This window comes from Solanum stenotomum, chromosome 3, assembly GCF_019186545.1.
Source record: "Solanum stenotomum isolate F172 chromosome 3, ASM1918654v1, whole genome shotgun sequence".
Classification (NCBI taxonomy): Eukaryota; Viridiplantae; Streptophyta; class Magnoliopsida; order Solanales; family Solanaceae; genus Solanum; species Solanum stenotomum.
Genome location: NC_064284.1, coordinates 17052846 through 17121695, shown reverse-complemented (window position 1 = coordinate 17121695; position 68850 = coordinate 17052846). Strand labels below are relative to the sequence as shown.

Sequence of the window (68850 nt, the reverse complement as noted above, 5' to 3'; positions counted from 1 at the left end):
TTACTTGTGGTGCTTTGAAGTTTCATGATATTGATTAAGGAGCTTAACTTGCATAGTTTTGTGTAGTGATATATACTGGTCAACTCTACTTAAGCCAACTCTGCAAGAACTAAGTGATAGCTCAATGACAGACTTCTTAACCCCGCGCCCGGTATATGCGCTAGGTGCTTATGCTTGGTTGCTTAAAAATTTTCCGGCTTTTGCTTTTTAATCACTGTCCTAGATAGTAAAAGAACTGTTGAATTTATGGATATGTCATTGCTGCAGTTAATATTTGTAGTTTGCTAAAGTTCTTGGGACTATTTTTGCTCTTGAAGCAATTTTGGTTCAATCAACACATTCTATATGCTGCACACTCTTATGTTTCGTTAACTTTTTATAGGACTGATTTTTGTTTTGTGTGGTTAATGCTTGTCATATACTAGCTAATAATTGGTGACTAGGTGGAACCCTTTTTAGATATAACAAGCATATACAACAACCTGCAACCCAAACAACCAGGGAGAAGATTATCAAAGCAAACAAAGAGCTTGGCAACAATTTGCCAGGAGGTTTTGGGGATTTCTCTATCAAAGGTGTGCAATCTTGATATTGGCATTTTATTACTCAGGAATGTAGATGTGAATTTATTATAAAAAATTTAAAATACTCCATTTGTTTTACTTTTTTGCATCTCGAGTGCAGGAACTCCAATGCAGTGATTGGTCACAGCGTCCTCTGACAGAAGAGCAAATGCAATACGCAGCAGTTGATGCTTATTGTTTGATTCATATCCTTGAAGTCTTCAAGGCTAAGTCCGTGACAGAAGGTTGGTGAAGTACCTTTCTCATCTTCTCCCAGTGCATGCCCAAGTGTTGCAACCTCCATGAAGCAGCTCTGATACACCAGTAACCGACTTCCTTGATTGGAAAGATAGTTCTGTCTAGAAAGTTAGGTGTCTTGAGTATGTTCACTAGGTTTTCTATTGGAGTATATCTCCTTTCGAACAACAAAAGTAAGTGTGCTTGTGTGTGTGTGTGTGTGTTGGGGGGTGGGGTAATACAATATGCCCCTTCTGAAAGAAGCTTTGGTATGATAAGTGTTTGCAGCAGTGCAGTGGTAGGAGAGAGCTTAATCCATATTTGGTCCTGACTTTGTACCTCAGATGTCCAATTATATTTTAACTTCTAAATTTCCGATCTGTGATGCCCCAGAATAAACAGTAAATGAAAAGGCGAGTTATGTCCTGTCAGTCATCAGGAGCTATAGATCATCATAGGCAAAAAGAAGCCCCTTTTTACTGCATTATGTCTATCTAGTTTGTCCTATTTACATTTGGTAACCGGTCCATTTCAGGGAATTCTGTCGAAAGTGCGATGGGTCTCCATTTGTCTCAGCTGGATCTTGGTTTGAAACAGATATTTGACACACAACAAAACTCTAACAAAATGTGTGGTATCAAATTTGGTGAAGCTTTAGAGATGGTCCAAGCTATCCCTCCTGATTTTTGTAAAACCGTCCCCATATCAGATGAAGAGGTTACTGCACTGCCACCAGATCAAGCTAATCGGATGGATTACATGCTTTCACAAATTGTCAGGAAGTATGGTGATAAAATTTTGTTAAGTGAATCTGATAGAAAACCAAAGATCTCGAGAAAGAAAGCAAAGAAATCATCTGGTAGAGTAGCAAACACATGCAGTCCAACAGAAGGTGGTGAAGAATGGCAAGGTCCACCACCCTGGGATGCGACCTCCGGTGGGGATGGGTGTCCTAAGTTTCTATGTGATGTGATGGTGAGATACCATATTTTAGTTACAAATATTGCTTTTCTGTAAAACTGATACGCCTAGGCTTCTTTAATGCTCTCTCTTGCATTAAGGTGGAGATTTCTCCTCTTTCTCTTTCTTTGGGAGGCGAAAGTATGGCACATTTTTCTTCTTTTTGTGGTTGTTATTGGAGGTTGTGACTTGTGGTAATCTTTCAGGTTGAAGGATTGGCAAAACATTTAAGATGCGTTGGCATTGATGCTGCTGTTCCTTATTCAAAGAAGCCTGAATCGAGGTTTTGAATGATTTTCGATACTTCTCTTAGTTGATTCTTAGTGGAAACTCAATAGCCATCTGTTTTCCCTAGATGGTGTTGTGATAACTTTTCTGACTTTTGATTCTTCAGGGATTTAATTGAACAAGCCTGTAAAGAGAAGAGAGTACTCCTAACACGAGATGCCAAACTCTTGAGACATGATTATCTCTTAAAAAATCAGATATACCGGGTGAAGAGTCTTTTAAAGAACGATCAGTTGGTTGAGGTAAAATGAATGCCTTCAAATTGTAGAGCATGCAGTTAGATATGAAAATGTTTTGAATGGATGAACAAAATGTGAGAGGAAAGGGGGATGGGGGACAGGAGTGCAAGTGAACAGTATCGAAAATTTTTCTTTGACAATTTGTCAACCGTCTGCTCATGGCAATATTACCTTGCATATCTACAGGTAATAGAAACTTTTCAATTGGAAATTTCTGAGGACCAGTTGATGTCAAGGTGCACAAAATGCAACGGTAAGTTCATCCAAAAACCTCTGACAACAGAAGAAGCTGTTGAAGCAGCTAAGGGATTTCAAGTGATTCCAAACTGCTTGTTTAACAAGAATTTGGAATTTTGGCAATGCATGGATTGCAAGCAACTTTACTGGGAGGTAGGCTTTCAGTTGCTATTTACTCCATCAGAGTTTGTTGAATTGTGTATGTTCCAGATATAATTTCCCTCTGCCTCCCTACTATAAAAAATATTAGAGACATATACAAATGAAATTGAACTTGTAGTGCCTTGGGTCACGACTTGCATGTTGAGGAATTTTGATGTCTTATGCTACCATCAACCATGTTTACATAATGAAAGCTGTTCTTATGTGTGATGTTTCTTAGCTATGCAAAGTTCTGAGTCTGTTGATTCTTTTTGTTTGTAGTGGAAAAAGATATGTGCACCCTACAATGTTCTCTTTTTCAGATGAGGTGCACATGCTTGTGGGAAAAAGAGTTCTCCATAATATCAAGAATATTGTCACATTTATAAAGTTGGCACTATGGTGAATTGGATTCTGTCTGATCTTTGGACTGGTTGGAGCATGTCTCCAATGGGACGGATGAGTGGTTGAGGTATAGGAATAAAAACTCGTAGATCCCACGTTTGGATCCTAGCTCGAATAATAAGTGTGAGTCCATTTGCTGAGCCTTAGTGGGTATGGTTATAGGCACCTGCATTTGTGAGTTGTAGCAGGCTGCTTGATGGATTGACTGAGTGCGCATGTACTAGCTGGCCTTATCACCACTCTCGTCAGAATTTTATGAAGATAAAATGAAATTACTAAATATCATTAGTTTTCCATGAATGGGCTTCTTTAGGTAGATTTTATTTAGTCACCATTGTATCTCATTACTTGTTAAATTAGAATTTGGGCCTAACTCACACCTCAAAAGCTAGCTCAAAGGGAGGTAGATTGTCAAAGCCTTATAAGAAGATCATCCATCTTATTAACCACCAATGTGAGACTTTTTTCATTCTTCAACCCCCACCTCACACCCAGGGTTGGCCATATGGAGTGTGGACAATTTAATTTGGGAACCCAACATTGGGTGAGATGGGTCCTGCTTTGATACCCTGCTAAATTAGGTTTCGCAGGTAACTCACACCCCAAAAGCTATCTCAAAGGGAGGAAGATTTCCCAAGCCTTATAAATATACCACCCATCTCATTAATTATCGATGTGGGACCATCTCATTGTTGTGAGAAGATGACATAGTGTGGAATCTGATATTGGCGTGTGGTTATCTGCTTCAAGTTTATTACCATATCACATTATCACTATGATGTTAATATAGTATATACCAGAACAGCAGAGTCCCGAACTTTGCCCGAGAAAGACCACTCTGCTACTATGCCATAGCCATTTTCCTCTTTCCTATGTCCTCATCTTAGTTGTGGCCTTGTGGGGGTGCTCATTTGGATTTCTGCGTCTACTTGTGCCTTTCTAAATGATATTGCTGATCCAGAAGAATCCTATAGCGGTAGCCAACAATATTAAAAGCTTCTATATTTCTTCTCCAGTTCGTGTTCTTTTTTATGTGGTGAAAACAGGTGATATTTTCATGGAAAATAGAGACACTGAGAACTTCTTTCAGAAACAATAAAACTATAAAAGATGCTTTTGCTGGGCTCCTAACATCATTAGCAGCCAAAACATCAGTGTAGCTTTGATGCTTGTCAACAGCCCCTCTCTAGGCTAAAGCCCTCAACAGCGGCTCCCCCTTTTCCCCACCCCTCCCAGAAAATATAGAAAAGGAAGACAGAAAAGTATTCTCAACCTGCAGCCCCCTCCTAGACTCCTACAATACTCAAGCCAAGTCCCTCACACCTGAGGTTTATGGAACCTCGCTCCAGCTTCCACACTTCATATCCTCTATCAGCATTGCATCTTCTTTTTACTGTGTTTCTCATTCCCATGTACACAGAGTCTCCTGCTATAAGCTGAATAGTACCTTCCGAGTTCCAAGGCACGCGGGGTTTGATCTATTTCAGTGATTACTGCTACCTTAGGTGGTAGTTTATTTGGGACTGTTGTGAAATAACTGGTCCATGGTAAACAGAACTGTAGATTCAGAATGGAATGAATAGCTTTTTCTTCTGGCCTAAGGTTTAGTTTAGTCTTAAGGATGCGGCACTTGATGTGTGAGTTAGGTGCATGTCTTCAAATCATACTGTGGACAAAGCCCCTAGTATTTAAGTTTGGAGGAAAAATAGAGGAGCAGGCTAATACTCCCTAGAGTTATGAACCTGGCGCCAACTAGAACCAGAAGCCCACAAGGTTTTTCGCCGATGCTCCACTTCCTCCCCCTCCTCGAAAAGGTTCTTATGCTAATAAAGAATTTCAATAATGAGAAGAACGGGATATCTTTTGTCATCAGCAACTGCTTTCAAAGACCATGGATGTTCTTCTTTCTGTTTTCATTAATTACAACAATAAAGATACATGTCTAATTTGAGAAACTAAGAGAATGTTATCACTCCCCTAGAGTTTTAAATTACATGTTCACATTAGATCAGTGCATTGACTCAACGTTATAGATGTACATCTAAACAATTGCATCAATAAAGAGTATATTAGTCTCTAAGCCTGATTGCTCTGTTTCACTGTGCTGTTGCAGGGAACTCAATACCGCAATGCTGTGCAAAAGTTTGTCGATGTCTGCAAGCTGAACGAATGAAATGGCCATAATCCTGGTAAAACTGTTCAAGAAAACCCCCTATTTAACACTTTGCTATGACAATATTGTTGTAATCTTTAGTTTATTCGTCATCTGTATATGCCATAGTGCTTCCTGTAAGTTTATAGTCCGTCTGAATTGAATTGCGTCGCATGAAGGCATCAAGAAAATGACTTCTACATGGCCGGTTTGTCTTATTCTTTCTTATGAAGTTAAAGGAATGAAAAATAAAATCTGTTTCCCCCACCAAAAAAAGTAGCAGTATTTGACTTGTACAAAAGTATTGTGCTTAATGACCGTAATGTACGGACTTAAATAACTCTATTAAGAATAGTAGAGTGGTGAACATAAATTACTTTGTTTGATATTGATTGAGTGAAGGGCACAATGCTAAAAAATAATTGGATAGAGAAGATTTAATTATCTTTAAACATGGGTATTATTTGCTACATCGTCAAAGCACTATAAACATAAAAGTGACTGATGGGATATTTTTATTATAGTAACGAGATAAGATGGAAAGCACTATCAACAGCAATGGAAGAAAGTGGGAAACTTCAAGTAACCAACTTGTCGTTAATTAATAAATAAATAAGCGTAATTCAATTCAACCCACTTATTGCATCGTTCTTCTAATTTTTTTAATAAAAAAACGAACACACAGTGAAGGACACGACTTTCTTGATTTGCAATTTGGTAGTTGTTGTTATAGTTCTTTTCCATAATGTGCAAGTCAACTTAATAACTCTTTAATATAGAACTGAAAGCGTGCTATAATTACTTTAGGTTTATTTGTTAGTGTGGACGGTGGAGGAGTTCCGTTAGTGTAAAAATGGATGCAAACTTAAATAGTATAACACAAAGAATCTTACAAAGTTTTCATTGTTTCAACTACTCGAACTCTCTTGAGACATGATTTAGAAACATATTTATGGTACATTTCTTTTAGCTGAAAATTATACAGTGGATTTCCAAGGTGAAAAGCTAACTAAAAAGGGCTAAGAGGTTAAAATTATAAGTAATTTATTTTTAATTATAAAAACGTGACATTTTAAGATAGCGGGTTACTTAAATTTTGGGATGTGCAAAAAACTATTTAATTGAAAAGACGAATCGAGAAAAACATCATTGGTTTATTTGTATAGCGTTATTGGGTAAATGATTTTATAAAAAAAAAATATTGAGTAATCGATTTTATGATTTCGATTAACGGTTAAATAAAAAATTCAATAAAGTTATGTTAAAAGTAATATTCTATTCCTTATTATATAACAATGACTTTAACAATTTACTAATTATATTTTCTACTCCCTCTGTTCCTAATTACTTGTCTACTTTTGAATTGACAGACCTATTAAAAAAACAATAATTGACATAATGAGTTTATCATTTTAGCCCTATTAGTTATGAAGTAGATGAATTTAAAACTTAAAATTTTCAAGAAGTTCTACCTTTTCCAAAGTAATTAATTGAGAGTATAATAGGTAAAAAAAATGTATCCTTTCTTGATTAGTCAAAATGGATAAGTAATTAGAGACAACTAAAAAAAAAGGATAATAGACAAATAATCAGGGACAGAGGAGTAGATTTTAGTATTACTTTGTGCCGTAGTCAATACAAACTAGTGTGTCTCTATTACCACACTTCCTCTCCTAGTATTTTTTTAATTTTCCACTCAACATAAATAGTACTATCCATTCGGTGTTTGGTATTAATATTTAAATTCAATTAAATTTGAATTTTGCGTGAAAAAATTTCATATTAGAAATAAAACCCTTTCTAACAAAGACAATGTGAGACTAGATAAATGATTAATGACTATACCTCCTTAAATTAGATTTTCATTGACATAAAATTTTATTGCCACTAGGTTGAAAGTGAGAACATGGGACAAAGAAGGTTCGAGTGACGTGGGATGCAGCATGAGTTGCCGCCCGCCCCACAACTCATAAGTATAATGATGATGGATTGATTCGGAGCGACATCGTCATTGGCGGCCTACCGTCAAATCAGCACCGCCTGCGGGATTCCTCTTCTGCGACATAACCTTTAATTTATTTTTGGCTCTCTCTAATCTAAATATTATTCTTCTCCACGTTTCCTTCTTCCATTGGCTGCGCGCTCAGTGCTCACATTTCTTTCTTCTTTATTTGATGACAACAAAATTAAAAATTTAATTATTATTTTAATTTTAAATAAATATAAAATTTGAATTAAAGGTTTTTGGTTTATGTCTATGGCGGTTATCTCTGATTATGTGTACGAACAACATAAAATGGGTTCTGTTGGTTTTATTTCGTTTGTTTTTTTCTGATTTATATGGAAGAATAATTTAACATCATTTCTCTACTATTTTATATTCTTGTTGTAAATTCTGTACAGAATCAAAAGAACTTGTTTGGATGGTTGCTACATGTTTCATAATGTGTTATATTATATTAGTTTGATGCATCAAGTATTTGAGAATAATTCCTTATTAAGGAATGAGATTTTTGGACTATTGAGGAATTCTTTTTTTTTTAGCTAGCTTGTGGGTGTTAGTATTGTTCAAAGCTTAATTTAGTTAAATTGTACAACTAGAGCCGTTATAAAAAGATAGGTCAAATGAGTAAATAAAATTATTAAAGAATATTTTTTAAAATTACTTTCCGCTATTATCTTTTACTATATTATTCTCAAATTGTTTTTCTAAAATAATTAGAGATTTTAGTCAGTGTGATGGACTTATCTGTCTGCTAGTCAGATTTTCAGAAGAGAATAGTTTTAGGAAAAACTGTTTTCGGCCCATCACGTCTCCTCTCTGCGTTTTTGTCTTACGCCATTTGTTCTCTTTTGCAAAACGTATGATTCTTTTACCAACAGCAACACAAAATAGATAGATAGCTCAATGCACTAAAGCTTACGTTGTATATCGAATATCTTTTAAAAGTATATTTGATAGTTTTCCCAAGATAATAAAAGAGTTACTTGTGGGAGAGAAGGAAGTAAAAAACGTAAAATTTTGACAATATGCTGTCAAATTATAAGTAGTATATTAAGTCGACAAATTAAAGGAACTTTTGCTTTAATTAATTTGTTGTCCAAATGGCAAGCAGTGTAACCCCCCATTCATAGCTAACTCTTCATATGAGTTTAATTTGTCTTCTTCTTGTCCACTCACCAAACCATATACTATACTATTCCTCTAAAGAAATAAATATATAGTGGAACTAGAATAGGAGTGCTACCGTCAATGATGATTCAATTTTCACTTATTAAAATATTATTATTTTCCATTAAAATTTACAATTGGAAAACATTCACGATTTGTTTTCATAAATATTTTAATTGAATTGATGAGAAAAAACAAGGAAAAATGGTCTGAAAAATATTTTAATTTTGATCGAAATTGACTTTTTAATAGTGTATTTTAAAGGTATATATGTGCCCACATGGACACATTACTATTTATAATGATGCAATATTTATGATGTCCACATTGACACATATATACCTTTAAAATACACTATTAAATAGTGCAAGGGTAAATTGTCCTTTCCAAAGCTGGGTATTGTTACAATAATTTCGATCAAAATTCGAATATATTTCAGACTCTTTTCCCAAAAAGCAATAATGCCACCACATAGAAAAATTTAAAATTTTCTCAATAGTAAATGAATGAGATAAAGTATATTTTACAACATGGATTTGCGATTGAGAAAACCTTTTAAACGGTGTTCATTCTTTCTTATTTGTACAAATGTTGCAAATAGTTATGTACTAATATTTGTCTTTACTTTACTACTTAACATAATTTTAATAAAATAAGATTTGACAATTTTCCAATTTTTTTCTACACAGTTTCTGATTACTTTCTTCTACACAGTTTCAATTACAGTTAACAGTAGTATTCTTTTTGGACTTATGCTTAATTTCTGACTTTCTTCTGCACAATTTCTAAGATACTGGCGGTGTTGTCAATACACAGTCCAATACTTATAGCTTACCATTTGTTTAGCAATTGCTAAGATTTTGACGGCTACATCTTTAAAATTAATCCTATCGATTTAGTTTATGTGTCACATTTTTCTCGAATGATATTATAAGCAGTGGCGTAGCTACATGGTGATTTTACGATAACAAGCAGAAGTGTTTGTGTAGCCCAGTAAAATGATACACAAAATTATTAAATAACATATTTGGACATCCTTAATATACTCCCTCCGTCCCTATTTACTTGTCCATATTTCCTTTTTTAGTTGTCCCTATTTAGTTGTCCATTTTGACAAATCAAGAAAAGACAACANAAAATTAATCCTATCGGTTTAGTTTATGTGTCACATTTTTCTCGAATGATATTATAAGTAGTGGCGTAGCCAAATGGTGATTTTACGATAACAAGCGGAAGTGCTTGTGTAGTCCAGTAAAATGATACACAAAATTATTAAATAACATATTTTGACATCCTTAACATAACAAACGGTTGTAGCCCAGTGATTTCACCTCCTTGGAATGGGGAAGTATTTGTGTGTTCGAATTTCACTGGTTCTACTTTTTGAAAAGAGCTTTTATTATGCTATTTAGACATTCTTTCTAAAATTTCCGACTCCGCCCCTTATTATAAGTCCAGATTTGTCGAAGCACGTTAAATTCTACTTTTATATCATGTCCATACACCAACAAAATGTTCAACTTCAATTGTACTTCCCAATACAATAGAAGTACATATTTCGTGACTCGTCTCCATCATAAACAACTACTCTCATTTCATCTCGATTATAAGGCACGGTCTAATTTTAGATATAAATTTTTATTTTTACTAACAAAAAATTATTTGTGATCCAAAAAAATAATCTTAGCTAGCGTTTGACAATAAATTTTAAAATATTTTTGAATAAAGTGTTTATCATGTATTTGACCATAGTATTTAGAATAAATATTACTTTTGTAGGAGAAATATGATTTGTATTCATAAGTTCTAATAACTATTAAAAAATACTCATAAATTTATATTATCATTTTCTTAATAACATATTAAAATATTACAATGAACACAATTAATATGAATCTAAAAAAAAGGAGAATATACAAAAGACAAATATCATCAATTGTATAAAAAAAACTGCTATTACTAGTAATTAGAAGTGATTTCAGAAGAACAAGCTCAAATAAAAATTATATAAAATATACATATTACTCTATTAATTTTGTATAATGGACTAGGACTGAAATCCAATCCAAAATTATAATTGTTGGATGTTTTGTAAAATATAAATATTTGGAGTGCGGCCTATATACGATAATTTTTTAATATTTGGGAATTTGAATTGTTTGCCAAATAATAATAAGTTATACGGTCAAATAATATTTATCAATTTTTTTCTCAACTATTATAACAATATCTACGATCACAGGTCCTATATATATTTGTGTAACCTATAAGAAAATTTTAAAAAATAAAAGAAAATTTTTACAATTAAGTTGCTTTTTAAAAAAAAAAAAAAATTAAAATAAACTTCAAATTCATATTCACTTTATAGTAGCATTTCAACTTTTAATTTATGATTTACAATTTTTAAATATTAGGTCTTAAAGTATGTACATAAAAGTTTTTTCTTTTCAAAAAATAATATAATTATCTTTTGATTTCTTAAGTTAGCCGTGTCGAATTTTTTAACTAACTAAAGAAGAGAATAGAAGACAGTCATTGAATATTAATAATGGTGGTACCATATATTGACAATTTGCCATACAATATATTTGATGCGCCGCATACTCTGAAATGGAGCTAAAAGGAACATATTATAGTCAACTATATATGTTATTTACGGTCATAATTCGCTATGTTATCATGTTGTTGGTGTTGTTATTTAATTAATACGAGTCTATATTTATTTTGAGATTGAATCAATTTAAATTTGCTTTGTAAAGTTCTATATTGGAGAGAAAATATCTGCTATTAAAAAGAAGTTTTAACGCTCGAATTTGAAATCTCCATATCAGCTCAATCTTTAATGATCAAGATCATAGTAAATTTGCAGGAATTTTACACAAATCTCATAGTGTTAAGAATTAATTACATTCTATCCTTACTCATTTTCAACTTACAAAAATATCTTAAATTTGATGGAATCCGGATACATCTCAAAACGCCCGATAAATCACGTCCTGATTTCAGTTACATCGATCAACAACCCGATACTTCGCGTCTCGATTTCGAAAACATCACTCAACGTCCCGATACATCACGTAAAGTAATGTATCCGAGAATAGAAGAGAGTAGGTATTTTGCAATTATTTCAAATGGTAGAAAATTTTCAAAAATAAAAATAAAATAGTGTTGTATTTAAGTAATTTTTCCTTTTGATTTCTAAAAAGAATATACTAATCTCAGAAATTTAACTGCTTCAAAATTAACTTTAAATTATGACCCAAAATTTCTAATATTTGAATTTGGAATTGGATCGACTCTACCAACGCAACACCGCTTAATTTCAGACATATATATCTAACCTGAATTAAGTTAATTAAACTTGAGAAACATAAATGATATTTAGGAAATTTTCATTTTGATGTGCATATGTTAAAACCTTGAAAATCGCTCATTATAAATTAGTGGGAGTAATGCCTAGGTACTCGCTAGGACGTCAAACAAGTATAATACAAAATAAACCATTAAAACCATTGTAAAATAACTTTTATTTAAACATGAGGAAAATCATTTTCTCCTTCAATAATAATAATAATAAACTTGTGAAATCTAGCATCGAACTATTTCATCATATGCTTCGTTACTAAGAATCTAAATTTAAATTTAATCTGAAAAAATATTTATCGGTTCACCCTAATTTTCAAGAGTAATTTCTTTGGATAGTCACTCATGTTTGAGAAATTATCTAGTAATATCACTTATGTTTGTTTTAGGACTACAATATCATACAACTTTACATATTTTCCTCAAATGACACAAAAAAAAGCACATCTCTCTCCTAATGGGATTCCATGTCACATTATTCATTTTTATTGTTAATAATTTTTTTAGACAACTCATATATTATATCCAGTAAAAAATAATAATTACATAGCACCAAAATTTTCTACCCTAGTTCTGGGTGATTTGGAGGCAAATCTAATTTTTTTTTAAAATATACTGCTAAAATTATCTGGATTAATATATGTAATTATTTTTGTATTAACCTAACTGAGACTTTATAAATATCCGGCTATAAATGCTACGTGTATAAAAACAAACTACCTAATACAAATTATATATATATTTTTTTTATTTTTGTCTTCGCCTATATGAAACTTCTTTTTCTAATATTTGTTACAATTATCCATGTTTACGTGCAGATCAGATTAATTATATATATTTTCTGCCTTCATCTTTATGACGCAAAAACATAAAACACATATAGACACTTTATTTTCAATCACATATCCAAATCATAATTTATTTTTATTTTTTTCAAAATATTAAACTTAAAAAATTAATAATTTATATATATTTAATGAATTTTTATTATAAAATTGAAATTTGAATCAATATTATTAAGTTTGATCGAATTCGTAATCGAAGTATCCGTCTATGCTCACACATAGAGAGCTACAATGATCTTTCTCCTCACCTTTATAAAACTTTTCCTTTTAATTTTCAATGACATATATATATTATTTCTCTTTTAATTTCGGTAAAAAAATTTAAATCTCGAAAGTCAGATGAATTTGTAAGAATTTCGTAATAGAACGAGAATGTGTGCTTGTTAACAACAAAATGATAATGAAGTCTTGTGAAAGGTTGCTCCAAATTCAATTTTGAGTCTCAAGGACTCAAAGCTATGCTTCCACAAACTAAATATCACGTTTGTTTTGTTAATATCAGTGAAGAAGATAAAAATTTCTTCTTTGTTCCTCCCTTTATTTTTTTTCTGTTTTGTGTTCTTCACACTTATCTTCTGAAAAAGCGTTCAACCCCTATTTTAAAAGGGAAAAACAGTTAACTCATTTTTCAAATTGATACTTATCTCTTTTTCAGAAAAAAATTCAAGTCGAGTCGGATCGGGTCTATCCACATGGGCGATCCACAATTCAAAACTTACAGAATTATTTTTTAATTGCAATTTTTATATATATCTATTGAAATTTCTAATATATATATATATAATTGACAATTATTCTTATTTGGATTTGCCTCAGAATTCGTCAGAACTAGGATAGAAAATTTTGACGCTATGTATTTTTTTAACTGAATATAATAACTGGTTGTCTAAAAAAATATTAATAATAAAAAAGAAATAACGTGACATGACATCCCATTAAGAGAGAGATAATATATTTTTTGTGCCAAATATATTTTGAGGAAAATATATAAAATTAGATAATATTATAATCCTAAATCAAACATAAGTAATATTACTAGATAATTTCTCAAATACGAGGGAAATTACTCAATTTTCAACTATAATATGGAACCGCCAAAGAGACATCTTTAAGTAGCTTTTTTTCTCTCTTGTAGCTTTAGGACCAGTGGATTGTTTTCATCATCTGTCTGAAGACTCTTCTTTCTCATTTTTGCCTTTACTTTTTCGTCTCCGCTTTTTCTGCCCTTTGTTCAAATGGATACTTCTTCTCAGTGGCCACAGGTAAAAATTAAACTTTACCATTTTCTAATTCCACTCTATCATCATACTCTTTAATTTCAATCTAGGGTTTTACAATTTTTCTAGCCTAATTTAATTTACTCTATAGTTGTCAATTGTCATGCATACTTTTGATGTTGATCTTCCACATATCAGCTTTTTCTTTTTTATTTTTCTCCATCTTCCAATAAAGTAGCCTCAAAAGCCAATTTCTTTTGTTTTTTACTTACTTTTACATATATCTATGGTGTTTTCCTGTCATATGTGCAGGGTATAGGAATAGTGAAAGGTGTTGATGAAACCTCATCAAAGTTGGATCAAAGGAAACCGAGGCCACAGAAGGAGCAAGCGGTAAATTGCCCAAGATGCAATTCAACAAACACAAAATTCTGTTATTACAACAATTATAGTCTCACTCAACCCAGATATTTCTGCAAGACGTGTAGAAGGTACTGGACTGAAGGGGGTTCTTTAAGGAATGTTCCAGTAGGAGGCGGTTCCAGAAAAAACAAAAGATCTAACCATAACAATATCAACAATAATTCATCATCGTCTTCAACTACATCATCGTTGTCATTATCATCATCCAAAAAATTATTTACAGATCTGGCAAACCCTAACGACCTCAATATAACTTATAATCCAATACCCAGTACTACTACTCCGGGTAATTTCAGTAGCTTTTCTGATTTCATGGCGTTACCTTTGATCCACCCATCAGCTAATTCGGCTTCTACATTCATGCCGAATAATAATTTGTACCCGTCATCAACTACTGGGCTTTCGAATTTACATGATTTGAAGCATAGTAGTGGTATCAATTTTTCTTTGGATGGATTTGAAAATGGGTATGGAAGTTTACAAGGAAGTAGTGATCATCAAGAGGCAAAATTGTTTTTCCCTATGGATGATTTGAAGATTAATGTTTCAACTGTTGATGATCAGTTTGAAGAAAATAGAGGGCAACCAGCAGATCAATCTAATGGGTTTTGGAATGGAATGTTGGGTGGAGGAGGCACATCCTGGTAATTTTTTTTTCTGGAAATTATAAAAGGTGGTGTTTTTTTTTTTTTTTTTTCAAAAGTAATTTTCACTGAGTGACATATTTAGTTGGTTTAATTTCCTGTATTATCAGAACTTCTATTAGTATTTACTACTACTAACAGATAGGATATATATATATATGTATGTGTTTTTTCTTTTTTCTTAACTCTTCATTTGTTTGTGCTATGAAACTTTAATTCTCTTTCATTTGCATATCTTTGAATTGTGTGTTGTGTTTGTGAAAGCTGGATCTTTCTTTTTAGTTTCTTGAGTGCATACAGTTACCATTGTCTTAGTTCTATAAGATTAAAAAAAATAAATTAGACCTCCAATATGTTTTTAACTTCTATTGTGTGACGATGAGATTTGAACTCAGAATGTATTGTTAGCTCTGGTATTACATTGAATTGCGGAGGTAAAAGTTTAAGATTTTGAAATTTATGAGTTATTGCGATAAGTTCAAGCTAATGTACTGTGAAAATTGAAAGTAGTTAAATAATTATAGATGTTTAGTAAATTTTCAAAATATAAATATATGTTGCAAAAAGTATTGAGTTTACGAGATTATGTGATTTTCATTATAGATCTGCCTTGTGCTAAAAGTATATGCGATTATCTCTTTAAAATGTTTGTGCTTAGAAGCGATAGATAAAGATATTCATGAGATTAACTATCTTACTTTGTATATGAAATAGTAAATCCCATCATTTTAGTGCTATTTTCATGAGATTGTTATTATGAAACAAAATAATCTCGTATTTTATCTTATGAGATCGTAAGAATCTTATCATGCGTGCCAAACGATTATGTAATGTTGTCAAAAACTTATCATCCAACCACTCTTCCACGGTCCAGCATGCTTTACTTTTTAGTTTGTGGACAGGTCATATTACTCAGGATTGTCACTTCTTTCCAACTCTATTAACTTTACTTTAATTTGTATCTCACATTATTCCAATCACCTTTTGTTCATGTTTCATTAAAAGTAGGATATTCTACTTCTAAGGATAGCAACCACCTATTACCTAGGTAACACATGAGAACATACTTTTATCACATGCAAACACACTTTTTAGATAAGTTTACTTTAAAAGAAAAATGAACTAGTTTGACATATAGAATTTTTTTTGCAACCCATTAATGGAAGCATTAAGTAGATAAAATGATGGCATATGTTTCTATGAATGATGTGTTTGAGCTGTATACCTTTACTTTTTGTGTCACTCAATTATCTTTGTCACTATATCTTTATTTATATAAACACCATGCACCTAGATAAAATAATGTTGTAGTAATAAAATAAAACAAAGGGATAAAATAATGTTGTAGTAATAAAATAAAACAAAGGGGTTGAGTGCATTGCATAATTTTTGTATGGGACCTACTCAAAAACATTCTCCTTGGTAACAATGTCAGAAAATAAATTACTAATTGTAGTCAATTATGTTCCAAAAAAAAAAAGCTTCCTTTCTGGATTATAGTGGTTTTTTTTTTGTTTTCCGTCCGATATTCGGTGTCTACACTGAGCTTCGACTCGCATATTTTTTTTAATACTCAAGCTCGATCTGAAATCTCTGATTAAGGATGAAACATTCTCATCGGTGTACCACGATTAGCAGGGTGTTATTGGATATGCACATTTCTTTATTATATTTATTTGTAATCTTTGGTGTGGTCCACCTGCGGACATCTACTCCGTAATTTTCTCGAATGTTCGTTTCTCCCAAATTTGTTTTGGAAAGAACAATCTATGGAGTAATTAGTTAGTCTATTTAGAAGTTGGAACCAAATAGTAACATCTAAGTTTATGGGCTAAAGTGGGATATTCAGAATTAAATTTAGACTTGTTAGGTTGAAAAATGTATAAAATTTAAACTTGAAATATTCCACCTTTATCTCATTAACTTGATGACTATAATTAATATCATCGAAATTTTTTAATAGCTTAATATATTGATTATATATACTTTTACATTATTGATAAAGGTTCGATTTTCCTTCCCATATTACTAATTTCTTTCCTATGGTTTTCAAAAAATAATGTTACTATTATTTTATATTTGATGAGTCTATAGTTTGAAATTTATCACAACTTATTTAAATTTAAGAGATTCAAAAATATTTTTCACCTTCTTAAACTTGGTGTCACTTAAAACAAGAACACATAATTAAATTAAACGGAGGGAGTAATTATTAATATCATAGTACATAGGTGGTGCTTAATTAATATACTTGTGATGGTAATTCTTTGCATGTGACTATTTTTTTCTGTACTAATTACATAAATAAAGAAAAAGAGAGCATAGAGTATACATTATACGACACTCGTAAATATTAACCATTTTTGTTGTGTTAGGACAAGAGTGTCGTTTTCTTAAAATCTAACGTTAGATATCTTTGTCAGTCAGTTATATACTTACGTGCAAGAAATCAATGCTTTTGGCGTCTTGCTCAGAAATTAATCTACACGAAATCAAATCAAAATCACATTCTACTAAACTACTAGAAAATACAAAATTAGCTATAGAATTTGTCCGTAATTCTCAGATAAATAATTGATAGTTAAATTGCTTCTAGCTAGCTTGATTAAATTTTCTTATGATCTATCGTTACTTGATTGATAAATGAGATTAGCAGGAGATTTTTTTTGTTTAGCTATAAAATTTTGTCCGTCATTAATTTAGTTTTTTATGATAGTGATGAAGATAGGTTACGTACGTTTAGTCCAATCATTTTTGCTAGCTTGGTACGCAGCTTCAGATATTTATCACAATGAATAGAGATATACCATATAAAGTATGTTTTTTTGCGTTTCATTTGTTAATAGAATTGTCATTTTTTTGTTTTTGTATAAATATATAAATACACAAAAGATTAAGGAACAAAAAGTTGTTTTATATTGGAGTAGGTAAATATGGAGTCCGAAATCAAAAGGGCAACAAATTTTTTCGAAAATTCCAAAAGGGCAATTCAATTAATTATGAAATTAAAAGGGTAATAATTTTTAACACCGTTTAAATTAGGTTTTCTAAAACGAGACTCAAATTTCAATGAGCCTTACAAGGCTCAAATTCCAATGAGCCTTGCAGTTTTTTTTGTTTTTTTTTTAAATAAAAATATTCTCATTTTATTTTCTTGTTTGTTAAAAGTCTAATAATAATAATAATAATAATACATAGTTGTTGATATGATGCATAAAGATAGTTTAGACCTTATTGCTAGCCATTACTTTGTGGTCAATTAGTAGTAAAAAACTATTAGATAAAGTGATAAAAAAAAATAGTTAAAAAAATACTATATTAAAATAACAAACAAACAAAATTTTTAAAAAAATTAATTAAAAACTATACATATAAAATACTATTTTTTTTTATCACTTTATCTAATAGTTTTTGACTACTAATTGAAGTATTTTATTTTTTATTTTCGTTGAAACATATACTGCGTGAAACTTGTACAATGTTGATTTAATTCAACACTATAAAAATAAATCACGCAAGTTTTCGAACTCCAACATATATGCATGGTTCATGTTTACTATAAATTATTTAAAGAGTATATTGTTTTTTTTTTTACCTTGATATGAAGTATAATTTTTCTCATGTTTTCAACATATTCATCAATAGGGCATTTCCACCAAAATAAAGTATGACTAAAGTAGACTGAATTTTATCATTCTGCAAGTGAATAAACCAAATTATAATTTCACATAAAAAAAGTTGAAGAAAAAAAAAACCAAGTAAGTAGTAAATAAGGTCTAAACTATTGGATTTAGTTCGTTTGAAAAACACAAAGTAATGGCTAGCAATAAGGTCTAAACTATCTTTATGCATCATATCAACAACTATGTATTATTATTAGACTTTTAACAAACAAGAAAATAAAACGAGAATATTTTTTAAAAAAACCCTGCAAGGCTCATTGGCGGCTGAGCCTTGTAAGGCTCATTGGAATTTGAGCCTTTTAAGGTTCATTGAAATTTGAGCCTCATTTTAAAAAACCTAATTTAAACGGTGTTAAAAATTGTTACCCTTTTGATTTCATAATTAATTGAGTTGTCCTTTTGGAATTTTCGAAAAAATTTATTGCCCTTTTGATTTCGGACTCGGTAAATATGCATGTCCAAAGTGATAACAGAAGAAACAACATGTGAACATAAATTTATGACCGGCAATTTTGTCGGTTAGCTGACGTACTAACGAATCACATGAAAAGGAAGATAAAGAAGAGTAATTATATATCTAGCACCTTAATAAGGTTAAAAATGAGTAGCTCGATTGGATGAAACATCTCGTGTTTATGTAGAGTTCAGAAAAGAGTTACCTTAAAAGATGTAATTAACTACAAATATTAGTATGTCGTTTTACAGTTCAAATTCATAATTTGTAAATTATGGAGAGANAAGGCTCATTGATGGCAGAGCCTTACAAGGCTCATTGGAATTTGAGCCTTGTAAGGCTCATGAGCCTCGTTTTAGAAAACCTAATTTAAATGGTGTTAAAAATTATTACCCTTTTGGTTTCATAATTAATTGAGTTGCCCTTTTGGAATTTTCGAAAAAAATTATTGCCCTTTTAATTTCGGACTCGATAAATATGCATGTCCCAAAGTGATAACAGAAGAAACAACGTGTGAACAGAAATTTATGACCGGCAATTTTGTCGGTTAGCTGACGTACTGTCGAATCACATGAAAAGGAAGATAAAGAAGAGTAATTATATATCTAGCACCTTAATAAGGTTAAAAATGAGTAGCTCGATTGGATGAAACATCTCGTGTTTATGTAGAGTTCAGAAAAGAGTTACCTTAAAAGATGTAATTAACTACAAATATTAGTATGTCGTTTTACAGTTCAAATTCATAATTTGTAAATTATGGAGAGAATTTTTATTGTTGAAACAAGACTCTCTTTATCTAATAATTTTTGTTAGATTATATAGGATATCAAGCTGCTAAGTCATATTATGAGAGTATTGAAGATCGAGAATGGCGAAGGAGAGTTTTGTTTATTTTTGAGAACCAATTTGAATTCATGTCAAGATATACGAATACAGAAGCCATAGAACATGTAATGAAATTGATGGAACATGATAAGAAAACAAAAATAGACTTACCTATATGGTATTTACTGACCTATAAAAAGCATTTGATAAAGTCCTAATGAGAGTTCTATCAATATGTTTCACACTAGGTAGCTTTCATTCTACCATAAATAGATAGCTCTTCCCTATATAGCATTTTTCAAGTCATGCGCTTATGCACCTCTATAGCACGGTGTGAATAAAAGGGATAAGTAACTCTATTATCATTATACAATGTAGGGAGAATTACATCGCAAAAACTAGTTATTAAAGTGATAAAATCAAGGCTATATAAATTTCATATAAGCCTTTTGATTTACTGATGTAGAACTCAAGTTGCATATCTTATAATATGATCATAATATTTTATATGAAAAAGTTTCAAATCATAATATGTTTTTTTCTTGCGTATTTTAGATAAGGGTAATTTTATCAAGATTTTATCTCTGAATAAAAAAAATGTCATTTCCAATACTTCACAAACTTCGTCAGTTTTTCTATCACATGTCCATTTCATTCAAAGAGCTAAAAAAGATTTTCTCACCTAACCATCATTTGTTTGCGTTACTTAAGCTAATGGTAATATCAAAAAGGGAAAAGGGTTAAAAATGTCCTTAACGTATCCCAAATGGTTCAAAAATGCTCTCCATCTATCTTTTGATTTAAAAATGCCCTCAACGTTTTTTTAAGGTTTAAAATTGCCCTTTTTTAACATCCGGCTGACATGGCAAATGTGATATGGATTTTCTTTATCCATTTCAAAATATATGACCCATTTATTCTAAAAACCCATTTCGAAAAATATGACCCAATAGGCTGATCGTTTTTGGGTCTTTAATTCCAATTAGCTCTAGTTCTCTTCTTTCTTCTCTTTCAATTCATTGGTTCTCCATTCTCTAGTTAATTGCAGAGCATGAGCTTAGGATGCAAAGAAAATTTTCAAACTTCACAATATGTCTATCCAAACTAAAGATGATCTCTGTCTTCTTTCATTGGAATATGTGTACTAGAATCTGGATTTTCACTTTCTTGCCATATTCTTTGTTATTTGATTTCAGCATATAAATTTTTTCTTGTCACTTTTCAGGACAATTCGGAACAGTGCTATAATGAATTTTTTTCAATGTCGACATGTTAATTCTGAGGATGCTCGCAATTCTATGCATTTTTCGTCATTAAATTTTTGGGTTGTTCTTGCTTATGATCCATTTCTTTCACCATTTATTGCATTAGAACTCCATTTATTTCAATGACACAGTTAGTCAACTCGCTAACAGAGCCAACAATTCCAAAATGGAAAAGCCCCTCCATGATCTATCATCCTCGACTGCTACCACCATTCCAAAATGACACAATTTCATTCGCACCTCGAAGGTGTTGTGATTTGCAACCCTAAACTACCATCCTCGGCTGCTACAAAAAAAGACTGAGAATCGCGCTAAAATGGAGTTCAAAGATATGTTAGGTTAATATGTAAACGGGTTGCTGGGTGGGTTGAGTTTTTGTAGCATAGATGGGTCGGGTTGTTGGGCTGGATTTTTAAAAAATTAGGTGGACCAATAAGATGAAGCCATTTGTGTAATTTAATGACTCGTCATTTGCCATGTCAATTGGCTGTTAAAAAAGGGCAATTTTAAACCTTAAAAAAACGTTGAGGGCATTTTTAAACCAAAAGGTGGATTGAGGGCATTTTTGAACCATTTGGGATACGTTAAGGGCATTTTTTGAAAAAAAATTACTTGGGAAGTTTTAGTGAGTCTATTAATTACTTTTATTAATATTATTACTCCCTCCATTTAATAATAGTTGTCCATTATACTATTTTGAGATGTGTCCAACAATATTTGTCTATTTTATGAAATGAATGGATAATTCTAAAATTAAAATGAAGAGAGTATATTTGATTAATAATATTATAAAATTCTAAAATAAGAAACTATATATTTAGTATAGGACCAAAGTAAAATGAAAAACATTAGGATTATTTATTATCTTTTATCGAATTGTGTAAATGTGAAGTTGGAATATCCCCGCTTCACATTATGCTCGAAATGGTCTCCCTGTTTGAACCCATTGCTCAGCCACTCCCATTACAGCCACCCAATGATTCCTTTAATTTCAGAGCTTCTAAGCTTTCCTTTAAAATATCAAATCTACCCCGGCGACGGGATTTTCCACCGCCCATCTCGACGGAGCAGGCTCATTTCTCTCCTTTGGATGACTTTTTAAGTTCAAGCAGCTATGCTTCAGTTCTTGATTCCTGCAAATGCCCCAACCTGGGTAAACAAGTCCACGCACAAGCACTCAAAAATGGGTTTCATGGACACGAGTTTGTTGAAACTAAGCTGCTTCAGATGTATGGGAAATGTGGTTGTTTTGATGATGCAGTCCAACTGTTTGATAAAATGCGTGAAAGAAACTTGTATTCGTGGACAGCTATTCTTAATGTCTATTTAAGTAATGGGCTTTTTGAGGAAGCTTTTGAGTGTTTTAGGCAGGTGCGATTTGAGGAGTTTGAATTGGAGTTTTTCTTGTTCCCGGTGGTGTTGAAGATTTGTTGTGGTTATGGTGGCATTGAATTGGGCAAGCAATTACATGGTACAGTGATAAAGTATGGATTTGCATCCAATGTTTATGTGGGCAATGCTTTGATTGATATGTATGGGAAATGTGGGAGTTTGGATAATGTGAAAGAGGTTTTGAACAAAATGTTGAAGAGGGATTGTGTTTCTTGGAATTCAGTTATTACTGCTTTTGCTGCCAATGGAATGTTAACTGAAGCTCTTGAAGTTTTTAATATGATGTCTGCTGAGGACCATTTTACTCCAAATTTTATTTCTTGGAGTGCTTTGGTTGGTGGATTTTCACAGAATGGATACGACGAAGAGGCCATTGAATATCTCTACAGAATGCAAGTTGCTGGATTCCAGCCAAATGCCCAGACATTGGCGAGTGTACTTCCTGCTTGTGGTAGATTACAAATGCTATATTTGGGAAAAGAAATTCATGGATATCTCACCAGACATGAATTGATGTCTAACTCTTTCGTTGTTAATGGCTTAGTTGATGTTTATAGGAGGTGTGGGGATATGGAGAGTGCCCTCCTAATATTTTCAATGTATTCGATGAAAAATGATGTGTCTTACAACACCATGTTAGTGGGATACTTTGAGAATGGGGAAATTTCAAAAGCTCAAGAGCTGTTTTATCAAATGGAACATGAAGGGAAGTGTGAGGATATAATTTCATGGAATTCAATGATTTCAGGTTATGTAAACAACTTTAAGTTCAATGAAGCTTTGAATATGTTTCACCAGGTAATGCAGAAGGAAGAAATTGAAGCAGATTCATTCACACTTGGCAGTGCCCTTGCTGCTTGTGCTGATATGGGGTTGTTAAGACGTGGGAAGGAGATACATTCCTATGCAATTGGTAGGGGTCTGCAAACAGATCCTTTTGTTGGTGGGGCACTTGTAGAGTTGTATAGCAAATGTCTGGATGTTGGTGCTGCTCAGAAAGCTTTTGATGAGGTAAATGGGAGGGATATATCGACATGGAACGCTTTGATATCTGGCTATGCCCGCTCTGACGACATGATTAGTGTTGAATCCACTCTTGAGAAGATGAAGGCAGACGGATTTGATCCAAATATCTATACTTGGAACAGTATTATTGCTGGCCATGTTGAGAACGCCCATAACGAGTCAGCTCTGCAGTTGTTTCTGGAAATGCAATCCTCAGGTTTGAGACCTGATATTTACACGATTGGAACAGTACTACCCGCCTGCTCGAGGTTAGCAACTCTTGACCGTGGAAAACAGATTCATGCGTATGCAATTAGGTTTGGATATGACTCAGACACCCACATAGGATCGGCTGTTGTTGACATGTATGCAAAATGTGGATGTGTTAAGCATGCTAGACTGGCTTATGATAACATTAAAAAGTATAACTTGGTCACGGAGAATACAATGCTTACTGCATACGCTATGCACGGACATGGGGAGGAAGGAATTGCGTTCTTCATCAGAATACTAAACAATGGATTCATACCTGATGACATAACCTTCTTGTCAGCTCTTTCTTCATGTGTCCATGCAGGACTAGTAGAGACGGGGCTTGAATTCTTCAATTTAATGAGATCTTATAATGTGAAACCAACATTAAAACACTACACATGCATGGTTGACCTTTTAAGTCGGACAGGTAAGATAAATGAAGCATTGAAGGTCGTTAACGAGATGCCCTTGGATCCTGATACAGTGATCTGGGGTGCCTTGCTTGGAGGCTGCGTTATCCATGGGAATCTTGAGGTAGGTGAAATTGCAGCAAACAAGCTTATCAAGCTAGAACCAGGAAACACAGGGAACCATGTCATGGTAGCAAATTTATATGCTTCTGTAGGCAGATGGGGTGATCTTGCCAAAATAAGACAACTCATCAATGAGAGGAAAATGCACAAAAATCCTGGATGTAGTTGGCTTGAAGATAAAGGTGAAATACACGTATTTGTAGCTTGTGATACATCTCATCAAAAAACAGATGAGATTTATGAAATGTTAAATATATTGACATCACAAATAAGAGCAGAAAACTAGAGAGCATTGTACTTTTGTATAGAACAAACAATTCACAATTATTCACATTGTGGTATTGTAATGTCACCAGAATTAACGTATCTTCCTATTGTAGCTTCTGGATAGCCTAGTAGTCGATCCTTGTTGCAAGGATATGCCTCCAAGTGAAATTGCCACTTCTCTGAAGCTTCTGGACATCACACAGGGACAAAAATTGCTGAAACTTTATGGTCAATAAAGGTCTATTGACTCCAGTACTCTACGGCCTTGAATTTGCAAAGCTGTCAATCTCTGTTCTGGATCAAGGGTTGAACCAAATTGACTAGCTGCCCATATCAATGATGCAGATTTCTCACCTAGAAATCGCCTTATGTCTTCATGAATTGTTGCCATGGGAGGCCTCTCCCTCCCGTTTACATGTCCAATGAGAAGCAGTAGAAATTCTCCACACTTGAGCCTGGAAAAATTAATAATTCTCAGAACAATTCAAGCAGAATTGCTAAGCAAATTCAAGCCTTCATGTCACGGTTTTGCTTCTTCTTTTTTTCCTAGATTGGAATGGCACTATCATACTTCCCTAGGTATCAGCCATACACCACCAAAATATTTTCTAAACCACCCGAGAGACAGAGGAGGGAGTACCAGGTCCAACTTCCACGAGGAAAAAAGGAATGGGTGGAAACACTAGAACTAACATGCAGTATGATCTTGATGGAAAAGAAAGTCAATATGATTAGAACGGCATGAACATTGCAAGAGATTTTATGTCGTAATTAAAAAGAAACGAGCTTAAAGAGATGAAATACCTCAATTTTTCATCTACTTGTTTGTCTCTAATCAGTATGGCAACTTCCTCAATGCCATTGCAAGCCTCAAAATCCTAGTACATCACCAACCAGTGGATTGAATAATGGGCTTAATTACTAAATAAACAAAGTACAGATCATCTAAGGATTAAATAGATATGGAGATGCATAAATCTTGAATTGAACCTACTTCTTTAAAACCACAAGTGTTTTTTATCTTGTATTCTTCAGTTAAATGAGGAAACTATCCAGATGTGGCCACTTAAAATAAACACTTTTTTAGGATGATCTCCTCAATACTAACTGAATATAGAAAGCATCTCATACCAAATTCTTTTCAAATAAGTATTACAGGGAAAAAGAACTGGTTCTAGACCACTTCTGTCAATAATAAGTCAAAAGAAAAGATATCTACCGCCTGATTGGCAGATGAATCCAGCATTATAGCAATTAAAGCATCCAAGCATGCTCCTTGTCCCAGTACCCCTCGAGTCGACAATATGTTCATCAACACCTGCTTATTTCCAGTCAAGTTAACTATGCCATCATTTTGAAGTGCTTATATTCATGAAAGTGTAAATTTGAGGGCATAAATAATCTCCAAAGGTAAATTATCAACAAAAAAGAGAGAGAGAGAGAACAGCTAAGCCTCTTTATCAACTACCAAAGGTACCAGCAAAAATGCCATGGAACAGATCATTTCAGAATCATTTGAAGACGCTTATAGTTTCCAGCTAAGTGGGAGCCATGATTAGAGAAGAAAAAAGTTATCAGATCAAATTCTGGTGAGAAAATATGATGTATGGGGGAACTTTACCGGGATTGCCTTGTACTGATGAGCCAAAACATTACTCTCGCAGTGAATCAGACAACAACCTTCCAGAACTCTAAGTGCTAGAGAAACTTCAGAATCAGTTGATGGGCTGGTTATTTCCATAGGTTCCACAGTAAATATGTGGTCTAGACTGGTAACATTCTGGTCCTCTGTATCTCTCAAGGAATGTCTGAAAAGAACTGGAACCACTGTTACATAGCTCACACAGTTAATAGCCTGATCCATTTTCTAAATTAAGCAAAGTAATCTCGAAACTAGAAGATTTTCTGATGTAAGTTTCAACCATTCAACAGAAACTGGAAGGTTTCACCCCAGAAAATTACAGAATAAGCATCAATGAGAATATAAGTATATGAATGGAATAGGTGTCACTGCCCCTAAAGTTCCAAGATTAATTAGTAGTTACTGCATTTCACAGCTGTTCTGGCTTCATCTGTATCCAGCTGAAGTCTCAGATCCTTATCGAATCTGAACAAGTCAAAAACAACATTGTTTGACTTGTTTTAAATAGAATGGAACAGTAATTGAACAGGCTTCCCTTACATGCAATTACCAATTTATCGTTTACTACTTGCACCTCAATCCTCATCAATACTAAACAAGCATTCCAACTCGAGAAGAAACCAAACATCTGTTCGTAACCTGCTAATACAGTTGTGCGAACAATCTTAAACGAACGACTTTAATACCTTTTGAAAACTTCAGAGTAGATTCAAAATATTGTAGTAAGAACAAGAAATGCAGCTCAGATTTCATGCCTTCTAATGATCTTATAATGAGCTGATATAAAACCTAACTGAGCCTCTCCGTGAAGCCAAAACCAATTCCATAAAAGTTCATCTGCGGTATAAATGGATTTAGACAAGCAAAACTTCTTTTTTCCTAAACTACTTGCAGCACATTTGTCAGAAGATGAACCTCAACTACATATTCCCAATTTCCCATTAATGTCATTATAGAATTTCCACATTCACATCTATATAACCAACTTCCCCATCAATGTTTCGGTTAACCAATTGGAGATAAGTAACATTCAATTATATTTTCATAAGTTGCTGCAATTGAAACATAAATAAAACGAAATCATTGAACATCGAAACCCTAGGGTGAGGAGAATGGAGGAAAACCTTGAAGATCGGGAATGGATTGGCTGTGACAGAAGAGGTTGATGGTAGTATCGGACTCGGCCACGGATCGGAGGAACTTGAGGATGACGCGGAGGCCACGAATACGGAGGAAGGAGAACTCAGCACGTGCATCACTGAGTCCTGTGCGGAGTGCGAGTGTCACCTCCCTGTATAGTCTCTGCCGTTCAAGAGAGCTTATTAGCTCCGCCACCGCCGACGGAGATTCCGTCTGAGATTCAGAGTTCGAATCTTTGCTCCAAAACGGAGCTTTTAGATACATTTCTTCGCTCCGGTGTCTTCACCGCTTTTTCCAGCTCGGCGTTAAAAGGAGAACTGAAATTTCGTCTCTTTTCTCGTTTTTTCCCCTTTCCTTTAGACTAAAAAAAATAAAATTCTTTTTTCTTTTTTTGCCCCTCTTTTTTGTGATATTACATCATCATTTAATTAGAAGTTTTGAAATAGAATTAACTTTGATGAAAAGAAAATAAAACCCAGAATATTTGTTTCATTTATAGTAAGTTCAACTTATCACATAATGCTACTCGTCATGTTACAAGTGAAAAGATTCTTTTGAGTATTACTAGAGTAAAACAAATTCGATTGGATACATGGTAAAATAATTTGTTGAGAGTGCATATGGGATAAACAATATTTTAAGAAAGAATTTATTTAACATAATGAGTTCATGATAATTTTGTGAACACCAAATAATTTAGGTAAATATTTGAAAAAATGGTGATAATTTGAGAGAAATTCTAACCTATATACTCAAATACTTTTTTCATATACATCACCACAGTAGTTTTTTTTTGGTCATGAAAGATACTTTTATACAAAATTTAAAACTATTACAGCAAACGTCAAAGGCCTAGAAAATAGCAGTAGAAGCTAACACTATGTTATTGCTATTAGTATCAGTAAGTGAATGTTGTATAAGCCGTTGTTTGGCATCCCCTCGTTGATCAACTTCGAGAGCGGCTGTCACAAAGAGTGGATGGTTCTTGCAAAAAAGAAATTTTCGTGAGTAGATCTGCTACTTCATTTGCCTCTCTGTACGAGTGCACTATTCTCAAATCAAGAAGCTGGCGGAGGAGCCACTGTGTTAATAACTATCGAATGAAAATTATGTAAAACAGCGGTAGAGGTTGGCCTATGGTTCGGGGAATTATCTATCCGGTTGAAATAGTTATCATTGCAGTTGTTCCAAAGAGTCCAAAAAACAAAACAAAGGAGCATTGCTGGTGCCTGGTGGTATGTTCTGGTAAATTGTTTTTGGGTAGCATGAACGAGAATGATGTATCCATATGGTCGGTAATATGTTTGTAGTAGATAGTTTAGTATACATGGCATGGCATGTGTGTCACGTCAATCAATAAATTATTTAAAATAATAACTATTGACACTATAGTAAAGAGAAAGCTACACAAATTGTACCCAATCCAATATATTTACTTGATTAGACTCACCGCCCAAACTATTTATTTAATTTACTGAACCACTAATCCTATATATATATATATATATATGAGTTCTTTTCCCTAATAATAAATGTTATATAGATCTAAATAATAAAAGTGAACGCCTTTCTTTAATATTTTTATTTCTTCTATTTACCATAATTTAAGTAAAATTAATATAAAGTAAAAAACTATAAATTTTAAAGTAATAAATGTTTAGGACTTCTAATATAGTTCAAATAAGGAAATATTTAAAAAGTAATAGGATTTTCTAATATGGTTCAAATAAGGAAATATTTAAAAAGTAAAATATGGTGCCTCCAATCACTTAAAAAAAGGGTTAGAAAACAATGTAATTAAGTTTCTAAATTTATTTCCATAACTCTTCAAATTTCCTTACCTAAATAATAGTTCAAGAATCGAATTAGTAATAAATCTCTCGCCTTGTATAGGAACCGATCCAAATAGTTTGTTTAAACTCCATTTCCCAATGGAAACAAAATCCATATATATAGAATCCAGCATTAATGAAGCCTTCCCCTAGAAGAAAGTTTTCAATGGAAACTAAATCCATATATACAGAGAGACAATCCTACATTAATGAATGAAGCCTTCCCCTTCCCCTTGAACAAGGCTTTCAATGGCTGAAAACGAAAACGAAAACGAAAACGATTGGGATTTATGGGCAGTTGTGAGAAGTTGCGGCAGGACGAACAACTCTGTTCATGATGGTATGAACGTTAATAATACCTCTGTTCTTGTCGATCACAGTGTTCATGAGGATCCTACTCATGGTAACTCTGTTAACAACACACAAAACACAACTTTTTTCCAAGAAGAAACTGATCGTGTTGGTGATTTTACGGACTCGTTCATAACAGAAAACAAGCATTACGTTGGGTTAGATGAAGTTATCAGTCTTTCCAAGAACCTGAATACCAATTCAAGAATTGAACCCCACAACCAAGAAAACCAAACTGAAACTATTCCGAACACACCACTGGTGATTGTAGAACATGAGGAGAAGAAGAAGAACAAGAAGGTGAGATACTCGATGCAGAGTCCAAGTACTGAGGCAGGTAAGGCATTTTGTTACCGCGGGAAGAGCACTGAAAGATATGAAATATTGGCTGAGAAATTGAGTGAGGCAGATCAATGGGGATGGAGAAAGTATGGGATGAAGCGAACTGGTGATTCGACTTTTCTGAAGAGCTACTATAGGTGTAATGAAGCTAACGATTGTCCGGCAAGGAGACATATTCAGAAAAGCTCAACAGATCCAAACAACGTGATTGTAACTTATAGAGGCCAACATAATCACCCTCCTCCTAACCAACACATTGCAATGGTACACGGGAGTCCTAATGCTGCTGCGCCAGTGGAAGACCCATCTTTTCCCTCTTCTACCTCTACTTTGTTATTCAACTAACAAGCCAGTTTTTTACAAGAGAAATTCTTTTGTGCCGTAGTAAGTCAGTCGGGATTGTTTCTAACTAGACTACTGCGTCTTGAACTAGTCACTGTTGAAACTGAAATAGGATCTTCTATTTGGATTTTGAATTTCTAGTGTTATTCTTTCTAATATAGTAATCAAGCTTTTCCCTTTGCATCTCTATCATTTTCAAGAATCACTAGTATTTCCTTTGTTCCAAGAAGCAGCAAGAATTGAACCTAATGATCAGAGCATATAAGCTAAAACAACAGGAAATCTTTTTGTGTTGTTCTATGTTTCGTCAATGCACAGCTATATGATTTAGGACATGTTTTCTTTTTAAGGAGTGACAAGTTCGTCATATCATTGTTCACCAATGTTATTTGGTGGATATGAAGAAATGACTGAAGGTCAACAAACATGAAATTGGAAAAGTTGAACTAACTAAAATGAGAAACTTGTAGTGTAATGAGCCATATGTAAACTCGACCTGTTGTCAAATCCAAGGTCATTAGATATTTACCCTCTACCCTTTACTTATAAGACAGGCGAAGCAATTGTCTTAAATTCCTCATGCTTAAAATACTCTTATAGGGCTCCCGGCTTGAACATAGGGGAACAAAGGATGCATCTGTACTACTAATACACCCTCTCAACCTCTTCTTTCTCTACGACTAACCTCTTCACCCGAGTTTTATGGACACTGCAGTTGGAGTCAACTAGTCTATCTTGGATCTACAAACTTAAGGGAGAGTGATTTCACAATCCACTGCCAATAAGTTTAATGCACTATGAATTTTTTAAACAGGTGTCACTTTGCAAATGTGGGAAACATATCCAGATGCGGCCACTTATTATAGACTTTTTTTGGATGATTTCCTCAATACTAACTAAATATAGAAAAAATCTCCTACCAAACTCTTTTCAAATAAGTATTACAGGTAACAAAAAAACTAGTTCTAGACCACTTCTGTCAATGATGAGTCAATAGAAAAGATATCTACCGCCTGATTTGCAGATGAATCCAGCATTATAGCAATTAAAGCATCCAAGCAAGCTCCTCGTCCCAGTACTGAGTCGACAGTATGTTCATCAACACCTGCTTATTTCCAACCAAATTAAACATGTCATCATTTTGAAGTGCTAATTTTCATGAAAGCGTAAATTTCGAGGGCATAAATAATCTTGAAAGGTAAATTATCAAAAATAAAATAAAAGGAACAAAACTAAGCCTCTATTACAACTACCAAAAGTAGCTGCAAAAATGCCATGAAACAGATAATTTCAGAATCATTTAAAAACTCTTATAGTTTCCAGCTTACTGAGGTATGATTAGAAGAAGAAAGTCACCAGATCAAATGCTGGTATGAATATGGGAACTTTGCCGGGATTGCCTTGTACTCATGGGCCAAAACATTACTCTCACAATGAATCAGACAACAACCTTCCAGAACTCTAAGTGCTAGAGAAATTTCAGAATCAGTTGACGGACTGGTTATTTCCATAGATTCCACAGTGAATATGTGGTCTAGACTGGTAACACTCTGGTCCTCTGTATCTCTCAAGAAATGTCTAAAAAGAACTTGAACCACTGTTGCATAGCTCTGGTAACACTCTGGTCCTCTGTACTAAATTAAGCAAAGTAATGTTGAAACTCGATATACATATACTCAATAATCAATATCCCTGTAAATACCAGTTCCGAATCATGAATATAAGAGCTATACTAATGTAAGTTTCAACCATTCAACAGAAACTGGAATATTTTACCCCAAGAGTATCACAGACTAAACATCAATGAGAATATAAGTGTGTATGAACGGAATAAGTGTCAGTTCCTCTAAAACTCCAAGATTAATAAGTTGTTACTGCATTTCATAGGTGTTGTGGCTTCAGCTGTATTCAGCAGAAGTCTCAGATTCTATTGAATGTGAACAAGTCAAAAGACAACATCGTTTGACTTGCTTTAAATGGAATGAAACAAAAATTGAATAGACTGCCCTTACATTCAAATACCAAGTTATCACTCTAATACTTGCACCTAAAGTCTCATCAATGCAAAACCAGCATTTCAACTCGAGAAGATACTAAACATTTGTTTGTAACTTGCTAATACAGTTGTGCGTACAATCTTAAGAATAGATTGAAGCTTATACAAACGACTTCAATACCTTTTGAAAGCTTCAGCTCGAATTTTATGCATTTTAATGATATTCTAATGAGCTAACATAAACACCTAACCGAGCCATCCATAAAGCCAAATCCAACTCCATCAGAGTTCCTCTGAGTTCAAAATGGATTTTAAACAAGTAAAACTTCTTGTTGCTTAAACACCTTGCAGCACATTTGTCAGCAGATGAATCTCAATTACATTTCCCCAACTTTCGATTAACATCATTATGTCGACTGATATAACTAACTTCTATATCAAAGTTTCGATTAACCAATAGCAGATAACATTGAGTTATATTTTCATAAGTTGCTGTGATTGAACATATAGAAAACGAAAAATCATTCAATGTCGAAACCTAGGGTTCAGAGAATGGAGGAGACCTTGAAGATCGGGAATGGATTGGATGTGACAGAAGAGGTTGATTGTAGCATCGGACACGGCAACGGATCGGAGGAACTTGAGGATGACGCAGAGGCCACGAATACGTAGGGAGGAGAAGTCAGCAGGTGCGTCACTGAGTCCCTTGCAGAGTGTGAGTGTTCAAGCGAACTTATTAGCTCCGACACCGCCGATGGAGATTCCGTCTGAGATTCAGAGTTCGAATCTCTCTCCGTGTCTTCACAGCTTTTTCTAGCTTGGCGTTGAAAAGAGAAATTGAAATTCCATCGTCCCTTTTCTCCCTTTTTTTTGACGGAAACCCAAAATTGCAGTTTTTAGTCCATTTTAAAATATTTTTTATTTTTTTACAACTCTATTTAAACTTTTCATATTTAAAATAAAATATGTTAATACATTTCAGGGATTTTAAATTTATTCGGGGCTAGGAATTAACTGAAATTAAAATGTAAGAGCAATATTACAGAGTATTAATTGGATACATGAGAATTGACTCTTGGTGCCTCTAACCACATAAACCAAAATATACATATAATTTCATTTTATTTATTTTTTTAAAACAAGAGGTTAAAAAACAATGTAATTAAGTTTCTGTTTCTATAATTCTTGAAATTTGGTTACATAAATAGTTATAAAACGGACTGTTTTCCTGCATTACTGAATGAATCCTTCCCCTTCAAAAAAACTGTCAATGGCTGATAAAGAAAACAGCTCTGCTCTTGTCGATCACAGTGTTCATGGGGATGGCAACTCTGTTAACAAGGGCACAAGTCTTTTCCAAGAAGAAAGTAATAGTGTTGGTGATTTTAGAGACGCATTTGCCATGGAAAACAAGCGTTACTTTGGGTTAGATGAAGTTATCAGTCTTTCCAAGAACCTGAATACCACCAATTCAAGAATTGAACCCCACAACCAAGAAAACCAAACTGAAACTATTCCAAACACACCACTGATGGTTGTAGAACATGAGGAGAAGAAGAAGGCGAGATACTCGATGCTAAGTTCAAGTACTGATCAGTCAGGCAACGCGTTTGCTAGCCACGGGAAGAAAACTGAAACACATGAATTATTGGCTGAGGAATTATGGAAGGCGGATCAATGGAGATGGAAAAAGTATGGGTCGAATCAAACTGGAAAGAAGTACTATACGTGTAATGAAGTTGAAGATTGTCCAGCAAAGAGACATGTTGAGGAAAGCTCAAAAGATCCAAACAGGGTGATCGTAACTTACAAAGGCCAACACAATCACCCTCCTCCTAAGTCCTAACTCCCAACTCCTAACCAACAAACACATTGCAATGGAGCCCTAATGTTGCTGCGCCAGTGGAAGATACAAATCAGTTTTTTACAAGAGAAATTCTTTTGTGCCGTAGTAAGTCAGTCCTACTGCGTCTTGATCTAGTCATTGAAGCTGAAATTTCGGATTTTTGACTACTTTCTAATATAGTAATCAAGCTTTTCCCTTGGCATCCATCTCTATCATTTTCAAGAATCACTGCTATTTCCATTGTCCCTAGAAGCAGCAAGAACTGAACCTAATGATCAGTTACGCAGTTATCATTCAGATAATAATAACTTCAAGAAATAGTATTCATTTGTTTACTGACAGAGTTGCAAACCTATGAGTTATATGAAATAACAGAAAGTACAAATCGCATTTGCAATGTTCTATACAATGAGTGATATTATAGATAGGATAAACACTATATTAGAGTCGTTTTTGTGTGAAGTATAAGTTATAATAATTCCAAGATAAAATGTAGGATTATTTTATCTTGTGTTTGGTTGGAGGTATTAGATAATAATGAAATTATTTCATATTTTTACTCCCTCTTCTTCCTTTTTTTTAAAAGAAACTTGGATTCCTAGAATAATATTTTTTCGAAATGTTTGACTAATCGAAACATGAGAAAATTTAAAAATATTTTTCTTTGTGCCAAACACACCTTAAAACTTAATCCCAAAAAGTTGATATCACCTATTTAGGGCTAGGAATTAAGTGAATTTAAAATCTAAGAGCAGTATTACAGAGTATTAATAGTGTGCATGAGAATTGGCCCTTGGTGCCTCCAACCACTTGATCAAATATAAGTACATTTAATTTTATTTTATTTTTAAAAAAGCGGTTAAAATACAATGTAATTAAGTTTCTGTTTCTATAATTCTTGAAATTTTGTTACATAAATAGTTAGAAAATGAGCTGCCCATATAAACGATCAGTTTGGTTTTGAAATTTCCTGCATTACTGAATGAAGCATTCCCCTTGAAAAAAAAAAGTTGTCAATGGCTGAAAACGAAAATGACTCGGATTTAGGGGCAATTGTGAGAAGTTGCAGCAAGATGAGCAACTCTGCTCTTGTCGATCATGGTGTTCATGAGGATGGCTACTCTGCTCTTGTCGATCACACTGTTCATGAGGATGGCAACTCTGTTAACACAAGTCTTTTCCAAGAAGAAAGAAATTGTGTTGGTGATTTTAAAGACGCATTCGCCATGGAAAACAAGCGTTACTTTGGGTTAGATGAAGTTATCAGTCTTTCCAGGAACCTGAATACCAATTCAAGAATTGCACCCCACAACCAAGAAAACCAAACTGAAACTATTCCAAACACCCCACTGGTGATTATAGAACATGAGGTAGAGAAGAAGAAGAAGAAGAAGAAGGCGAGATACTCGATGCAAAGTTCAAGTACTGAGTCAGGCAAGAGAATTGAAAGACATGAAATATTGTATGAGGAATTTGGGAAGGCGGAACAGTGGAGATGGATAATGAATAAAACGAGTACAACTAGAAAGAACTACTATTTGTGTAGTGAATTTTAAAAAAAATGTCCAGCAAAGAGACATGTTGAGCAAAGGTCAACAGATCCAACCAAGGTGATTGTAACTTACAGAGGCGAACACAATCACCCTCCTCCTAACCAACACAGGAGCCCTAATGCTGCTGCGCCACCCGAAGACCCATCTTCCTCTTCTTTTGTGCCCTAGTAATTACTCAGTCCAGCTTGTTTCTAACTACACTACTGCTTCTTCATCTAGTCACTGTTACGTTGAAACTGAAATAGGATCATTTTCTGCTATTTTTTTTTTGTTCCTAGAAGCAGCAAGAACTGAACCTAATGATCAGTTAAGCAGTTATATGATACAGAGTTGCATACCGAAGAGTTATATGAAACAACAGAAAGTACAAATCTTAAATTGAGCATTTGCAATTTTTCAGTTCAGCATGTTATGTACAATGAGTGACATTATAGATAGGATAATCACTACATTAGATTGTTTGGCGTGAAGTATAAGGTATAATAATCTCAAGATAAAATGTAGATAGTCATGGGATTATTTATTCCATCATTTATATTATAGGGATGGATAAGTTATTCCTAACTTATCTCGGAATAACTTATACTCCCAACCAAACGACCCCTAAGTATTGAGATAAAGAATCAATAATGAAATTGGACCAATTCTCTTTAACGATTTTAGATGTTGAAACTTATAAACACTTATTGATTTTAATTAAAAGATTCGAAATAGAACTTTTCTTCTTTGTTTGCACGTAATGTAGATCTGAATGATTCAGCTATGAGATCATTTGTTTTATGCTCCACTTCTGTCAATAATAAATCAAAAGAAAAGATATCTACAGCCTGATTTGCAGATGAATCCAGCATTATAGCAAATAAAGCATCCAAGCAAGCTCCTTGTCCCATTACCCCTCAAGTCGACAGAATGTTCATCAACACCTGCTTATTTACAACCAAGTTAAACATGTCATCATTTTGAAGTGCTAATTTTCATTAAAGCGTAAATTTCGAGGGCTTATAGTATCTCGAAAGATAAATTATCAACAAAAAAAAAAAAAACTAAACTAACCCTTTATTCTAACTAGAAAAGGATTGGAATTATTCTCTTTTTTTTTTGTCCAATCTTATTAAAAAAAGATTGAAATTATAATCCTATTTGGAGTTGGTTTTGACTTTAGCACCGCTCTATAAATAGGATAATTTGAGAGAATTATTCAATTGCTCATTAGTATTGTCTTTGAAAGAGATTTTTTTTGAGAGAGCAAGAGAGAAGAAAAAGGCTCTTTTGCTGCCTGTCTTTTTCTTCTACCGGCCACCTTTAGATTGCGTTTCTCGATTAACTAACCATTGGGTCGAGCTGAACAAGCCTTCCTCTAGAAAAAAGTTGTGAATGGCTGAAAACGAAAATGACGGGGGTATATGGGCAGTTGTGAGAAGTTGCAGCAAGATAAACAACTCTGCTCATGTCGATCATAGTGTTCATGAGGATCCTACTTATGTCAACTCTGCTCTTGTCGATCACAGTAGTGTTAATGAGGATGGCAACTCTGTTAACAACACACAAGACACAACTCTTTTTTCAAAAGAAAGCAATAGTGTTGGTGATTTTAGAGACACATTCGCCATGGAAAACAAGCATTACTTTGGGCTAGATGAAGTTATCAGTCTTGCCAATAACCTGAATACCAATAATTCAAGAATTGAACCCCACAACCAAGAAAACCAAACTGAAACTATTCCAAACACCCGACTAGAGATTGTAGAACACGAGGAGGAGGAGGAGGAGAACAACGCGTTTATTTACCGCGGGAAGAGAACTGAAAGATATGAAATATTGGCTGAGGAATTGGGGAAGGCGGATCAATGGAGATGGAGAAAGAATACTACGAGTCCAACTGGAAAGACCTACTATTCATGTAGTGAAGTTAAAAAAAAATGTCCAGCAAAGAGACATGTTGAGCAAAGCTCAAAAGATTCAACAAAGCTGATCGTATCTTACAGAGGCCAACACAATCACCCTCCTCCTAACCAACATTCCAATGGTACACAGGAGACCTAATGCTGCTGCGCATTAGGTAGAAGAGGGAAAGAACCATCTTTTCCATCTTCTACCTCAACGTTGTAATTAGGAACCGAATTCTAATTTGGTTTGGTTTTAGAATTAAGCTGAAGTTAACTACTTTTGTCCTTTTTAGTTATTATTTTTCATTATGATTTTGTTTATTTTTAATGTTTGGACATCTATAATTGATATACTTTTAAGTATTGTGTTTTACGTTTTACTTGTGATTTATATTCAAAAGTATATTTAAGAGATTCAATCTCGTTCCTTCTCCTTATATATATATATAAAACTTTAATAATGTTTCTAATTATTGATACAACCAAATATGTGAACTGAAAAAAAATCAAACCGAAAGAGAAAAACTAAACCAAACCAAATTTATTTTGATTCGGATTAGGTTACATTCTTCAAAATTAAAAATTAAAAAATTCAAACCGAATAATACAAAACCAAATGTACACACTTATTTGTAATTCAAGCTAGTTGAAATTCTTTTGTGCCGTAGTAAGTCATATGGTATCTAACCAGGGGCGGAGCTACCTTAGTGTGTTTTTATTTAAGGTTGGATAGTTGAAGTGCCTTATTGTGCACTTTGAAAGTTTAAGGTCAAAGTTAAAATTTAAAGTCAAGTTAAGAGACATATTTATGTGTTATGCCTTCTACAATATTTCTCCATTATAATTCTTTCAAGATTTAAAATCAATTGATTGAATATATGATAATATTTGAAATAACTTATTAAAAGGTGCATAAAAATGGAAACATTCTTTAAAATAAATTCATCTAGCACGAAGAATTCATGGTAGTTTCATGAACGCTAAATAATTCAAATAAAAACTCATAAAATGATGGTAATTTAATATATATTTTCAATTTACTCACTCAATTTCTTTCTACATGTACTGTCACTTCGACCTCACATATCTTTCAATAGATATCATCTTATAATCTTAGCATAATTTATTTTTTTTCAAATTGGTTCAAATTCTTAATTAATATATTACTAATCAATTTTTAAAATAAAACTTATCACGTTATTAAATCTTACCAAAGAAATATAATATTTGCCTAAACGACTATAGAAGCTTAATTAGATAAAGCAAAACGATTTTTGAAGAAAAAAGAAAAAGAAACAATGACTTCATGACAAATAACCCAAAGTTAAATGACTAGATGATCAATCAACACATCTGAAATTTCGATGCTGCCACAAAGTCTTGGTGATATCTTATGTAAGCTGAACAAATTACTATTTCTATCAATTCAAAGACTAAATATTAATCCAATGATACTAGATTAAAATATTTTAAATATGTTTCACTAAAATAGCATATATTATGAAATAATATGTAACAACTTTCAAAACAAAGTGTAACATTTTAAATGCCTAATATATTTCATAACATTAGAGATGCAATGTATAAGAAAATTTTCCAAGTTTTTTCTCCAAATATTTTTAGCAATATCTATGGCCAAACATGTCCCTAAAGTAACATAGTGACATGATTAAAGGTGTGTTTGATAGGAAGGAAAATGTTTTCCATAACTTTTTTCAAGGAAAATAAGTAAATTTCTTACTTAGTGAGCAAAAAAATATTATTTTAAATATATTTGTATATAATCTAAGATAAATACTATGTATAGTGTGACATAAGTTAAGAGTAAAAATGAGATATGTTAAAACCTAAAAACAACACAATTAATGTGGAATATCTCATGTAAAATTTATTTTACCTACTTCAACGTTGAAACTTGAAAATCGTTTTACTCCCTCATTTTTTTTTTAAGAAACTTAAATTTCTAGAATAATATTTTTCAAAATATACATATAATTTCATTTTATTTTTTTTAAAAAAAGGGGTTATTAAACAATGTGATTAAGTATCTGTTTCTATAATTCTTGAAATTTCGTTATAAATAGTTAAAAAATGAACTGCCCATAACCGAACTGTTGGGGTTTGAAGTTTCCTGCATTACTGAATGAAGCCTTCCCCTTGAAAAAAAAAGTTAGCAATGGCTGAAAACGAAAAGGACTGGGATTTATGGGCAATTGTGAGAAGTTGCAGCAAGATGAACAACTCTGTTAGTGCTCTTGTCGATCACGGTGTTCATGAGGATGGCAACTCTGCTCTTGTTGATCACAGTGTTCATGGCGATGGCAACTCTGTTAACACAATTCTTTTCCAACAAGAAAGAAATTGTGTTGGTGATTTTACAGACGCATTCGCCATGGAAAACAAGCGTTACTTTGGGTTAGATGAAGTTGTCAGTCTTGCCAAGAACCTGAATACCAATTCAAGAATTCAATCCCGTAACCAAGAAAACCAAACTGAAACTATTCCAAACACCCCACTGATGGTTGTAGAACATGAGGAGAAGAAGAAGGCGAGATACTCGATGCTAAGTTCAAGTACTGAGTCGGGCAACATGTTTATTTACCACAGAAAGATAAATATAAGACATGAAATATTGGCTGAGGAATTGAGTAAGGCGGATCATGGGAAATGGACAAAGTGTACGACGAATCCAGCTGGAAAGATCTACTATTCATGCAGTGAAGTAGAAAATTGTCCAGCAAAGAGACATGTTGAGAAAAGCTCAAAAGACTCAACCAAGGTGATCGTAACTTACAGAGGCCAACACAATCACCCTCCTCCTAAACAACACATTCCAAACACCCCACTGCTGATTGTAGAAAATGAGGAGGAGGAGGAGAAGAAGGCGAGATACTTGATGCAAAGTTCAAGTACTGAGTCAGGCAACATGTTTATTTACCGTGGAAAGATACATGAAAGACATGAAATATTGGCTGAGGAATTGAGTAAGGCGGATCATGGGAGATGGAGAAAGTATACGACGAGTCCAACTGGAAAGAGCTACTATTCGTGTACTGAAGTTAAAAATTGTCCAGCAAAGAGACATGTTGAGAAAAGCTCAAAAGACCCAACCAAGGTGATCGTAACTTACAGAGGCCAACACAATCACCCTCCTCCTTAACAACACATTCCAATGGTACACAGGACACCTAATGCTGCTGCACCACGGGAAGACCCCATCTTCTTACTCTTCTACCTCTACTTTGTAATTCAAGCCAGCTTTTTACGAGAGAAATTCTTCTGTGCCGCAGTAAGTCAGTAGATTGTTTCTAACTAGACTACTGCTTCTTGATCTAGTAACTGTTGAAACTGAAATAGGATCTTTTATTTAGAATTTTGAATTTTGAATTTCTAGTGTTATTACTTTCTAATATAGTAATCAAGCTTTTCCCTTGGCATCTCTATCATTTTCAAGAATCACTGGTATTCTTTCTGTTCCTAGAAGCAGCAAGAACTGAACCTAATGATCAGTTAAACAGATATTCAAAATGTGCAAAAGCGAGGCAACCTTTTTCTGTTGTTCTATGTTCGTCGATCCACAGCTATATGATTTATGACATCTTTTCTTTTTAAGGACTGACAAGTTCATCATTTCATTGTTCACCAATGTTATTCTAGTCTATCTTGGATCTACCAACTTAAGAGACAGTGATTTCACAATCCACTGCCAATAAGTTTAATGCCCTTGGCATTATTTAAACAGGAGTCAATTTGTAAGTGTGGGGAACAAGAGCTTCTACAAGCTCTTATAATAGGAAATTTCAATAGTCACAGCTAGGCCTCTGCCATCTTAGCCATTGCTTTTTTTGACACCAGAACTGGCTGTAGACATATACAAAAACCTGAATTTTTGGTTTAAGATTGGCATCCTAACCTGCCATTTAGAGGGATTGTCCAAAATCGGCTCTGATTTATCACAGAACAATACCACATAGAGAGTCACAGACTCTTCAGGAAGCTATCTACTGTTTGAAGATAATTGTGAATAATAAAAACTTCAAGCAATAGTATAGCATTTGTTTACTAACAGAGTTTCATACCAATGAGTTATATGAAACAACAGAAAGTACAAAACTTCAATTGAGCATATGTAATTTTTCAGTTCAGCATGTTCTGTACAATGAGTGATATTATAGATAGGATAAACATTACTTACATTGAGTATTAAGATAAAGAATCAATAATGAAATTGATGGTGGACTACCAATTCTCTTTAACGATTTTAGATTTCTCGAGTATGAATTTCCCTTCCTTGTACTTCTGAGTTGGCTCATAAGCTCGTTCATACTTCCAGCCCAAAACCTCATTGCAATCCCCACAGAGTACATCAGCAACAGTATGAAGACCAGTCATGAGAGTTCTGTCTTCTTTAGCCCCAACGACAATATTCATCACATGAGTAAACAGAAAAGCTCTGCCATGCCTTCCCTGAAAAGCAATAGTATTTCTTTTCTTTGGACGAGGCTCAGAAACAAGATGACCACAGATAAAACCTAAACTCAGAAACAAGATGACCACAAATAAAAACTAACTAGTTAAGAATTATCTGATTCTTGAAGTGCAAAAGAGAAATAGCCCTTCCTTGCCCATTGTCAGATCAATGTTTATGCATTTACTAATTCTTGGACTTAAAAATAACAATCATTACATCCCCGTGATGAATTAAGTCGAGAAGTTGTAAAAAGCATCAATAAGAGTGAGTTGATTCCACTTATTTTTCTTCATTTCTCATTTCGTTTTCCTTGACTACTAGTTAAGCCCATCCTTTACTTTGAGCTCAATACAATAGAGGGATTTAGTTAATAATATTCATCTGAAAGCACTGATCACATACAAATGAAAGGGAACTACTACTGAATAATAAGAGATACACGCAAAGCTTGACCCCAACTAATTCCGTATACAAGCTATAGCAAGCATAATGACTATGCTTTTGAAGTTCTCGTGACAGCAATACTGTGACTTAAACCACCATACATCAAGTTTCAAGAATCATATATATACTAAACATCAACAGGAAGTAATGAAGCATAGATATAAAACAATCACCTGAAATGCCTTAGAGATTATATCATCATGAAGAGAGACATTGTTTCGACATTTATAGCAGCTGTACAAGCGAGGTCCAACTAATTCATCCATTCGACAAAAACTGATCACTTACCCCAGAAACCCAAATGACCAATTCCTACAGAAAACAAAAGATTTAAACCCGAAAAATCAATAAAACTAAACCCTTTACACTATGGAAAGCATAAGCCAATCGACCTAAAAAAAACAAATTTATTTACCTTAAAAGAGAAAATGCTTACAACCCAGATAGGTTTAACTTGCACGGCATCGATAGAAATTTTTATGAGGGATTTGGTGAAAGTACCAATCACGAAACTGAGAAGAAATTTAAGCGGATATGACAAAGACAGGATTACGAAAAACAACTCAATATTAAAATATTTATCAAATAGAGAAAGCTAGGAATTAAAACAATACAATATTACAAGAATCTGAGCTGTAAAAAACAAATTCACAATCATCAATGAAGAACAAAATCATGTTTGTTAGGAAAAGCAGAAATGGGGGAAAAAGTAAAAGGTTTGTTATTCTTTGCTTGGACTCACCTACCAGCATGAAAATAAGGAACGGATAAAGATGAAACAATTACGTAGCTATTCTTTGCTTGAGCTGATTTTGTTGGAAGATCAGAGCTCACTGTTGTGTACAGCAGTCGATTTCATGGCCGCTCTGCCGCCCATTGATTTTGGGCCAAATATATATATGGAATTGATGGACATGCCCACGGTAAAGCCCAATAGTGAGGATGTAATCGCGTAGATCTTATTATTAACTCGAGGAGGTAAAGTAAAACCGTTCAACAATCTCTACGTAGGTTATAATAAAGTATTAAATTATTTATTGAATATATTTTTTGATACATAATTATTATTATTTTTGGAATAAAAATGAGATATAGAAGATATAGTACTGATAACATATGTGTTTAGTTTTGTACTAATATATAAACTAAAATAAATTTTATTTTAAATTTTAATCATGACCTTAGTAAAGAACTTTGAAAAGTTAGCTTTGTATAAGGGTGTTTTTCGGTTTTCGTTTTTGGTTGTTTAATTTTAAGCTGATGTGAAGTAGATTTCGGTGTTGAATTGTTGAAATTCGGAGAACGATTTATTTATTTATCGGCAAAACAAATTCAGACACTATGCTTGAAATTTAAAATAATTTTTACAATTACTTTAGATACAAAATTTCAACCTCAACTGCATATGCATTAGTTATTTTCAAAATTATTTTAAAAAATAAATGAACTTATAAAAAGAAGTGGAAATTTCGCAAATAGCCACTAAAATAAACTTAAATTAGGCTTCATAGCTATAGTTTGCTAACTACGATTCGTAGCTACATGTTAGAGTGAGGAGAGAGGCGAGTGAGAGAGGGCAGAGAGTGGAGAGAGGCGAATTGTATTTGTATATCTGTCAGATAATTGTATTTATGTAACTGATATACATATGTATCAATGATTGTATTTATATATATGGTGAGCGAGATTGTGAGAGGGAGGAGAGAGGAGTGGAGAGGCAAGCGAGATTGGGAAAGGAGAGGAGAGGAGAGGCGAGCGAGAGAGGGCAGAGAGTGGAGAGAGGCGATTTGTATTTGTATACATGTCAGATAATTGTATATATGTTACTGATATACATATGTATCAATGATTGTATTTGTATATCTGCATAACTGTATGTATATAATTAGTATGCATGTGTATCAATGAATACATAGTATTAATGAAATATAATTTGTATTAGTGAAGAAATTGTATACACTTTATCAATTTGTATTTATATATGTATAATTTGTACTTGTATATGTACAAGAGTGGATAGAGGCGAGAGAGAGAAAGAGAGGTGCAATAATTATAGCTAAAATTAAGCCGTGAATGGTAATTAATGAAAACTATAACTATATTAGTTAATTAACTAATATATATTTATTTATCCGCATAATTTTTATATAATAAATATTAGCTACCACTGACCCAAAAATTAATATTTGTACACTTCGCTATTTCCATAATTAGAGGTATCAGATTCAAGTCTTGGATATGAAAAGTTTTTTATAGGAGCTACACGGCTCGGATCCAGAATAATCGAAATTATAGAACTTGGGGTAAGAAATTGGCTAGGGCACACATTATAAATCATCTTATACATTTTGATGACTATACCAGATCCCTTTCTAACATTAACAAGTGAAAATCATCTTAATTGCCAAAGAAGATTACCCTGTTTCTTACATATCAACAGCATGATAACATACAAAGGCTAAAAGTAGTGTTTTTAACCTCATTTTCATGACCAGAAATCTTATTAATTTACACTCGATCAAGCAGTACTTGTTACATAAATAAGTGATGAATTTATTAATATTCTTTGAGAATTTTGGCAATCTCGATAATGAAACCTCCTTCTTTGTACTTCTGTGCAGGATCATAAGCTTTAACATACTTCCAACCCAATTCCTGCCCACACTTGCTGCAGAATATATCAGCAACACTGAAGGTACCTGTCATCAGTTTTCTATCTTCCTTTTTCCCCACCACTACATTCATAGCATGCCGAAAAAGGTATGCTCCTCCTGATTTTGCCTAACAAATATCAATTCATAGGTCAATTGAAGTTAAATACAATTTTATAAAGACGATTTGGGCTTATTTTTATCGAAAGCAGCCTATTTTTACATCACACAAGTTAGGCCCTACCTTACTCAAATCTCAAACCTCACTTGTCAAATTGGACGGAATATATCTTGTTTTATGGATCAATTGAAGTTGAATGCAATTATTGAAACATGATTTGGTCTTTTCTTTTTATCGAAAACAATCCCTCCTTTATTCGGATATTCTATCTTCTTAAATTTCACTTGTGAGATTAGAATGTCTATATATTGTTGTATGGATCAATTGAAGTCAACGGAGGATTACTTAAATAAACAGAGGAAAAAAGTAACAACGTGGAGTGATAAGTATTCTTTCATGCTTAATCAAAAGGTCTCGGGTTCGATTCTCCTTGAGTATGGAGTCGCCATTCTCTAAGAAAGTTTTACTCCCAAATAGACTTCCCGAAGTGAACCCGAATTAAAAAAAAAACAGAGGAAAAAAGTAGTCTTAGTAGTGAAGAAATAAGAGTAATTACCACAAAGCGTTTAGAGAGAAGATCATCTCGAAGAGCGATGGGATTCTGGCAAATTCTGCAGCTAAACAAAGGGTGATTATACGTAGCAGCGTCCGCCATTAATTAATTAACAGTGTGTGTCTGTATATATATAAAAGAAAGAGAGGGAGAAGGGATTGAGTCTGATTATATGTAGATGCAATTATATATATAGGAGGAGGAAATTAGGGGATAATTGATTTTGAGATGCCAAATTCATTGCTGTTGTTTTTCTGGTGTGGAAAAGTATTAGTAGTATACTAGTATTATTACCACCTGCCCAAGGAAGATGAATTTTCTAAGCAATTGCTTTTTGACAATGATGGAGAATGGGATAGGATAAAATAGGGGTGGAAAATACTATCTAGATGGAGACTTTTTTTGTCTTATTGTGGACAAGGTAGACCTCAAATGAAACCTTTGGCTTATTGTTTTTTATTTATAAGTTAAAAATTGTTCTCTCTGTCTCACTTATGTATCACCAACCCTAAACTCTATTTTACGGTTCAAATATAAAAATTTTTATTTTTTCAAACAATCAACCCCAATTTAATTTTCTATTTTACTCTCTAAAAATAATTTTTTTTATTTCTCCTCAATATTATATTATTATTTCTATTTCATTCTTATTTTCTAATTTCATAATACAAATTTCTTCTTTCTTTTTCCCAAATAATTACTTTATATAATTTTCATGTAATATAAAATTTATTTTTTCAATTTTTTTATTTAATATAAAATTATATTTTATTTTAAATTTCTAATAATATAAATTGCAAGAAAATATTATATAATATACAAATTAATGAACAAATTCAAATACAAGTGAAATATAATTACATAAACACTCAACTTTCAAAATTATTACGTTACTCCCATAAATATTCTATTAATGCATTACGGAATTCAAAATGAGTATTTTTGTCCTTAATTTTTTTATTTCTAGCTAAAAATTGTTCAAATCGGAGATTTTCATCTACCATCATACCCTAATTTTTTTTTCGAATAGTGCTAAATTTGAAAACGACCTACCGGATTACTAAATTATTGTTGTGATAAATTAATTATTATGTTATGTATTGTATTGTGTTTTATCTTGTATTTAAATTATTATGTTATGTATTGTATTTTTAAAATTAAAATTTTCATCTTATCATTTTAATTTTGTGCATTCTTTATAGTGAAAATTAATAATAAAATAAAATTATATTATTGACGAAAATTAGAAAAAAAATAAAATATTTTAAATTCGGGATGAAAGCAGCATATACTATAAAAAATACTATATTACATTTAAAAAGAATTATGAATATTAGATATTTAATTAATGACATTATATGTAAAATAATATGTTAATTAGAAAATAATAAAATATTGAAAAAGTGAAATAGAGAGTGTGAATAGTAGTTCTTCAAATTTGGAGAACTACTATTCAATTCTCTAAAAATGAAGAATAGAGTCTTAAATAAAGAGGGGTTGGAGTGCTCATTCTCCATTTTACTCTCCAAATATAGAGAATGGAGAGTAAAATAGAGGTGGTTTGGAGATGGTCTTAATAAGTGACATTTTTCATTCTTTGAGAGTTAAATATGTTAAGTTTGATTGATAATTTGCGCACAGAATCTTCAATTATTTTTGAAATGAAATTTATATATTTGTAAACCATGTAAAAGTACTATAAATCACAATAATTGATAATTCAAAATGTATAAAATATAGACTTGTTTGAATCTCGAAATTCACAAAGTGTCAAATAAAATGGGATGGAGGGAGTATGAGTTAGAAGTTTTTAATTTATCAAATTAATATAATTTAATTTAATTTTAAAAATTAATCAAATTGATTAGAGATGGCAAATGGAGGGATAGGATGGGGCGGATCAGGTTGAGCTTAACCCGTAAAAAATTTAACCCGCATCGCTCCGCACCGCATGATAACTTTTTTTAATTTTTAACCTGCTCGACCCTGCCCCACATAAACCCGTCTCACATGAATCTGCCCCGTATAAAATTTTTGATTGTTTCTCTTTTTTAATCAAGTTTGAAACTAAAAATAAAATTAATAAAAAATAAATTCATTTTCTGATCAAGTTGTTTTAATTTAATAAATAATACTAACTTAAAATTTTATTTTTAGAGCTTAGTTGGAAAGCAAGTAAGAAATTTTATTAGTTTTGATTTAACCATTTTCATTTTACAATCTTCAATATTTTAGTGACTTTAAAGGAATTATATATAAATAATGTTCTGTCACTCTTATAACATGTAAAAAGTTAAAATTAAGTTTGAAACATAAAATCGCATAGACCCGCAACTAGGGGTGTTCATGGTTTGGTTATTGATTAAAATCAAAATCAAATCAATCTAGTTGGTTTTTTAAATTTCTAAAACCAAACGAAAAAAATAATCGTCGATTTGATTATTGTCGGTTTGGTACGATTTGTTTTAGTTTTTCTGGTTTATTCAGCCTGAAAGTAATAATTTTTTGAGGATGTACCTATCTTGATAGACACAAGCACCTAGTATATGAACAATCCACAAAAATAATAATTGTTGATTCGATTAAGCAATACTAGAGTTATCATTACACAAACAAAGTGATTTAATTAAAAGAAAATGTGACTCTTTTATGTGAAGTAGAGTAGGTAAAGACTAAAATGGTTTTGGATGAACTTGAACTTAGGGTTGTTATAGTCGGGCTAAAGTGTTGGGCTTGATAAAATGGTAAAGTTAAAAACTTAAGTTAACTAAAATTTAACAAAATATTAAATTTTATTTATGAACAATATATAAAAAATTATAAAATTTATATACCTAATTTATAAGTTCGATTTGGTTATTTTTACGGTTGTTTTTTTAGTAAAACCAAAACCAAACCAAACCAAATAGTATCAGTTTTTGAAATTTAAAACCAAACCAAATTGATTTTTTTAATCGATTAATTTCGAATTGCAATTCGATTTGATTTTTTAACCGTAATCATGAACAACCTTACGTCCCTACCCGCAACCCATCCCACACCACATTAATTTTTAAAAAACCAATTTCAAGTCATCCCACACAACTTTAAAATTGCCCTGCCCCATAAAGCCTTAGAACAGCTCCGTAGCATGTCCCATTACTGTATGAAAATTGACTTTCGAAAAATACTAACTAAAAAGGACGGTAAAAAAAGATATGATAAAAAGAGAAGTAAAATTTCGTTTCGTACTTTGGTTCCTCAGAAGTACATTAGAAGGAAAAAAAACACAGAGAAGATCGTTGACGGATTTATAGCTACTGTAAAATCGGGGTATAACTCCGATCTTAGAGCAGCAAATCGAGGTGTTTTGGGTCATTAATTCCTTTTTATTCTCCATCGAAATGGCAGATGCTTACTGGAGAGTCACCGACGGCCGGATACATCCCGTTTCTCTTCCTCCGGTCCCCTCAAAACGCCCGAGGACCGAAAATGGTACCTTTCATCTACTTCCCTTCGCTCTTTCAAGTGATTAATTTTTGCTAATTTGGGTCACATCGTTGTTCTTTCCCTGAATTGGCAAAATTGGCAAAAGCTAGGTTTTTTTTAAAGGGATATGTTCATAAATTGATTNATTGTCGGTTTGGTACGATTTATTTTAGTTTTTCTGGTTTATTCGGTCTGAAAGTAATAATTTTTTTAGGATGTATCTATCTTGATAGACACAAACACCTAGTACATGAACAATCCACAAAAAAATAATTGTTGATTCAATTAAGCAATACTATAGTTATCATTACACAAACAAAGTGATTCAATTAAAAGAAAATGTGACTATTTTATGTGAAGTAGGGTAGGTAAAGACTAAAATGGATTTGGATGAACTTGGACTTAGGATTGTTATAGTCGGGCTAAAGTGTTGGGTTTGATAAAATGGTAAAATTAAAGACTTAAGTTAATTAAAATTTAATAAAATATTTAACTTTTATTTATGAACAATATATAAAAAATTATAAAATTTATATATCAAATTTATAAGTTCGATTTGGTTATTTTTGCGGTTGTTTTTTTTAGTAAAACCAAAACCAAACCAAATAGTATTAGTTTTCAAAATTTAAAACCAAACCAAATAGTATCGATTTTCAAAATTTAAAACCAAGCCTAACCAAACCAAATTGATTTTTTTAATCGATTAGGTTCGAATTATAATTCAATTTGATTTTTTAACCGTAACCATGAACAACCCTACGTCCCTACCCGCAACCCATCCCACACCACATTAATTTTTAAAAAACCCATTTCAAGTCATCCCACGCAACTTTAAAATTGCCCTGCCCCATAAAGCCTTAGAACAGCCCCGTAGCTTGTCCCATTACTGTATCGAAAATTGGCTTTCGAAAAATACTAACTAAAAAGGACTTTAAAAAAAGATGTGATAAAAAGAGAAGTAAAATTTCGTTTCGTACTTTGGTTCCTCAGAAGTACATTAGAAGGAAAAAAAACACAGAGAAGATCGTTGACGGATTTATAGCTACTGTAAAATCGGGGTATAACTCCGATCTTAGAGCAGCAAATCGAGGTGTTTTGGGTCATTAATTCCTTTTTATTCTCCATCGAAATGGCAGATGCTTACTGGAGAGTCACCGACGGCCGGATACATCCCGTTTCTCTTCCTCCGGTCCCCTCAAAACGCCCGAGGACCGAAAATGGTACCTTTCATCTACTTCCCTTCGCTCTTTCAAGTGATTAATTTTTGCTAATTTGGGTCACATCGTTGTTCTTTCCCTGAATTGGCAAAATTGGCAAAAGCTAGGTTTTTTTTAAAGGGATATGTTCATAAATTGATTTGGTGTTACAAAATTAAAGTAGTAGGTGATTAGTAAGATTAAAGTGAGTAAAAAAAAGGATTTATTGGTTGTGATGATTTTATCCCAATGCTCAAGGTAAATTTCCCTTTTCTGAATCCAGTCGGAAAGAAAAGTATTTATTGTGCTAGCAATTGAAAATAATTTTTTATTTAAGGACTTCATTCATAGAAGTAAGAGGAACAAGTTAAAGATGTGATTTTTTGTATCGGTTGGCCTAATTGGATGATCAACTGAAACTTTACCTTGGTTGCTGGGAGCTTTTTTGTTTCCTCAGATAGAAATGGTTATATACACGCAATGTGGTTAATCTCAGCAGTAAAAAATGGGGAAGGTGAAGGCGAAGGAGAAATGGGGAGGGGATTACAAGGTGGGAAATCGAACACTAACCAATGGGGTGGAAGTTTAGGTAGCTAATCAATTGAGCTACTAAGATCCCCTGATCTCAGCAGTTGATTAAACCTTGGACATTTTTTTCTTAATTATTAAGAGGAAAGTGGACAAGTCTTCTCCAAGCAGTTGGCTTGGTTTTCATTCTGTTCTCTCCTGTTGATGACTTGATTCTGACAATGTTTGAACATCATGTTGCCTAGTTTAGGTTACCACTTTCTTGTTTGTTTGTACGCGTGTTCCTATTAGCTTGTTTATCTATGAGTGTGCTTATTGGAGTTATTGCTAATTCTTCTCTATTGGGAAGTAATACCATCATTTGATGTTGTCACCTCATAGATGTTCCAAGTGGTCCTGAGATGCCTGGCAGTCATAGCCACAATGATGTACAAGGAATGCATCATCCCATTAGGGAAACGGATCCTATTGAAACATCCTATGAACAATACTTGCGAAGCGGGGTACTTAATTTTTGGTTCGTTTGTGTGTGGTTAATTTTCATATCCTTTTATGCTCAGTTCCTTGACGATGTATTAGTCTAACATATAGTTCAAAATTTATCAGCAAACTTCTTCGTATGCTGGTGGTGACTCTGCAAGATCCATGAGTAATGGAGTAGGCAGTCTTTCTATTGACGGTCCACGTGTTATGGGTACTGTGGGATCAGAACCAGTTGCTGCTAGAAGCAGGACCATTGAGTTTGGAGGTGTTAGACCAGAAGTTCCTCTTCCACCTGAGGCTAGCAGTACATTGTTTGTGGAGGGGTTGCCTGCTAATTGCACCCGAAGAGAGGTGTCACGTATCCTTCTATACTGCTTCTCCCATTTCACTATTTTAGTTACCATTCTAGTTTTTTCTTTGACTCTAGTTTGCAGATATATTTCGACCATTCGTAGGCTTCAAAGAAGTTAGACTGGTGATCAAAGAATCACGACATGTAAGAACACACCTATAGATTTATTTCTAGTCGTAGTTCTATTATGATGTTTTCTTAGGAATTCTCTGTTCCATCAACTTATGTAGCCAGGAGGGCATCCATTTGTTCTTTGCTTTGTTGATTTTATGAGTCCAGCCCATGCAGCCACTGCGATGGATACTTTACAAGGTGAGATTTCTGCACCCGCCATCAGTAAAATTAATCTTGTAACTTATCTGGTTTTAGGCTTGTAGTATAGTCAGTCTTCTATCAGAGCTTACTTATCGATGAGATACAACCAAAGTTCGGAGGGATACAATTTTAAGTAGTTGAAAGACTGAGTTGAGTTGCTAGAGAGGGCAATTGGGAAGGAAGAGGTGTGGGATGCAGTGGGCAATTGTTCGGTGGATAAGGCCTTGGGTAATAATGGCTATAAAATTAAGAACTACCTGGCATTTAAGTCAGGCAGTAAGGAAATGGAAGGTTAAGATAGCTTCTAAGTCAGGAAACTTAGCTTTCTCTAGCTAGTTTTCCCGTCCAGAGAGCAAGTGCAAATCATGACCATTATTTATTTTATGCAGTACTCTTTAATTAGGCGCTGTGAAAGCTAGCTTAAATGCTGGTAGTACTTTTTTGATCATTTCGTAGTGTTTGCTTTCTTTTTTTCACTGGATGCATCTGATCATAGACTCTTCTGTGATTGCACTCTTTATTTGGCTACCTGCATCTGAGACATAGCTTCTATGTGTCTAGCATGAAAGATTCTCCAGCCATTCCTGTGGAAAACAGAAGATTCCATAGACAAAAATGACTGTATTTCTTATATGTAGCCCTAGACAACCAATTTAATAGATATTGTTCCTTATTTCTTCCCTTTCCGTTTGGTTAGTGGGGAGCAAATCTGCAGTCCGATTGAAGCACACCCAAAAAAAGTTATGATTTGCCAAAAGGAATTATGTTTCTCATCTTTCTTGACTCTAACAAGGAGGGAGTAGTCAATTTTTATTCACCTCTTCTGTAGTTTTTCATTTTGTTTCTTCGAGTGACTTTCAGGTTAAACTTTTTTCTTCTAGTAATTGAAAGGGAATTGGAGTTCCTTAAAGGTAAAAGAAAATTTGCAGGCCTGTTTATAGCTTTGACATGCTTTTGACTTTGCATGACCTGATTGAATTCCAGTGCAAATTTCATGGGTTGGTTTCGTGCATTAAGTTTATAAAGTGATCTCATGCAAGTTTTTGGACAACAAACACTAAGTTACATGTTTGCGCGTCTGTACCTAAATCATCAATGATGTGCGCGGCGTGAGATACTGTATCTCAATCTTGCAGGTTATAAATTGGATGAGCATGACCGTGATTCGCCCAACTTAAGGCTGCAATTTGCTCGCCGTCCTGGTGCCAGGTCAGGTGGTGGGTATCGCGGAAAGCATTGAATTATGCATCTTTACAGGTGATATGCTAGACTATGTGCACTTGACCTTTATTACTAACGATCAAAGGCTATGTTACCAATTCATCAATCGAGCTAAATTTTGGAACGACCCTCTATGTAGGATCAACTTGAATTCGGAGATTACATGTTTAGATGTTATGCCAGCTTTGCGGTTTTGTGTTTGACATCTCTCTCTCTGAATGGGTGGTTTTCATTAGGACCAGCCTTTTCTCCTTGCATGGGAAGAAATGGTAGTCTTCATTTCCGTGTCAATTTCTGCGTCGTCCTTTGCAGAACACGGGTGTTGTTATATTTCATATCCTGATTGCTGAAAGATGATTTCAGTTTTATCTGGTGCGTAGGATGTTATTTATAATATACCATTGTACTTTAATGATAAGTGGGAAGTACTTTGTACTATTTTTAGAGTTGCTTGTTTGATCATGTGGTAAAAATCTCAGACTTGTTTCCTAGAGTTGACACTATTAGGTTTTAAAACCTTGAGCGGACGTTGGAAAGGTAATATTTGGCAAAAGAAAAGTAAATACGCTGGAGAACATAGTTTTTGGAACACTTGTTTGAAATAATCTTCAAATATTATTAAAAATTGTGAAATAAGAGATCTGTGGACACAACACACAAGATTGTAAATTATTCAGTAGTTTTATAAATCAGACAAATATTGTTGGACATTTCAAAATAATATAGTGAGCAAATAAAGATAGATGGAGTGGCGGAGACGCTTATCACGGTAATACCTCCAAACTCTCAACTCCCACCCTTTTCGTATTCAAATATTTCACATTAATAAAAAAAAAATTAATTGTTTGACAGTTGTATGTAGAAGATCAATCTCACGATTGATAACGTAATATTCATCATTTCAATTAATTAATTATTTACCTTAAATATCTCAAACAAATCCACACTTAAAATTACTAAAACAAATCTTCATAATCCTTTATATAGAAAATACTTAATAGTTACCTACCTTAACCCAAACACTGCACCTTTCAAAGATAATGAATCATCATTTTTTTCCTCTAAAAGTCCTATTTATAGCCAATTCTTATTTTCTTCTTAAATCAATTAATATTCCGTACTTAGCCATATTTTTTTTTACCAAATATGTATCATAATTAGGTACAAAAACTTTTAATCTTATCCTTCCTTCTATATAAACAATTTTCTTGGGTTTTAAGAACAAGTATTTCAATGGCAGAAATACAAGTTAATGAAATGAATTTATCGAAAGAGGAGACTAATAATGATGATGAAGAATGCCCAATTAAAGAAGTTGAAATGACAGTGCCAAAAACTGATGATCCAACAACACCTGTATTAACATTTAGAATGTGGTTCCTTGGGATCACTTCTTGTATTTTGTTATCTTTTGTGAATCAGTTTTTTTGGTATCGTACTCAACCGCTGACGATTTCATCGACAGCGGTTCAGATCGCAGTGGTGCCCATTGGGCACCTAATGGCGAAAATTATAACAAAGAGGGTGTTTTTCGAGGGCACGAGTTGGGCGTTTACGCTCAATCCGGGCCGATTTAATATTAAGGAGCACGTGTTGATTACGATTTTCGCTAATGCGGGCGCTGGAACTGTTTATGCTACGCATATATTGAGTGCTGTTAAACTTTACTATAAGAGACCACTTGATTTTTTTCCAGCATTGCTTATCATGGCCACAACTCAGGTAACTTTTTCTAGTTATTATATTCTTGTTTTTTTATAAAAGAAAAAGTATCTTTTTTTTTTACATGCTTTTGTTATTTCATAGTATATTCAACTGTTATATTTGATGAATTTGATTAAATTTTGTATATATGTGTATGAAGATTTATTTCCTCTGTTTAAATTTGTTTGGTGCATTTGGAGTACGGTGGTCAAATCCCTAATATTGTGAGTAGGGGTGTCAAATGGGCGGGTTGGGTTAAAATTGGAGATATTAAAATGGGTTTAAATAGAAATCGGGTTGGGTCTTGACCCGCCCAAGTTTACTTTGGGCTCAAATGGGCTAAAAAACGGGTTGGGTCTTGACCCGCCCAATCTCAATAATTTTAACATAGTGATATTTAACTTTTATAATCACAATTCGAATTTCAGCTCAAGATTTTTTTTTAAAAAAAAGTTACAAACGGATAGATAAATCCTAAAAGATGTTAAATAGATAATAATTCATACCTTTAATATAGGAACATATCTTAGTAAAGAGTTTTAAAACGGGTTGAAATTGGAGATTGAATTGGGCTCAATTGAGAATTATCTTAAAATGGGTTAGGCTTGAATGAGTTAAGATTGAACCCAATTCAAATTATCTTGAGCTCAACCCTTAAAAATTCTGGGCGGGTTATATATGTTTGGGTTCATTTTTGACACCCCTAATTGTGAGGAATAAATAATATGAAATCTTCAATTGTTTTGAAATAAAATCAATATAATTAAAAGTTAAATAAAAAAATATCCTTTGACCATTCCAAACAAATTGAAATGGAGTGGAGAGAATACTAATTTTACTCGGTATAGGTTTACTCAAACATAACAATATATACATGTGAAAAGTCACTTAAGTTTTTTAAACAAAACCATTGAATTTTGGTGTGAATTTAGACGTAGAATCTTCCTTTTTTTTTTTTAATAAACCTTGTATATATATAAATCACAATAATTATAACATTTAAAAGACAACTTTTGTCATAAAGTGACAAATATAAAATTATGAATCCATAATCAAATAATGCAATATGTTCAACCTTTAAAAACTTTGCTAGCTAATTGAGTTGTTCAACCTTTGTAGTTATAAACCTGTCTGAAATATTTTATGAGTTGATATTTACTACCTAAATTTGACACAAGTCACTAAAGCTACACTTTATAGTAGTATTCTCTTTAGACTTCATTTTGTACGAATATACTGAATATGTTGTTATTTATATATCTACAAACAAATGACAGATGTTAGGTTTTGGTTGGGCCGGTATTTTCCGGAAGCTTCTTGTTGAGCCAGCAGAAATGTGGTGGCCAGGCAGTTTGGTTCAGGTCTCCTTATTCAGGTATATATGCATTTGTTTATGTTACACCATGATAGTAGATTAGTTACTAGTTATATCAGGTTCTCTATAGATTTGATTTTAAATTTGATACGAACTATCAGATTGCCTAAAAGATAATTATAACCATCACTAGAAGTGGTACTAGTAATATGGAAAATGAAATAGATTACATGTTACAACGCGTTAAAATACACCCGTAGTGTAAAATATTCACTTGTATGTAGTTTTTGTTGTGTAGATATTTTACACATGAGCTGGTACTTAGTATTGTATAATTGTGCAGGGCTCTGCACGAAAAGGAGAATAGAGCAAAAGGCAGTACAACACGGATACAGTTCTTCCTCATAGCCTTAGTTTTCAGCTTTGCATACTACGTTTTCCCTGGTTACCTTTTCCAGATGTTGACATCATTTTCTTGGCTGTGTTGGTTTGCTCCCAAATCCATCTTTGTTCAACAGTTGGGCTCTGGTATGCAGGGCCTTGGTATTGGTGCCATAGGATTCGATTGGACAACCATTTCATCGTACCTTGGAAGTCCTTTAGCTAGTCCATGGTTTGCCACTGCCAATATTGGAGTTGGTTTTGTACTTGTAATGTATTTCATGACTCCGCTCACTTATTGGTACAACGTTTACAAAGCCAAAACTTTCCCAATTTTCTCTTCTGACCTCTACACGGTAAATGGGACGGAATACAACACTGAGGGGGTCATTGATCCACACTTTCAGCTTGATTATGCTGCCTATAATCAATATGGTCAGTTGCATTTGAGTACCTTCTTTGCCATGACATATGGTCTTGGATTTGCTGCTCTTGGCGCTATTTTTGTGCACGTTTTTCTCTTCCACGGAAGGTATGATAAATTGAATGCTAGAGCCCTTAAGAGATCGTTGCACGACTAATGTATAGCTTTTACATTATAATCTCTGCATTAGCAGACCATAAACGAAAGATCCCTTGATAATGTTTTCTTTTGAATGCCATTCTTTTTTGGCTCTGATTGAAAGAATATGTATTCTGCAGTGAAGTGTGGAATGGATTCAGAGAAGCATTCGACCAGCGAAAGAAATTAGATGTGCACACAAGGCTAATGAAAAAATACAAGCAGGTTCCAATGTGGTGGTTCCATATTGTTCTTGTTGTAAACATGGCCTTAATCTTCTTCATTTGTCAGCATTATCTCGAAACATTCCAATTAACTTGGTGGGGTGTATTGCTAGCTTTTGTTATAGCCTTTGGTTTCACTCTACCCATAGGAATAATTGTTGCTACTACGAACCAGGTAACTCAATCACCCGAAAACTGATATCTCTTTTATGTTTGAATTAGTATGTCATGTTCGTGTCGTTTTGACTTTATTTCTGTTTTGAATCAGCAACCAGGTCTTAATATCATCACAGAGTATGTTTGGGGGTATATGTACCCTGGATTCCCCGTGGCTAACATGTTGTTCAAGGTGTATGGGTACATTAGCATGGCCCAAGCTCTTAGTTTTGTCTATGATTTCAAGCTTGGTCACTACATGAAAATTCCTCCAAGGGCAATGTTTATGGCTCAGGTAATTAAGTTCTGTTGTAGTAATGCTTAGTGTGGACACTTTGACCTACTCTAACACTTCACGCCCATACCCAACTTGAGCGTGGACCGGGAGCCCAAACGAGGATGGATCTGGCTCTGATATGCCACGAGTGTGGGACTTTGACCTACTCTAACATAGACTTCTATTTTCTTTTCAGATGCTGGGAACATTCATATCAATAATCATATACACAATTACTGCATGGTGGCTCATGGGATCAGTGCCAAATCTCTGCGACGTCTCCATGCTACCAGCCAACAGCCCGTGGAAATGTCCACAGGACCGTGTTTTCTACGATGCCTCTGTTATCTGGGGGCTCATTGGGCCAAAAAGAATATTTGGATCACTTGGTGTTTACTCCAATGTCAATTGGTTCTTTCTAGGAGGAGCCATTTCCCCTATACTAGTTTGGTTGGCACAAAAGATTTTCCCTAAGCAGAAATGGATTTCCCTCATACACATGCCAGTACTACTGGGCTCAACAGCCATGATGCCTCCAGCAAGCTCAGTGAACTACACGAGTTGGCTGATTGTAGCATTCCTTTCTGGTTATGTTGTCTACAGACGTTGGCCTCACTTGTGGGAACGTTACAACTATGTTTTATCTGGTGGTCTGGATGCTGGAACTGCTTTCATCGCGGTCTTGTTGTTCATCACCATACAATCGAAAGATATCAATATCGACTGGTGGGGAAATAATATAGATGGATGTCCGTTGGCTGCTTGTCCTACGGCTAAAGGGGTTCCTGCTAAAGGATGTCCAGCCATTCTGTAATTTCTTTTAGAAGTATATCTTGAAGTCATTAGTTTCTATACTAGTTCATGAACTCATCAGTCTTTTTCAACATCTTGTACAATCTTTCTCTGAACTTGCACTTGCTAATTTAGGAGTTCATTAAGATTCCAAATATTTTCATGTTTATACTATCAGTGGTAGCTTTTTGTTGACACATCAAACTTTCTTTATTCTTCTCCTGTTATTTCATCACATCACCCTATGGCCATTTAATTTGAGGAAATGATCTCTTATGACCGGAAAGCGAAGGGACTGAGTCAAAACTTGAAAGGACCAAATAAATTGGTATATTGAAACAGTACATGACAATTACTCATTGATCTTCAAATCTGCTTTTACACTATGAGGCCACATAGTGCCTAGTGGCAAGTGGCAACACTAAACTTTACATAGGAAAGACTAAGATTCATAATTGACAGATCCATTCTAAAATGTGTGTATTAAACAGTTCGAGATAATAATAAAAGGGAAAAACCAATGGCATGAATGTGCTATATGCTTCAGTGTAGATGATCTACTCATCCTATGCTGAACGTCGGTTAGAAAAAGGAAGACTGTTGAGGAAGCACATTCAAGTGAGATAGAACTTTAGCAGCTAAAGATTTCATGTCACTTCTTCCTTTCTGAGTGATTTCCACAAGTGACATCTGGGCTGATGTCCCATACTTGAGCTTCAACTCTATCATTCGAAATAGCCTCTCCAAGGCCTTGAGAGCTTTTTCTTGTAAAATGATAGAGGATGAGCTCAACAATTTTATGATTGGAGCGATGGCATTGGCTTCTGCAAGTAATTTAGAACCATTCTGCAGCTGTTCACCTTCAATTATTGTCAAGATTGCATCTAAAGAAGCTTCAGCAGCTGCAGGATCTGGCTCATCTAGCACTTCCGCGAGGGGTCTGAGAGCATTAGCCTCTAAAAGGCAGAACGAGGATTCCACACTGCAAAATCCTAGGTGAACGGGACAGTTTTGTGTCGATGAGGCGATACAGCAACTTAACATCCAATTTTTTCTAGCTGGCTGCTTGCTCAGCTTTTGTGAGCTTTCTGAAAACTGCTTTAAAGAAGTAGCTGCACTTTTTTTGGTTAAACAACTGCCTGATGCTAGAAGGGATACTAGAAGAGGAATAATACCGGTTTCAGCAACTTGTGTTTGTATTTCTGGATTTGTTGGAACAGTAAAACGGCAAAGGGCTCCAGCAGCATTCTCTACAATTTCATTTCTTAGTGAAGCATAGGCATTTCTACCACGCAGACGGTCTAAGATGACATCAAGTGCCCCAGCATCAAGAAGGTGCTGGGACATTGAAAAATCTTGAGGAAGATGAGAGATTATTCCCAATGCAGCAGCAATCTCTTCTTCATTATCTGAAGTTCTGATGATCCGTACCAAGTTCCCAATGCAGGTATTGTTTACATGCTCTAAGAGAATATCGTCATTACCATCTTTTGCCAATAAATAGAAGAGTTTCACCGCATCAGCCCGTACATCACGGTCATCAAGCTCACATAGGTAGACTAGGACCTTAATTGCGGAAATCTGACAATGAAACAATTAGTGAAATGACAGTTGAAGTCAGAAGTCAAATTGTGTTTATCTACTTGCACTTCAAGACCTGACAATAGTGTGAAATTTAGTTAATTGATTGTAAAGGAGGAACACTTGTTCAAGGACTGCCAATCACTCGCCTGGTGCCGATGAGATAAAAAGGAGAGCAGTCATGAAATCATTTCAGGTAATTAAACATAAAAAGGACACCTCCTATACATACTAGCAAGTCGGTTAACAAAATCTTAGAGAAACTAAAGCATCAGAGTCAAAATGCTTCCAACAGCTTGATAATGTTTAAGCTTTTGGTAGTCCCTTAATTCAAAACTTCCTCCCCTTATAATACAACCCAAAGCTTCAATGTCTCTTTCCTAAAGAGGATCATCAGTTAACAGTTAAATAGCTATCTTTAGAGGGAATTGTGTTCTTCTAGAAGTTTATGTCTTAAGGGGTGAACTAGCTATAGTGTCACAAGTTACATTCAATTCTGCTAGATTATGCAAACATATCTAAGATACTTTATCAGATCTACGCACCTGTCTCAGTTTGGTCCGGATATCAGAACCAGCAGGAGATTGGCACATTGCTTGAAAGATACGAAGAATGCTTTGTTGCACATTAGATCCAGTCAACGATATAAGAGAAAAGAGTTTAAAGATGTCGTCATGAGACTCCAACAATGAAACCTGCATATCCTCTGATCCTTCGGAATTTTTTGATATAGCAAGTTGCATAATTGTTGCTGCCACATTTTCCCGTATTTCTGTTGTCAAGGTGTGACAAAATAGTAGTTCAAATAGCAGGTCACTGACACCTTCCTTTATCATCAACTGACCATTTTTTGGGACAGTTGAAAGGCTTTGGAGTGCCTTGACAGCAATGATTTTCATCTCTGTATTGCTATGAGACAGAAGTTCAAGAAGTGGCTTCAGTGCCCCTTTTTCTGTGAGGTGCAGCTTAATCTGGTCGCTCAACTGGATGTCTGACAAGGTTTTGGCCATGATAATAAGCTTACTTTCAGTTCCTGCACCAATGAGATAGACCTTTAGAAGTTGTGTTTACAGCTTCTGAAAGTAATTCCGAATTCAAACAACCAATGATCATCAGCATAAAATCTTCCTTTTCAGATTTACCAACAAGAAGTTATCTATCACTATATGTAGACACCTGAAATCAGGATTTCATTCTTGAATCGTATGCCATGCTGTCCCACATAACTTATTGGTCCATACCCTTTTCGATGTTTTGACTTTATAAAAGATATCAGAGTGCTAACGTTCTTCCATTAGTTCTTTATGTTGGCCTAATTTCCTTAATGGATAAGCTTTCTCATCCAGTCAAACTGTTAGGTACCTTGTGATTTCCATGAATTGCAGACACCTTAAGGTCTCCGGGAAAGTTCAGGAATGCATAAACCATGTTTATAACATAGTTTATTCTTTATATGTGAATTTCTAGCTAAAATAGTGCATAAATGCTCTAGTAGTGTTCAGGGTTTGCTGGATTGAGTTTAAAACATTTAAGTGGATCAAATATAAGACTAGCTATATCATCTAAGATGATAAATGTGTTCCATTTGCCACAGATAAGATATGCTTGTTTGTCATGATGACATTGATAAAGCTCCTGCTTAACCTTGCACCACATCCAAGAAAACATCCAAAAGCAAACAAAAGAAAATGACCATAGCCTAAGTTATGCAGTAACCTTTGGTCTAAAAAATAGCATTCTTTTCAGCTGTAAAGTTTGATAGTTGTTAAGAAAGTACCTGAACATAGATGTTGTAGTAAGGGTGCACCATAATTTAATCTTGCCATCTCAATAACATTCTGATCAAGGAATGAGAGACTATCTAAAATTTCACTTGCATACTTTGCAGCTACAGAGTCCTCACTATTCATGAAAGTAACAAGTAGAAGGATGCAACCCTGGACATTGCCAATCAAGTTCTGAACTATACTACTTCTGGATAGCTCCAAAAGCAGCTGCAAAGCCAATATGCTTTCTTCGGGTTTGCGTGCAAGAGATCGCACTACCAACCCAATAGCATTATCTACTGTACCTATTCTTTCCTGCAAGGACAACAAGATAAAAATATATTTAAATCATTTGGAATAGACCCAAAAGTTTCCTCTAATAAAAGTCTAAAACTTAGTAGAACATGTATCCATTTGATAACTATATTTATCTGTGGAAATTGTGTGAGATATAAGCGAAATTTGCACAAACGCCATGGTGCTATTGATGTATATGCATTATTGGCTATAGAAGAAATTGAAAAAGATCAGAATAGTGAAATGTACACTAAAGAGTACCTTGCCTTCTTCACTATCCTTTGCGAGAGCATAAAGTATCATTAAAGCATACTTTCTTATCTCAGTATTATTTGCACGTAGAAGATCTATAGTAACTGGAACGTAATTCTCCATCACAATCCATTCTCTCTGCAACTCACTCCTTACACAAAACTCCAGCAACTTCTGTAAAGATTGAAGCACTTCTTCCTCATTGTTTGTTTGAATTTTCAGTTTTAGGGACGCAATGGTGATCATGATGTTTCTGTTTTTCCATTCTTCAATTGACTGACGCAGGGTTTTATTGGACCGAAGATCTGACTTTTTCAAGTGTTTTTTGGTCAAGGGACACAGCTTATTGCCATCTGCTAACCACTTCTCGATAGCTATCCTTTCAAATATCTGCCCAGAAGAAGTCTCCACCGGATCTTCCATGACATCTCCAGTAATTGGGCAGTAAAATGACTGCAAAGGTTCTAATGGTTGCCTACCCAAAGATTTTCTTTTAGTCAAATAATTTGTCTGTTTTTCTTCTGCAGTTGTAAGCAAGTCAGCCTTGCCAAGCAATAGAATGATCTCTTCCATCCGTAATGTCTCCGTCAGGTTCTTCCCTTGTTCACTACTTGCAATTTCTGCCTTGAAATTTCCAAATTCTCTCTTCAGTACTGATTGCTCATTTGCTATTCCAACAGCTCTAGCAATACAAATGAGCAAATCATTTGCATAGGATCTATCAATATTCCTCTCTTGTATCCCTGATTCAATTTTCTCCGAAACTTCTTCCTCCTCTTTAGAGACTTCATACTCAGTATCCAGCATGTTCTTGCATAGATCTTTAAGCTGGTCAGTGATTTCAGGTAAAACATTCAGATGTTCCGAAGTTATTAGCAACAAAGTCCGACTAATATCCCTCGTACTACTCTCAAAATACTTGACGATTCTCCTACAATTTAGTAAGAGATAGATTTTGTTTCTATTTCTGCAGTCCAAAGCTAGTTGTTTGATCACTTCTATCTCCAACTTGAGATCCTCAAAAGCAGGACTTAAGTTATTAATTTCACTACTTTCAGACTTAGATAACTCTTTTAGGACCAAAGCAATCTTCTCCAAGAATTTTGAAAATTTATTGAAGTTCTCCTTCTGCACAACAACAGAATTTGTAGCCTCTATTGTTTCAAATACAAGTCGAGTTATTTCAGTGACAACTTCTGAAGCTGGGACGAGAAAAACATCGTTGGATGGATCCTCTGGCATGATATCACTCTAAGGAAGGCAAAAGAAAAAGCCAAATCCCTTGATCCTCCTTTATGCTAGCTCATTAGATAGCCAATCTTTAGCCCTTCCGGGGAACTATGCTGCTCAGATTCTTATAAAAGTCAGCAGGTGCGAGTTGGATTCTCCTTCTCCAAAAGTAGTGTACTTTGAGAGAATCTGACACGACTACGGCATCAAAAGTGAAGACTCAGCACAACTTAGCCAGGGAACATGTAAAGATAGAATATCCGTGTTAAGGTCCCACAGGAATACCTGCATCAATTTCCATCAATGAAAAATTTTCAACTGTCTCATACAGTTGAATTTCAGTACTCAAATTTTGATTCTAAATCAGGCAGAAATTCGTTAAATTTATTTTTACTTATCAGTTTAATTTTCAAACCTATTCCCTCAAACTTCCTCAAATCATTTAACTTCTCAGAATTTCTTTGGTTTTCAAGATAATCGGGCAACCCGGTGCACAAAGCATTCTGCGGGTAAATTTCATTTTTGTTCCAATTGAACATTTTAAACAAATGATAAATGTTCCTACCAGACACTTTCAGTTCAAATTTCTAGAAAAGAGATTTTACATGTATTCTCAAGTGCCTATTACATAGTATACAGAACCCAATGAATATCAGTGCATAAAAGCGATAAAATTGAAGTTGCAAAGAAGCAACCATTAAGAACAGTAAGCTACCTCTTAAAGAGTCAATATATTTTATGTGCAGTTGATCCAGCAAATTCTCACCCCGGCCTTTAAGAATTTCCCAGTTGTTTCCCCTGAATTTTGATTCTGATTTTGCCACAAATCACAATTGTGAGATAGAATTAACAACTCTCTTAATTTGTCACTATGCAAAGTCAAGTAAACGTTAAGGCAGAATAAGCACGGCAATGACCCATGATGTGAAAGTTCAAATTTAATGGAATGGTCCCTGCAGCGGGGCCTCCCGCCAACTGCATATGAAATTCACATAATATATAAACATGATCTTTAATTTGGTTTTAATCGGCAATTATAGCCTTAACTTTTGACCTTTCACCCTACATTGCAATTTTGTGTCATACCTGACATAGGATATGTGTGTCTACTTATTCAATTTTATAAAAATTTAAGTGTCTACTTGTATATATCCAAAATTAAAAGGCATAATTATCAGCTGGAGCTAAATTAAAGGTCATGTTTATATATTATGCCTATGAAATTCACCTCATGTCCGTCTTGCCAAGTTTTTTTTCTTTTTTCTCCTTTTGGTGTCCGGCAGTCCAGTCCACCTATTGAGTTTTTGACTAAATTGAATTCATCCTTGGGCTTCTTACCTAAAGGTACGGACAAAACATAAAAATTAAAAACAATGGTAATTTATCAAAATTTTACTTGCTTAGGAGCTAATTGCTTATATTTTATAACTACATGATTACACCAAATCAGTCGTTATGCAAAATGAGATTTTTCGTCGTTATCTAACTACGGTTTAAACTATACGATATGATAAACTTAAGTAACAATCAAAACAAACATTGTATTTAAACTAACAATACAATAGAATGGGTAACAACCATCCAAATAATGTGTTAGATACACTCTAATTTTCAATATTACAAATCTTGTCATATTTTGGTGCGTCTACATATATACATATAACTCGGGATATATAAGGTTAAAATTAGGTATAATTTGTTTTAGATAAGTGGACTCGCATGTGTCTGGGATACATAGACAAATTTCGCTCGCCTCAATTCAGCTCCCATCTCGCTCACTACTCTCCTATCTCGCTCACGTATCTGGTATCTCAAATACATGCTAATTACACCAGATACATGTATTTGCGATACACAGACAAATCTTGTTCGCCTCTCTCCTGTTCTCGCTCACTTCTCTCCCTATTTCAGTATATCTGGTAGCAAAAAATATGTAACTTGGTGTATCTGACTTGAAATCTATCATAAAATTATTAATTAGTGATATAAAATGTAATTATTTCAAACTATAGAAAATATTAATAAATATGATAGGCATATTTGTGTAATTCGGTAGTTTCTTTTTTAAAAAAATCAAGAAAAGCTTGCATAATGTATCGATATTGTATAACCAAGTCTATATGATGTATAACTATGTATCAGAAGAGATGTACATACATTTATATATGCTATTTATACAATATTTATACATTACAAAAGTTCTGTGGTCTCTCATGTGCCCAAATAAATAGGAATCACATGAAATACGATTTTTTATGGTAAAAAATGCCTAATCGGTTTGAAAAATATTCTAAACCCTAAAACATGTGGCTATATAAAGGATTTTGTTCCATAAGAAAGGTGACGATTTTTTCATGAGAAATTCGCCCACATGAATTTTGCATATTCCGGTGATGATTTTACTGTTAGGCTACAAAATTAGTGGTAATTCATTGAGATCGAAGGTTATTAATATCATGATGAGCTTCTCTCACACTTCGCGATTAAATTTGTCTACACGTTGTTTGGATGATTGTTACGTATTATTTCATAATATATCGTATTGTATTGTGTTGTATTGTATCATATTGTATTGTTTTAACGAATACAATGTTTGGATAGATTGTACATAAGGTCACATATCCATAAATTGAATGATAAACCTACAAGAAAAGTAGGTTATGGGTAGAGCTACTATGAAAAGATAAGATAAAAGATGAAATGTAATTATTAAATAATAAAGAAAGATAAAATGAGAAGAAAATATTAAAGTAACGACGCGATCACATCAAATCTATCGTTACATAAAATGAGTCTTTTTGTTGTTACCTAACTATAAATTTAAAATTTAAATGATACAATACAATAAAATTTAAATAACAATCAAAACAAGCATTGTATTTAAATTAACAATATAATAACAACCATCCAAACAAGGTGTTTATGTATATATTTCATACAACTTGCTAGTATGATCATATAACTATTTGCTTTGTTGTTTATGTTTGTATTCAAACAAAGATTACGATAGAAAATATTAGTCAATGTCTCAACTTTGATGAACAGGCGATCTAGTTCAATGATTTTGGGCCGTAACAAATTGTATAATCAATTAGACAGAGTGCTAGCAAATTACTACTATTAAAAAGAAAAAAGAAATACTACTATTATTAACCTTAAAAGGTTATTAATTAAATTAAATGAAATCATCAACAAAAGAAAGTACTTTTTTTATTTAAAAATAATAATAGGATGGCTATGAAGTTTGACGAATTCAAAGTGATGAGGAAGGAAAAAGAAACAAGAAGAAAAAATAAGTCATTATCAGGAAAAGTGTACTAAACATTAAAGAGTAGCACTTTAGGAAAATGATGACCTTACTGCCTTAATAAATAGTACGATATATATTTTTGTTAGTATTACTACTATTTCTTTAACCAATGGAGAACATATTAGTTATCTCACTATATATATAATAACTTTATTTTATTATTATAACATAAATACTAAAATAAATAATTTTAAGACTAACGATTACCTCAAATCAAACAATAAATAAAAATAATCTTATATTTTATTTTAGAATAAGTAATCCTTATCTTTCTACCAAATGACTCCAATAATACTTATGTTTTGGTCAACATCAAGCATTTTGGAAATTATTTAATTGTACTATTCTTCCGGTCAAAAAAAGTTGTTTCTTGTCACTATTCATTAGATTATGTGAACGGCAAATCTCCGATATTAAGGGAAAATTTGGAAATGATAGACTAACGAACCGTTCGTAAATATTTTTTTTATTTTAATAAAAAATAAAATGATTAGCTCCACAGAAGATGTATGATTTTTTTTTTTACACAATTAGTGAATTTTAAACAGTATAATACTTAGTAATTAGTCATCATTTTTATCAAATGGTCAAATACTGCATTGGAGTGTATCAATATATTTGCCTGCAGTTAAATAACGTATATAACATGTAATTTTTCATAGCAAAATTACTATGATAACTTAAAAAATAGCATAACAATGTAACATGTTATATCTCGTAGCAAAATTAATAATTTAAAATGTTATATCTTTCAATTAAATACAAATTATATTTCTCTTTTCTCTATTGTCAATATCATTTATCTCTCCTTTGTTTTTTAGAATAACAGAGCAATTTTTAGAAGAAATATGAGTTAAAAAGATTTCATATTAATTTTAAGGCTCTTACTCTCCATTAAAACAGTATAAAGAAACGCATATCTTGATACTACTTAATTGTTTTCTTTTTGTTGTTCAATTTGACACTCAAAAAAAATAAATGCAATCTTCTTATTTGTTTTATTTGGAAAATATATTTTTGACTGGTTTAAGAGTCGCCACTTAATTTTTTAAGAAAAATCAAGAAAACTACTATTTTCAAAAGACTAAAACAGTAAATCTATTGAAAACTATTGAGGGGGTTCGAGGTTCCTATTAATATTCTAGGAAGGTTTTTAAAGCACCTAGAATATCCGCTAATGCGGTTATCCGACAACTAATTTATTTGGCTAAAATAATTTTAACTTATCTTGAATTGCAAAAAGCAAATTACTTTATAATTGAGACTATTTTAATAAAAAAAAGTAATGAAATATTATCTAAGTAGGATCCTTAACGAAATTATCTTTTAAGTCGAGTGAAAAAAAAAAAAATAAAAAAATTTAGTTAAGTAGTTTATTTGGAATGGGTGTCTTCTGGGGGTTTGAATATTTGAAACCTTAAAATCAATAGCAATTATTAACAAATAAACAAACATAATAAAATAAAAAGAGAGACTTGGGCCCAAATCTGGTTTTCCCGTCCGTCTGGGCCAGTATTTGGGCTCATTTTCGTTTTGGGCCTTTGGCCCAATTTTTCACCTGTCCTAAATTCTAACAAAATAATAAACATAATGACTAAATGGGCTTAGGCCCAATAATAACAAAATACAATTTTTTGAAATTAAAAGTGGGTCTTTGACCCAATCTTTTCAATTCTCTAATCTGCTCCAATTTTTCGACTCCGGG

At 33.5% G+C, this 68850-nt stretch overlaps 14 protein-coding genes across 20 annotated transcripts in view; 9 read left to right on the top strand and 5 right to left on the bottom strand.

Annotated features, from left to right (window-relative positions):
* The window catches only part of LOC125860238 (uncharacterized), a 6025-nt gene extending 531 nt beyond the window's left edge, over positions 1-5494 (top strand). The window contains exons 2-8 of the mRNA XM_049540165.1: positions 444-575; positions 685-808; positions 1336-1775; positions 1967-2043; positions 2155-2290; positions 2474-2677; positions 5184-5494. Of these exons, the coding sequence (XP_049396122.1) occupies positions 444-575; positions 685-808; positions 1336-1775; positions 1967-2043; positions 2155-2290; positions 2474-2677; positions 5184-5243 (1173 nt within the window). The 3' untranslated portion in view covers positions 5244-5494. The remainder of the gene's footprint in view (positions 1-443; positions 576-684; positions 809-1335; positions 1776-1966; positions 2044-2154; positions 2291-2473; positions 2678-5183) is intronic.
* An 8217-nt stretch (positions 5495-13711) lies between these two features.
* LOC125859378 (dof zinc finger protein DOF4.6-like) lies at positions 13712-15118 on the top strand. The gene is made up of 2 exons (XM_049539116.1): positions 13712-13864; positions 14132-15118. The coding sequence occupies exons 1-2, from the start codon at positions 13838-13840 to the stop codon at positions 14888-14890; spliced, it is 786 nt and encodes a 261-aa protein (XP_049395073.1). The 5' UTR covers positions 13712-13837; the 3' UTR covers positions 14891-15118.
* Positions 15119-21987: 6869 nt separating this feature from the next.
* LOC125858268 (pentatricopeptide repeat-containing protein At2g13600-like) lies at positions 21988-24677 on the top strand. Its single transcript, XM_049537987.1, has one exon. It carries the CDS (start codon positions 22029-22031, stop codon positions 24582-24584), a length of 2556 nt encoding a protein of 851 aa, XP_049393944.1. The 5' UTR covers positions 21988-22028; the 3' UTR covers positions 24585-24677.
* LOC125858269 (uncharacterized) lies at positions 24476-27690 on the bottom strand. Of its 2 annotated transcripts, none has more exons than XM_049537988.1 (5): positions 27332-27688; positions 26187-26392; positions 25785-25883; positions 25370-25443; positions 24476-25020 (listed from the first exon to the last, which is right to left on the bottom strand). In XM_049537988.1, the coding sequence occupies exons 1-5, from the start codon at positions 27609-27611 to the stop codon at positions 24795-24797; spliced, it is 885 nt and encodes a 294-aa protein (XP_049393945.1). In that variant the 5' UTR covers positions 27612-27688; the 3' UTR covers positions 24476-24794. The 2 variants fall into 2 exon arrangements, with proteins under 2 accessions (XP_049393945.1, XP_049393946.1); XM_049537989.1 differs by lacking the exon at positions 24476-25020 and adding an exon at positions 25116-25270 and having other exon boundaries at positions 27332-27690.
* Positions 27691-29428: 1738 nt separating this feature from the next.
* On the top strand, positions 29429-30217 carry LOC125858742 (WRKY transcription factor 22-like). The gene has a single exon (XM_049538555.1). It carries the CDS (start codon positions 29429-29431, stop codon positions 30215-30217), a length of 789 nt encoding a protein of 262 aa, XP_049394512.1.
* Positions 30218-31000: 783 nt separating this feature from the next.
* On the bottom strand, positions 31001-33076 carry LOC125858270 (uncharacterized). Its single transcript, XM_049537990.1, has 3 exons — positions 32774-33076; positions 31606-31848; positions 31001-31319 (listed from the first exon to the last, which is right to left on the bottom strand). Exons 1-3 carry the CDS (start codon positions 32822-32824, stop codon positions 31260-31262), a joined length of 354 nt encoding a protein of 117 aa, XP_049393947.1. The 5' UTR covers positions 32825-33076; the 3' UTR covers positions 31001-31259.
* A 404-nt stretch (positions 33077-33480) lies between these two features.
* On the top strand, positions 33481-34056 carry LOC125858741 (probable WRKY transcription factor 33). Its single transcript, XM_049538554.1, has one exon. The coding sequence runs from the start codon at positions 33481-33483 to the stop codon at positions 34054-34056; it is 576 nt and encodes a 191-aa protein (XP_049394511.1).
* Positions 34057-36983: 2927 nt separating this feature from the next.
* On the top strand, positions 36984-37652 carry LOC125858740 (WRKY transcription factor 22-like). The gene has a single exon (XM_049538553.1). The coding sequence runs from the start codon at positions 36984-36986 to the stop codon at positions 37650-37652; it is 669 nt and encodes a 222-aa protein (XP_049394510.1).
* A 2019-nt stretch (positions 37653-39671) lies between these two features.
* LOC125858738 (WRKY transcription factor 22-like) lies at positions 39672-40655 on the top strand. The gene has a single exon (XM_049538552.1). It carries the CDS (start codon positions 39672-39674, stop codon positions 40653-40655), a length of 984 nt encoding a protein of 327 aa, XP_049394509.1.
* Positions 40656-41592: 937 nt separating this feature from the next.
* Positions 41593-43289, bottom strand: LOC125860819 (protein yippee-like At4g27745). Of its 3 annotated transcripts, none has more exons than XM_049540843.1 (4): positions 43153-43289; positions 42826-42922; positions 42584-42722; positions 41593-41962 (listed from the first exon to the last, which is right to left on the bottom strand). In XM_049540843.1, the coding sequence occupies exons 3-4, from the start codon at positions 42674-42676 to the stop codon at positions 41735-41737; spliced, it is 321 nt and encodes a 106-aa protein (XP_049396800.1). In that variant the 5' UTR covers positions 42677-42722; positions 42826-42922; positions 43153-43289; the 3' UTR covers positions 41593-41734. The 3 variants fall into 3 exon arrangements, with proteins under 3 accessions (XP_049396800.1, XP_049396801.1, XP_049396802.1); XM_049540844.1 differs by having other exon boundaries at positions 43157-43281; XM_049540845.1 differs by having other exon boundaries at positions 43245-43261.
* A 1490-nt stretch (positions 43290-44779) lies between these two features.
* On the bottom strand, positions 44780-45989 carry LOC125860834 (protein yippee-like At4g27740). Its single transcript, XM_049540863.1, has 2 exons — positions 45739-45989; positions 44780-45191 (listed from the first exon to the last, which is right to left on the bottom strand). The coding sequence occupies exons 1-2, from the start codon at positions 45835-45837 to the stop codon at positions 44967-44969; spliced, it is 324 nt and encodes a 107-aa protein (XP_049396820.1). The 5' UTR covers positions 45838-45989; the 3' UTR covers positions 44780-44966.
* Positions 45990-48972: 2983 nt separating this feature from the next.
* On the top strand, positions 48973-53742 carry LOC125860212 (protein MATERNALLY EXPRESSED GENE 5-like). Of its 4 annotated transcripts, XM_049540133.1 has the most exons (8): positions 48992-49019; positions 50237-50423; positions 51309-51430; positions 51534-51768; positions 51845-51906; positions 51993-52074; positions 53214-53334; positions 53438-53742. In XM_049540133.1, exons 2-7 carry the CDS (start codon positions 50333-50335, stop codon positions 53315-53317), a joined length of 696 nt encoding a protein of 231 aa, XP_049396090.1. In that variant the 5' UTR covers positions 48992-49019; positions 50237-50332; the 3' UTR covers positions 53318-53334; positions 53438-53742. The 4 variants fall into 4 exon arrangements, with proteins under 4 accessions (XP_049396089.1, XP_049396090.1, XP_049396092.1 ...); XM_049540132.1 differs by lacking the exon at positions 50237-50423 and having other exon boundaries at positions 48973-49209; XM_049540131.1 differs by lacking the exon at positions 48992-49019 and having other exon boundaries at positions 50194-50423.
* Positions 53743-54531: 789 nt separating this feature from the next.
* On the top strand, positions 54532-58825 carry LOC125860934 (oligopeptide transporter 6-like). Its single transcript, XM_049540980.1, has 6 exons — positions 54532-55020; positions 56280-56377; positions 56661-57230; positions 57401-57659; positions 57753-57935; positions 58114-58825. The coding sequence occupies exons 1-6, from the start codon at positions 54532-54534 to the stop codon at positions 58729-58731; spliced, it is 2217 nt and encodes a 738-aa protein (XP_049396937.1). The 3' UTR covers positions 58732-58825.
* A 202-nt stretch (positions 58826-59027) lies between these two features.
* Positions 59028-64682, bottom strand: LOC125858111 (U-box domain-containing protein 44-like). Its single transcript, XM_049537794.1, has 5 exons — positions 64551-64682; positions 62615-64120; positions 62068-62371; positions 60836-61323; positions 59028-60290 (listed from the first exon to the last, which is right to left on the bottom strand). Exons 2-5 carry the CDS (start codon positions 63845-63847, stop codon positions 59292-59294), a joined length of 3024 nt encoding a protein of 1007 aa, XP_049393751.1. The 5' UTR covers positions 63848-64120; positions 64551-64682; the 3' UTR covers positions 59028-59291.
* Positions 64683-68850: the final 4168 nt, after the last annotated feature.

Coding starts and splice junctions, on each gene's coding strand:
- LOC125858742 (XM_049538555.1), top strand. CDS start 29,429: ATGGCTGAAAACGAAAACGAAAACGAAAACGATTGGGATTTATGGGCA.
- LOC125858741 (XM_049538554.1), top strand. CDS start 33,481: ATGGCTGATAAAGAAAACAGCTCTGCTCTTGTCGATCACAGTGTTCAT.
- LOC125858270 (XM_049537990.1), bottom strand. CDS start 32,824: ATGCTACAATCAACCTCTTCTGTCACATCCAATCCATTCCCGATCTTC. Junction 31,849..32,773: donor ATCCATTCCCGATCTTCAAG/GTCTCCTCCATT, acceptor TGCTTAATTTAG/TACAGAGGACCAGAGTGTTA. Junction 31,320..31,605: donor ATGAGTACAAGGCAATCCCG/GCAAAGTTCCCA, acceptor GGAAATAAGCAG/GTGTTGATGAACATACTGTC.
- LOC125860834 (XM_049540863.1), bottom strand. CDS start 45,837: ATGGCGGACGCTGCTACGTATAATCACCCTTTGTTTAGCTGCAGAATT. Junction 45,192..45,738: donor TTCTCTCTAAACGCTTTGTG/GTAATTACTCTT, acceptor GATATTTGTTAG/GCAAAATCAGGAGGAGCATA.
- LOC125858738 (XM_049538552.1), top strand. CDS start 39,672: ATGGCTGAAAACGAAAAGGACTGGGATTTATGGGCAATTGTGAGAAGT.
- LOC125858740 (XM_049538553.1), top strand. CDS start 36,984: ATGGCTGAAAACGAAAATGACGGGGGTATATGGGCAGTTGTGAGAAGT.
- LOC125860934 (XM_049540980.1), top strand. CDS start 54,532: ATGGCAGAAATACAAGTTAATGAAATGAATTTATCGAAAGAGGAGACT. Junction 55,021..56,279: donor TTATCATGGCCACAACTCAG/GTAACTTTTTCT, acceptor AACAAATGACAG/ATGTTAGGTTTTGGTTGGGC. Junction 56,378..56,660: donor GTTCAGGTCTCCTTATTCAG/GTATATATGCAT, acceptor ATAATTGTGCAG/GGCTCTGCACGAAAAGGAGA.
- LOC125860819 (XM_049540843.1), bottom strand. CDS start 42,676: ATGGATGAATTAGTTGGACCTCGCTTGTACAGCTGCTATAAATGTCGA. Junction 41,963..42,583: donor TAATCTCTAAGGCATTTCAG/GTGATTGTTTTA, acceptor ATTGCTTTTCAG/GGAAGGCATGGCAGAGCTTT.
- LOC125858269 (XM_049537988.1), bottom strand. CDS start 27,611: ATGTATCTAAAAGCTCCGTTTTGGAGCAAAGATTCGAACTCTGAATCT. Junction 26,393..27,331: donor ATCCATTCCCGATCTTCAAG/GTTTTCCTCCAT, acceptor GCTATGTAACAG/TGGTTCCAGTTCTTTTCAGA. Junction 25,444..25,784: donor ATTCATCTGCCAATCAGGCG/GTAGATATCTTT, acceptor GTGATGTACTAG/GATTTTGAGGCTTGCAATGG.
- LOC125859378 (XM_049539116.1), top strand. CDS start 13,838: ATGGATACTTCTTCTCAGTGGCCACAG. Junction 13,865..14,131: donor CTTCTTCTCAGTGGCCACAG/GTAAAAATTAAA, acceptor TCATATGTGCAG/GGTATAGGAATAGTGAAAGG.
- LOC125860212 (XM_049540132.1), top strand. CDS start 49,119: ATGGCAGATGCTTACTGGAGAGTCACCGACGGCCGGATACATCCCGTT. Junction 51,769..51,844: donor CACCCGAAGAGAGGTGTCAC/GTATCCTTCTAT, acceptor TCTAGTTTGCAG/ATATATTTCGACCATTCGTA. Junction 52,075..53,213: donor TGCGATGGATACTTTACAAG/GTGAGATTTCTG, acceptor TCAATCTTGCAG/GTTATAAATTGGATGAGCAT.
- LOC125858268 (XM_049537987.1), top strand. CDS start 22,029: ATGCTCGAAATGGTCTCCCTGTTTGAACCCATTGCTCAGCCACTCCCA.
- LOC125858111 (XM_049537794.1), bottom strand. CDS start 63,847: ATGCCAGAGGATCCATCCAACGATGTTTTTCTCGTCCCAGCTTCAGAA. Junction 62,372..62,614: donor AGGATAGTGAAGAAGGCAAG/GTACTCTTTAGT, acceptor TTGTCCTTGCAG/GAAAGAATAGGTACAGTAGA. Junction 60,291..60,835: donor TCCGGACCAAACTGAGACAG/GTGCGTAGATCT, acceptor TTTCATTGTCAG/ATTTCCGCAATTAAGGTCCT.